Here is a 72,089-nt window from a genome sequence, read left to right as displayed (position 1 = left end):
ACTGAGAGTTTTAACATGAATGGGTGCTGGATTTTGTCGGATGCTTTTTCTACCTCTATTGATATAATTGTGTGACTTCTGATTTCACCTATAGGTATGATCACCTATAGGTATGACATTAATAGATTTTACAAATGTTGAACTGGCCTTGCATACCTAGGATAAATCCCACTTGGTCATGGTATATCATTCTTACATGTTGAATTTTACTTGCTGATATTTTGTTGAGAATTTTGACATCTATGTTCATAAGAGATGTGGGTCTGTAGTTTGAGTTTGTTTTTTTTTTTCTTCTAGTACTTTTGTCTGGTTTTGGTATTAGGGTAATGCTAGCCTCATAGAATGAGTTAGGGAGTATTTCTTTTGTTTCTATCATCTTATAAAGATTGTAGAGAATTGGTATAATTTCTTCCTTAAATGTTTAGTAGAATTCACCAGAGAAAGCCTAGAAGTCTGCTGCTTTTTGTTTTAGAAGGTTGTTAATAATCAATTCAATTTCTTAATTAGTTATGGACCTATTCTTCTGTGAGTTTTGACAGATTGTGATCTTTTTAGAAATTGGTCCATTTCATCTAGGCTCTCAAGTTTGTGGACATAGTGTTGCCCATTGTATTTCTTTATTATCCTTTTAATTTCCATGGGGTCTATGATAATGTTCCTTTTTCATTTCTGGTATTACTCATCTCTGTTCTCAGCTTATCAGTTTTGTTTGTTTTTCAAAGAAGAGCTTTTAGTTTCATAGATTTCCTCTATTGATTTCCTGTTTTCAATTTCATCTATTTCTATTTTAATATTTATTATTTCCTTTTCCTGCTAACTCTAGATTTCATTTGGCCTTCTTTTCCTAGTCTCTATGATTAGAGCTTAGATTATTTGAAATCTTTATTCTTTTTTTTTTTAAATGTTTTATTTATTTCTAGGAGAGAGAGAGAGCCAGCGTGAGCAGGGGAGGGCCAGAGAGAGAGAGGGAGTCACAGACTCCGAAACAGGCTCCAGGCTCTGAACTGGCTGCCAGCACAGAGCCCGACGCGGGGCTCAAACCCACGAACCACGAGATCATGACCTAAGCGAAAGCTGAACGCTCAACTGACTAAGCCACCCAGGCGCCCCAAAAGAACTTCCTGTGCCTCCCTGTCGGGGAATCAAACCCCGGTCTCCCGCGTGACAGGCGGGGATACTCACCACTATACTAACGAGGAACCGCACCTTTATTCTTTATTAATATATGCATTCAATGCTATAAATTCCCCTCTAAGCACTACTTTCACTGCATGCCACAAATTCAATAACTTTTTCAATGAAAAAGTTTCATTTTCATTTAATTGAAGTATTTTTTCACCTTCTTGAGGTTTCTTATTTGACGCATGCATTATTTACAAGTGTGCTGTTTAATGTCCAAGTATTTTACGATTTCTCCAGCTATATTTTTGTTATTTATTTCTAATTTAATTCTAATATTGTCTAAGAGCATTTATTAGTTTAATTATTTTGTAGTATGAAAACATATGTTGTATGATTTCTATTCTTTTAAATTTACTGAGGTTTTATGACACAGAATATGGTCTCATTTTTCAATGAGATGCAATTTTTTTTTTCACATTTATTATTTCTGTTACCACATATGTGTGATAAGGACACATATTGCCCACATGTTCTCCCAAAATACCAACAAAATGTTTTTTAACATTAAATTTTCTTTTTTAACATTTAAATTTCCAACAGAGCTGTGAATAGAGCTTGAAGTGCCTCAGACAAAGCCTGCAAGCTAGTCTTTAATAGAGAGTCAATCCCAAAGAGACAAGTGGAATGAGGAAGGGGAGAAGGAAGAGGCAATATAGGGATGCATCATCTGAGTTGTTGCTTCTTTGTATTAAGTAGGAGAGCTGTTTAAATCAGATGAACCTGGATAAAATTGCTTCTAGAATATTTGCTTACCACGATGGAGCCTGAAAGAGTTGCCTCCCTTGAGCTCAGGAGTTAGGGAATGCAGTATGCTATGCCAGCTGGAAATCCACATTAACTTCAGCATCAATGTGATAAAACTTCAGGGACAGATAATTTTATTTAATGTTTTATTTTATTAGTTTTTTGAATCAGAGAGAGAGAGAGAGAGAGAGAGGGAGAGAGAGAGAGAGAGAGCACAGCAGGGGAGGGGCAGAGAGAAAGGGAGACACAGAATGTGAAACAGGCTCCAGTCTCTGAGTTGTCAGCACAAGGTCTGATGTGATAGCTACTATTTATTTGCTGTGTTATCTTATTTATTCAATCACTGTATCAACCCTAAGGGAAGACTCTGTCTCTGAAAGTTGTTTTTGGAGAAATGACTAGTTTAGCTTTTTAGTATATTTGCTGAGTGAAGTATATGAATACTGACTAGATGGCTTTTGAAAAAGATCCAGTTTATAAATCTAACCTAACGGTGACTCACAAGTAAATAACACTCAACGTCTCTGATGAATTAGTGTTTCACACCCCTAGCATTACTTAATTGAGGAGAATAAAAATCTAATTCTAGAGAAAGCAATTTATTATTGAGGATGCTCTGAATTTAATATCTGTGTTTTAGACCTGAGCTGTGCAGGCTAGTTGTTGAATAATTAAGAAGAATGATATTCACTAGTCCAGACTCCAGGATGCTGGCTTTCAGTAACCATCTGCTAATGAAACCCCTGAGAATTCCCACAGAGTAGAGAAAACAAATGTTATACAATTATGCCAAGCATTTCTCACTTCCTTTATAGTAATATACCATCCAATTAACAACCTGGTGAGCCTAGGGATTCATAAAATTTTGAATAGAACCTTTATGCTTTCTCAAACCAACTGCTAGAATTAAATATAAAAGGAAACAAGATCTTTAGATGAAAAACTTATCTATAAATATTTAATTTCTTGTCTTGGAATAGAACATCAAGTTTTAGTTCATGGTATCAGATTACAGATTCGGAAAGGACCTTGAGGGGTCATGCAGTCCAGACCTCTGCCTCTGGGAAGGACTGTGTCCAGGAGATGCTGGCAAAGAGCTGTATCCTATTTCCCTAAAATCAATAGGAAGGAACAGGCATCCCATTCTCTAGTAATGCTCAAAAGACTCAAGATAGAAGAGCATCCAGCAGGCTCACTTACTCACAATGGACTTAAAATCTGAGAGAAAGTCCTTGTTCCTCTCTCCATTCCATGGCACATTGGTAATTCTTCCTGAACATTGTCTATCATGCATTTTAGGAAGGAATAAACTTCAAAATAAAAGTTTAGGCAAACACAACAGCACATGCTCTGCTCACAGACAGTGCAGGGTATTGCCAGGCAGCACAACTGTCCAGGCTTCATATCTCTGAAATATTTTCTCTTGAGGCCTTTTCATATTATATGGGATCTTGCCAGAAAGTACAGGTAATTAAGTATCTATCATACTAACAAGAGACAGTTTACTTGATTCAACTACATTTTGCCCCATGAGTAGCTTAGAGTAGCTAAGGGCAGTATTCCCCACCAGGTTACTGAATTCATTGTCAGTTTTGCAATGAAGAGACTGACATAGAAAGAAATGTCCTCACCTGTTAATATCTCTAACATTTCCTCAGACATGTATTTGTAGCTAGTATATTGTTGGCTAATGTTCAAATGAATTAATGATGAAGGAATAAATGAATGTACAAAAGATTGGCAAATCAATCTTGAATAACCTGTAAGTGTAGGAACGAAATTGGCTTGCTTGATAATATTTTTCCATTTTGTTGCTGCCCACCTGATTTTTTAATTCTACCATTGGTGATTTGTCATTAGATCTTCTGAATTTCTCTAATTGTATCTCATATATCTCTTTGCTAATCTTATGCCTGCAATATTATAAAAATATAAGTCCAGGTGAACCGCCTTTCTGATCTCCTTGCCTCCCAATGCCTTGCTTACTCAATCTCTATTCTCCCATTTACCCCAATATCAATATAATCTTTTCATGTGATTGTAATGTAAAATATTAATAAAGAGAACATTTCTTTCAGCATCAATATCTTCCATGGAAAATTGAAAATGAATTTGATAAATTAATGGGGAATGTTTAAAATAGTCTCAGAGAGATTTATTTAGAGATCATTTAGCACTTTTGTTGTTACTGAAAAGCAATCAGCAAAAATATAAGCTAAGGAATTAGTTGGTTAGAAGTAAATATAATCAGTGATGTTATTAAACATTGTGTAGAAGAGAACAGCATATAATATGTAAGCATTTTAGAATCTACTATATTTAACACTAGGAAAGGTGCGAATTTATAATGATTAGGATTTGTCTTAGTATTACAATAAATGAATCCACTTAGAGCACTGTATGAGCATGACAAAAACCAATGAAAGAGAGTTTTTAACAAAGCCAAGTTTTTCTGAACAAACTCAACATCATTTTGGAATTAAATTCTATCAGCTCACACAATATCATGTTATTCTTCAACTTCTACAGAACAATTTCAGAGTTGAATGGAGGTGTTAATTATCTTTGTTGGAGCCTCATGTCCTGACTTGTTAACAATTCTAAATGGCTAAATTCTAAAAGGCTATCCCCGAAATAAAGTATTGGTTCGCTGCAAGAATGCTTCCTGCTGAAGATATAAGAGCAGCTATAGCAGGAAATCTGTTTGGTACACATGTCTTCCTTGTTTATGAGGTAGATGTTTTCATAGAACAAATCCAATCAAATTTTATAAATCAGTATTTTTAAGAGGCTTGAGTCTGGCCCTGAGACAAAGAGCCTAATTTAGAGTTAAGGGTAGATATCCACCCTCACCCATTTGTTTCTGCTTGGAGCATTTTCTGGCCTTGTATATGCTGATTACTCCCTGTGAAGGAACCTATTGAGGAACTACTTTTGTCATTATGGGAGCAAAGGTGTTTCCTGGAAGACCTGTTTTTCTTGATACTTCCACCTTAAAAGAAGTAACTTCACCCTTTTTATGCTAAAAACTTTGTCTAAAGATACTTTCATTCCCATAGGATAAGCATCTCAATCACTATTGATAAAGGTTATGCAGGAGTCTTCTAGATTTCCGGGAAATTCTTACATATCAAAGAAGTTTGTCATCAGAAATCCTTGTCTAAGGCAAATGCCACTTCTGTGCCGTCTCCCAAATACTTATAAAATAAAGTTGAGCCCCAGTCAGAGCAGAGATGCCTGCCTGTTGATCAGAAAGAATCTCCGCGGCTCTCTCACTCTCTCTCGCTGACACCATCCATCCTTCAGTGAACCCTGGACCTGCCGGATTCGGCCTTCGACAATAAAGGAGTTTTACTCTGTTTAGATCTATCATCTATCTCTCATCTCTCATCTATCTATCTATCTATCTATCTATCTATCTATCTATCTATCTAACATCTATGTATTGGACCGTTATCTATCTAGATGATATCTGTATTTATCTATCATATCTATTATCTACCTACCTATCCACCTACCTATTTACCTACCTACCTACCTACCTAAGTAGGAATTCCTGGTAAGGAATTCCTCAAGAAACTATAGGCAATCACTGTTAAATATATATGTTGAATAAATTATTTTATTTGTTGCATTTCCTTAAATGAAGTCTCTGTTCATTAGCGAAAAGGAATTATCTATTAACCCTCTTTCATCTATAAGAGTGGAAGGTAAAGGCCTTTGACAGTAAATCTCAGCAAGCTGCTGATAAAACTACAAATACCTAACTTGCAGACAGATTTCATCTTTAAACACCTAGAAAGGTAACAGAAAGAATTGACAGATGGCCTGGAGCCATTTTATTGAAGCAATTACTAGAAATCAACTAATGCAACTCCAAAATGAAAAATAAATGGGATATGGTAGGATTTTGTTATAGCACAAAATGTGTATCAGCTACTAGAAAATGAAACAGTTGTGACTATATGAATTTCATTTGCTAAAATGAAGGGAAATCAATATAGCACTTAAGAAAAATACCAGAATTCCTGGAGAAAGAAATACATAAAAAAATGCATGTGCTTGGCCTGCCACATTATTTTTTCTAGACAACCATTCAGTGCCTTGTTTATGTTAAATTTAAGGCAAACTGCAGAGCTGGGTACTATCCAAAGAAACCTCCTCAGAGGAAAGGTCAGGGTCACACTTGGCAGATGGACACTTTATTCTCCCCTCAGCATTTAGGAATTCAGTTTATATCTGGTGAAGCAGTGAAGCTGTCATCAAAAGGACCTGAAGCTGACCTCTTCTATTTGAAAAGATCCAGGACATGAGAGATGATTTCCTTTATGCTGTCACCTCTGTGAACTGGTTCCCTAATGATCGGTGTATTTAAAACAATTCTGCAAATGATACCCAAGGGCATGGCTTCTGAGCAGGTTTAGTCAGTTGCTAGGAATAAGCAAGTTTTGAGAACACCTAGTCTTCCTTTTCATAGCTGAGCCAGTCTGCTACTCTGTCTGAATGCTATCTTCCCAACAAGGTCTATCTTGAGCTAGATCTTTGCCTCTATCTCAAGAGCATTCCTATGAGACTATGGTGATTTCAGTCATGGACTTGTCCATCGGTACACTTGGCTTTTCTTTGATATTTTTAACACTTTTACAAATGTATCTTGAGAAATGTAAAGTACAGAGAGCAATGCCCCAAAAAATGATTTTATAATTCACCTTTATTCTAAATTAGTAACTGTTAACATATTTGCTTAGTCTTTTTTGTTTGTTTGTTTCTCTAAATCATATATTATTTAAAAAGAAAAAAACCCCAAAGTCTTTTTTTACTTCTACCTCTCATCTCATTGTCCTCTTCTCAACTTTGGGCAGTATCTTCTAGTCACTGGTTTATACTTCTACTTTTTATGAATGTTTTATCCCTGGATATTTGAGGTAAGTTGTATATAAATCACTCATAATTTCATGCATTGATCTGCCTTAAGTTGTATTTTTCATTTCATGTTATCTACGGTTACCACCTGGTGATTGCCAAGCTTGCTCACAACTTTAAGCAAGTCTGCCAGCAAAGACTACACAAAATTCAACTGCTCTTTAGGAATGGGTTTCTTGTTGAAAAAGAAACCTGTTTATAGTAATAATTTCACCGATAATAACATTAATAACAGCAACCATTTATGGAGTAGATGCTCTTTATCAGACACTGTCATAAATACTTCAAGTCTATTATCCCACTAATTTCTTACAAAATTTGTGGTTCATCAAATAATTATGCCAATTTTACTGTTGAAAAATAAAACATTTACCAAAATGAAATATTCTTTTGGAAGGCAAAATCATTATTTTATAATATCTATTTTCTAAAAGGCACATTTTTTTCTTCTTTGTCAAGTATAGTTGTTAACAGTTGTTGATTACTTTCTTGTGTCAGGTGTATATCTTAATTCTGGTCCTCACTGCCACACTGTGGTGTTACTAAAGGTAAGTGTTATTAAACCTATTTATAGGAGAAGAAAATAAAAACTCAAAGAGGTACATGCAGCTTGCTCAAGGTCACAGATAATAATGAGGAGAGGTAAGGTATAAGCTTTGGTGTATTTTTTCCAAATCCCATTTATTCTCATTGATTGTATTGTACTTTGAGAGCCTCAGAGCTATCCTTTCCAAATAAGAGAATTAATGTAGCAAGAAAAAAATTGTTTTACTATTTGCCTTTCCTCTGGCACTATTACAAACATCATATGCAGATCCTATTAATTTTAATAAATGCTTTTGCATACATAAGGATTTTCCACTCAAGATTTTTTTTTCAAAAATATTTAAGAAGAGAAAAAATTTTCCCAACAGTTCATCAGGCAGTCTTGTAATGTGTTGCTAAATCTCCGATCTCAGACAGATGCCCTAAAAGTTCATCACAGGAGAAATACACTTAGATTAACATTTCTCTCAGGATTAAAATAGGAAATGACAAATGTGCTTGGCCATCTAGCCTGAAACTGAGAAAAATCTAAAAAAATATATATATACATGATCTCATAAAAGAACAAAGCTAAAATAGTTATTTTCAAGATGTTAAAGTACACATATATTATGCATTCTTTACGGGATTTTTCCCCCTACCCTCAACAGCCAAAAAGTCATGGCAAGGAGTGTTAATTTTAAGCAATTAAAATTTTGTGCTGAGAGACTTATTTTGAGTGATAATGCATAAATGGCTGTATGGGCCCCAGCTCCTCCGAATGTCTGACTTACCCAAACTCTTTGGTACAATAATTAAATGCCAATGCTTCATTAAGACTAAATCCAGACAAAATGAAATATATTTGATTTCCTTCTTTAGGACCATAGGAATAATATACCAAAATCTATAGCTGATGAACAGTATAGTGTATTTAATTTTATCTTATGTGGCGTCTTAACTGAAGAAGAAATTTGTGGCTTTTGGTTTTTTGTTTGTTTTCATTTTTATTTTTTGTTTTTAAAAAGTTATTATGAAAGGTCTCAAGGAACTTAAAATGCTTTGGTTACTTTACAAGTTAGGTAGGGAAAAACTTTACTGAGCTCCTGAGAAAAAATACAAAGATTCAATGTGTGTATGGGGTACAGGAAGGAGATTTTAGTGAGGCAAGGTGGGGAAAGGGTCAGGATTAAATTACAAAGGGATTATATATAAAAGGTAAGGACATTGCTGAAGGGCGGGAAGATGAAATGCCTCTCACAGAAATCTCTAACTCTCCACCCTCACTTCCTTCCAGTCTTTTTACAAAGTTTATCCTTACAGAGGTACTGTATGTTTACCAGTTTAAAATTGTGATCCCTGTCCCTCCCCAGTCTTTCCTATTTCTCTTTGTTCCTGCTTTATATTTATTTGTATTATTTATCATCATCTGTCAAATTATATATTTCACTTATTTGTTTATTTTCTGTCTCATTCTCCCCTATATAAACTTCCCAAAGACAAACATTTTGGACTCTTTTGCTCACCACTGTGTCCCCACTAGTAGAAGAATATCTGAGATAGTAGTTTCTCAATATGTATTTGTTGGATTATTGACTGAAGGACTATATAAAAGTGGACATATTCAGCCCTTTGTTTTATGAAGCTATTAATTTTGCTGTACATATTTCTTTTGGTTAAAGACACTTAAACACAACTCATTTTTTGATGCTAGCACAACCCTGAAAATAAAACTGGCAGGACAAGCATTAAGAAAGAAAATTAAAAAACTGTAGGTTAACATGTTTCATGAAAAAGATGCAAAGTCTCAAGTATAATGTTAACATTCCCACCTCAATAATATATTTTTAAAAGATATTATTCACTATTATCAAGGTCTATTCAAAGAATACATGAAGAGATGAATTAGTAGATGAAGATAGAAGAAAAATATATGTCTATCAGGATAGATGCAGAAAAAGTCTGATATAAGTCAGAATTATTCCTGATTGAAAACATATAGCAGTATGGGTGGAGAAAGGAATACTCTCAACCAGGTAAGGAGTGTCTGCAAAGACATACAGCAAACATTACACTTAACAGTTGGAAGTGTTGTATTTGAGATCTAAAACAAGGAAGTCTGATAATATAAATTCTTCCCAATATTGCACCGAGGTTTGTACACACTGCTGTAAGAGACAAAGAAAAGAAATTAAAGATGCAAAGATTAAAAATCTAAAAAGCTATTATTTATAGATTTTGTACATAAAGAATTCTAAAGGGAATCCACAGAATTATTAGAATTTATTATAGAGTTTGGCAAGGTAGCTAGATTAAAAAATACAAAACATATTGTATTCCTATATAACAATAAAAAGTTAGACAATAAAATCTTAAAAGTATCTTGAAAAAAAGTCATGTTTATAGTTTTTAATATTCAAATTAAGATATCAATTTTTATTGAATTCATTTGTATATTTGATGTAATTGTAAACATGTCTCTACATTTTTTATATACTTAAAATATGATTATAAAATATTTATTGAAGTGAAATATGCCAAGAATGCCAGCAGACACTTCAATAAGAACATGTTGAGTAGGTGTCCTACCTAATGTCAAAAATTAATTTTTTAAGGATATTTTGTGGTAAAGATAGTCAGGGAATAATAATTCCTAAATCATGTTAGGGTAATTAGTTATCTATAAGGAAAAAATAAAATTGGACCCCTACATTACATCATACTATAAAATCAGTCACAAGTGGTCTAAAAATGTGAAGTTAAACTTTAAAGTTTTTAAAAAGTAATACAGAGAAGTATTATCTTTCATCACTTTGGAAAAGGAAGGAACTCAAACAAGACATAACACAATGTTGGTAAATCTGGTTACTTAACACTACGAGTCCTGTTTACTTAAAAGTTATTTTAAAGATGGTAAAAGATAATTTTATGGAGTGAGAGAAGGTATTTGCTACATATGTGGCTGACAAAGAGGACTATTATCTAGAATGTGTATACATATATCTGTGTGTGTGTATGTATGTGTGTGTGTGTGTGTGTGTGTGTGTGGTGTATGTGTGTATGTTTAATTTATATTATGTTTGTGTTTGCTATAGACTGAATATTGGTGTTTCTCCTCAATTCATATACTGAATTCTAACCTCCAATGTGATGGTATTAGGATGGCTTTAGGGGGTCATTAATTAAGTCAGGAGGGTAGAGCCCTTATGAATGGAATTAGTGCCCTATACCAGAGATGCTGGAGAGATTCCTTGCATTCATCCACTGTATGAGAAGACAGTCTATGAAACCAGGAAGTGGGCTCTCACCAGACATTGACTCCTTCATAACCTTTATCTTGGACTTCTCAGCCTCCAGACTGTGAAAAATAAATTTCTGTTGTTTATAAGCAGTCCAGTCTATGGCATTTTGTTATAGCAGCCTGAATGGACTAAGCAATGTTTCAGTTTACATTTGTATTTATTTTCAAAAGAATCATAATATTTAGTAAAATAAACTAAAAGAAGGACAGAAAACATAGCAGAATAAAAGAAAATACCTGATTAATCAATACATATATGAAAATATTTTAATAGAACTTAGAGAAATACAAATTAAAACACAATGAGAAATAAAAAAATTAAATTTCTGACATATTCAGGGCTAGTATGCATGCTAAAGAAAGAAAACTCTTACAGTCTGCATTGGGAGAGCACCTTAGTATTTTTTAAAAACTTTCAGAAAAAATTTTGAAAGTGGTTCAACATCTAGTAATAGTGATCCAGAAATTCCATTCCATAAGGTTTTCTGTAGGATGTATGTACATGTCATAGCAAAAAATTCTGAAAACAACCCAAATGTCCATAAATGTGTAGTTGTACAAAATAGTATGGTGTATTCTTACCATGTAATTTTACATTGAAAATAATATTATACAGTGAAAATAAGTAAGCATAATTACCTATATTAACATAAATGCAGTCATAAACATTATATGGAGTAAAAACAGTAAATCAAAGAAGAATACTTATTGAACTAATGAATATTTATTGAATAAATCAATGAATTAAGAGGAAAAAGAAGACATGTTTATTGGTCAGGGATTTACACATAGGTGGTAAAACTAAAATATAATGAAAACACAGGTATAATTATCACAAAATTTTGAATAGAAGTCATTCTGAGGGTGAGTGATTAAAAATTAGGGATAAGGGGATGATTAGATTACGCTATTGAGGAACGGTCCCTGATGAGGCTTTTGAAGTACTGCTATTTATTAGTATTGGAAAAATTAAATGGATGTTTATTTACATTTCATATACTGCTCTGTATATATGGCATAACAGTACAAAGCTGAAGAAAAGAAACAAGGGCAGATGCAAATTCAGAGATTTGTCCCATGTTACAGAGAGAAAGAGCTAGAACCAAGATTGGACCACTTTTGTCTGAGTGCATAGCAAGTTCCCATCTGCTAAGCCTCTACTCTTGGCCTTGGAAAATAAGCAATTTATATCTTTCCTCCACTATCCCCATCTCAGCTCTTCAGGCTGGCACCTTTGACATGTTCCTGGCCACATCCAAGATTGACATTAGCCCTTATGTTATAAAAGGAATCTAGAGGACAACTAGAACTTTTCCTGTTCCTTTACCAGTGACTCTGAAAGTTCATGATAGGTTCAATGACAGTTCTATAGAAGATACTATATAATAAATAATAAAATCAGTAATAATAGCTTGCTAATTGAGCCTTTGCACTTATTTGATATGTTTATGCTCAGTAGAGGACCAAATGGATCCTTTAAAAATATACTTTGGATCATGGTTTTGTGATCAACTTTTGTGCTCAGCACTTATCAGTGGTTACTCATTTTATTCAGCATTAAAGCCAAAGTCCTTACACTGGTCAAAAGATCCTACATGATCAGATGTTTGCTACCCCTCTGACTTAACTGTTTACAATTCTCCTCTTGCGTGGTCTCCTTCAATCTTGGATTCTCGGCTATTCCTCAAATAAGTCAGACTTATTCCCTTACTTTTATGAAGATTGTTCTAGGGTGTTCTTCTTTCAGATATCTGCATGACTAATTCCCTCACCAACTTTAAGGCTTTACTCAAGTATCACTTTTCAATGAGGTCTACTTTCCTAGTTAAAATATGTAAAATTATGCATGTGCCTTTCCATATACACTCCCACTTAATATTTTTCACCACATATATACACCATTTATCACCATATATATGCACATATATTAATATGGATGCATGTTTATTTATTATGCACATTTATTGCTTTCTGTTGATATCTACCCCATGAGGCTCCATGAAAACAGGTTTGGCTTTTTTTTTCTGTTTAATTTCAATAGTGTATTTTTGTCTTTATTCTTTCTGCTTTTTGGATTACTTTTCATATCTATATTCCAGCTCACTAATTCTCTTTTTAATAGTATCTAATAGAATGTTTTACTTCTCCATTTATTTGCTATTTTCAAGGTTTGCCATTTTTATTTCTAGAAGTCTTATTGTGTATTTTAAAAATCTGCCAAGTAAATGTTGGTGTTCACTGTCTCCTTTGTCAAACTATCAATTCTCTTTCTTATTTCTATAAATCTATTAAACATACTTACTTCACTCTCTGTATTTGGTAATTCTTACACCTATATTATTTGAGATCTAATCTCGTGGTTTCTGTTTGTAATGATTCTTGTTCATTGTTTCCTTATAAGTTCAGAGATTTTGGTCGGGGAAGGGATGAACTTCTCTTTGGTACTAACATTTCCATAGTAAAATTTTGAGAGACCTAGGTTGAAAAACTGTTTTTAATTCTTTTTTAATGTTCATTTTTGAGAGAGAGAGAGTGACAGAGTGAGCAGGGAAGAAGTAGAGAGAGAGACACACACAGAATCTGAAGCAGACTCCAGGCTCTGAGCTGTCAGCACAGAGCCTGAGGCAGAGCTCAAACCCACAAACTGCAAGATCCTGACCTGAGCCTATGTCGGATACTTAACGTACTGAGCACCCAGGTGCCCTAAAACTGTTTTTCTTTCGTTTTAAAAAAATTTTTTAAATGTTTTTTTTTTTGAGAGAGGGATAGAGACAGCATGAGCAGGGGAGGGGCAGGGAGAGAGGGAAACAGAATCCGAAGACAGGCTTCCAGGCTTTGTGCTAGTTGTCAGCACGGAGCCTGATATGGGGCTTGAACCCATGAACCATGAGATCATGACCTGAGCTGAAGTAGGACGCTTACCCAACTGAGCCACCCAGGCACCCCCCCAGAACTGTTTTTCTAAAAAAGATTTGTGATTGCTTTTTCCGGGTTCCTGAAAATATGCTTACACATGAGGAAACAATGATTTTTTCCTCAAGACACCAAGTTTAATTATAAATATTACTTTATAAATATTACATTTAAACATATACTGATTTAACAAATAGAAAAGGCTTATAATGGACCAGCAAATAAATAGATGTAACTGAAAGGTTTAGCTCACTTTTTAAAATTGCATTCAGTAAAAAAAAATGTTTACAGCATTCTGTGTAAATGGCATTCATAAAATGTGTGCATACTCTTACTCCACTCTCATTTCCCAAGAAGCTATGATTCAATTTTATTGCAATAAGTAATTACAAAATGAGAAACTTCAATTTATGTATTTTTATGCATTTGTGAAATTCTCTGATGCTATCCAACATTTTTAAAAAGTCTTGTAAATATTTCTCTTTGAAAGATTTGTGATAAAACTACTTTAATTAAAGACTACAGTAATATTTCATTTAGAAATCTTTTGTATTAAAACATATGTGTACAAAATGGACATATTCCTTGTAAATAACAATTCTGAACTTAAATAATTCAAATGAATATATGCATTTTGGTCTTTAAAAGCATAGAGCAGCATTATTACGGCAGAGCCCAAGTGTAATGTTAACATCCCTCGGCTCACAGATCTTACGGAGAAAAGAGAAACATCGTCTTTCTCACAGGGTTTCCAAATCAAATTTGAAAGTCTTTATATGATACAAATATATTCGACGAACATAAAGTGATGTAGGTTTCCTAAGAGTCACTTCTTAAACGGACATAACTTATCTTTGAAAACTTTAATACCTGTAAGGTATAACAGCAAATAAATGTTAAACACAAAGTAGGTGTCTATATGAATTTAATCATTCCACCATTCCTGAAACATTAGTCTTAGGGTTTCCTATGTCTTTCTTCACTTCCTGATCTTCCATTCTCTCTTGAAACTATATTTCCAAACTATTCTTGTAAGAATCACCAGTGACCTCCATGTTACCTAATTCAGTGTTCTCAATGGGTATGGATTTTTTTTTTAACTTAACAATGTTCAAAAGAGCTACTCTGTCTTATATGCTTTCTTATCTTTGTTCCAGTGACAAAACATTCTCCTAATTTCCCTCTGTCTCCTTGGTCACTCCGTCTCAAGTTCATTTGTTGAGGCCCCCATCCCTTGTTTAACCTCTAAATGTTAGAGTCATCTAGGGCTGAATAACTGACTTTCTTCTCTTTCTTCTATGCCATCTTCTAGTGACTTGACTGCAAAGTGTAAGAAGTCTAATGAGACAAAGAATTCTAACACAAAGAACCTCAAATTAATTTCTTGAGCCTTGACTTTTCCTCTAAATTTATTACTAGAAGATACAATCACACACTACATATGTCTGTTTGAATGTAACAGACATTTAGAAATAATGCATCTAAATTAAAACAACTGATTTTTTTTTGCAAATCTTTTCTCTAAGATGTCCCCGTCTTATAAATGAGCATGAATATTCACTACCTGCTTAAGAGAAGTTGAGGACCCATCTTCATTCCTCTTACCTTCTTCCACCAAATCTCATCCAGCAGAAATTCCTAGATACTCCTTCTAAAGCTTACTGAAGGGGCTCAAGAGCCTAGAAGATTTTCTGGCACACAATAGGTGATCAATAAATATTTGCAAAATTTGTTGAACTTGGATAATTTCTGGTTTGATATTTATATCATGAGATTTAAAAATTTCAGTTTTATGAAAGCCAACTATTTCCCTGGGAAATAATTTCTAAATTACAAAATTATTATTTTTTTAACTTATACAAGAGTAAATAAAGAAAGAAGTGGATGTCTATTTCGGTATAGGGTTTTATTTTTCTGAGGAAAAGATCAATTTATAGTGTAGCTACATCATAGCCTAAAATTATGAGAGCATTATAAGAGGTCAGGCAAATTTGTGTCATTGTTTATAACAAAACGTATGACAAAACTGTTATGTTGAAATTTCATTTGAAGTATTCTGGACAGACACAAACAATATATTCTATGAAGTGAATATAAGAGAATGGTACCCTAGATTGGAAGTAGATAAAATTTAATGTATGTTTTAATTCAACTTCTATAGTATAGACAGCAAATAATAAGAGCCAAGAAAGTATCCAAAATAATTTATAACTTGTTTTAAAAAGAAACAAAATATAAATGTAGAGAGAAATGCCATTATTACCTCTTCCAGATTTTATTTTCATACATTTTTGTAAGATAATTTTTACTATAAACTTTATACCATAAATACCTTACAAATAATTTCCTGTTTTTACTCTCTTCTATAGGATGACTCTGCTTTACTTATTCAAAAATACCCCCTGAGACTTAATATGGCCCATGACGTTTTGCCTTTGCTATTTCTATTTTCAGAGAGACAAAGAAAAAGCTACCTACTTTATTTCTATGTATTCTCTTAGCTTTCTCGTGCACCTCGTCTTTAATGTTAAAACTGGCCAGTTTTAAATGGTATGATTTAAAAAATGTGTCGGAGGCCACGCCGGCTCCGACAGGTCCAGGGGTCCCTGAAGGATGGACAGTGTCGGTGAAAGAGAGTGAGAGAGCCCCGAGATCCTTTCTGATCACCAGGCAGGCATCTCTGTCCTGTCGGTTTTGGTGTCTTTATTTATAGGTCAAATGTTAACATGGCATCAGGAAATGGAATTTTTACAATGGATAGCTCTTTGTGATAAGGTGTTTTTGGAAAATGTACAGAAACAGGTTTTACAGAAGTCTTCTTGCAGAACTGCCCCAATTATAGTGAGGTTGAGTAGCTAAGAAAATAACAAGGTGTTCACATTATAGTAACACTAAGATTAAGTCATAAGTTTGTAGATACTCTTATCCATCCTCATCACAGCGGCCAGGGTAAGGGAAGGTGTTTGTGGAAAGTAGGCCTTAGGGAAGGGGCTGCTATACACCATCAGTTAGCAAAGGTGTATGTACTAACTTATCTTCTGCCCTTATCTGTTCCTTCTCTCTAAGTTAGGCTCTTTGTCTCTGGGCAAGACTTGATTTTCCAGTTATATGCTTTATTGCACCAGAGAGCCAACCATACCTTTAAAGAGTTTAGCTTATTTCCCAATATGTAGAATAGCCTCTACGAGTGCATTTACCTTTGTGTCTACTTTTATGATTTCTGGAATAGCTAGGGCATGAGAGACATTTTTGGTTAGTTGATTTACATGTTGAGCTGTATGAACATCTTGGACTAATGCAACAGTAGAAACAGAATTATACATGTAAAGGTCAGTCTTTTATGACTAGGGGTCATTAGCCTGTTCATATCTCAAGGGAAAGTATGGAGGGAAACAGGACCTTCTGGAGACACGATGTCTGTTCCCATAATCAAAAGAAGTTGTTCCCACAATAAGTTCCTTCACAAGGTGCAATCATCATACCAGGGCCAGAATAAGGGGACAAGTCACTCCCGATATTGATCAACAAGGTACCCTAGGGGTCTGTGCTCAAGCAGAAATAATTGAGTGGGGGTGGATATCGGTCATCATCTGATTGGCAAGAGACCGTGCAAACTTGCTTTAACCTCACCAGGAGTTTTCTCAACTAGTGGGCTCAGAATGGCTCCCAACAAAAATGTAAAGCTTAAAAGGTTCTGAAGGAGTTTTCATTCATAAAATGGGGGGAAAATTACTCTAAGCATGAGAACTCAGAGTATGATAAAATGTATATAACTCACCTAACACTGTTTTGTTGTCAAATTCTTATTTGAGCTAAATCTCTCTCTCTGTCATCACTGTAACTTTCAAGTTTGCTGATATCAGTAGAATCTATGGTGACTTCTTAATATTTCTTCTGATTACTATGGAAAATAGCTAAATTGTAATGTTTATTAGTATTATGTTTTTAGTTACAGAATTTGACCCTAAACAATAATCAGAAAAAAATTCTATTATATAAAATTTTCATCTCAGCACTAGTTATAATAAACATTGAAACAGTCTAAATATACCAAAATATTCGACTGGTTAAATCCTGGTGATCTACACTTTGAGATGCAGTCCAGTAGCCAAGGACTTTGTCATCAGACCAGGTTTAAATCTTGGGTAAATATGGTAAAGACTTTGCCAAAGTGTTTTCCCAGCTGGGCAGTTTTAGAGTCATCCATGTTGCTTCTTAACTATACAGATCCTAGAACCTACTCTACACATTCCAACTCAGGAGGTCTGGGCTAAGGTCGAGCATTGATACGTTTAACAACACACCTAAGCCTACAAACTAGTTGGCCTCTGAAAGTCTGTTCCCTCACTTAAAAAGTGGATGATAAATAGTACCCATATTATAGTGTCATTTAGAGGATTATAATAAGATAATATATATAGTACATTAGGAGTTTGCGTTGCATACCATAAGCATGCAATATATTTGGATTTGTTGTCAACTGGTGCTTTTACTACTATTATTGCTTCTGCAACCACAACTGCCACTTATAATACTGCTATTGTTATTACTGTTATTAATTTATGATCTAATATTTAGTCATTGTATTAAATTCATGTTTTATAAAAAGACTAAATGGCTATTAATGTTAACAATATATTTAGTGAAATGTATTTACTGTTGTCTGCAATTCCCCAAGCTGTTGAAAAATGTAAAATTTAACTAAATTTACCGCTGCATAGAAAGGTTCAAGGGTGAGTTTCTTTTTCTTGTTTAGACATTCTGTATTTCCAAAATTTTCTATTTTTGCCAAATTATATTTAAGATTCAATCCCTGGGTGCTTTGGTGGCTCAGTCAGTCGAATGTCTGACTCTTGATTTTAGCTCAGGTCATGATCTCACAGTTTGTGGGATTAAGCCCCATGTCAGGATCCATGCTGGACATGGAGCCTGCTTGGGATTCTCGCTCTTCCCCTGTCTCTCTCCCTCTGCCCCCCTCCCAAAATAAATAAATAAACTTAAAAAATAAAAAGATTCAATCCCATACATACTTGATACCCATTCTATGAGGGACCCTTTGTGTCATGTAGTGATGAAGACTGCCAAACCCTGCTCTCAGAAAGGCCACAGTGAGGAAGACAATGTCTAGTAACACAAGGTGGCTTTAATAATGACCATCCTGGAATTCTCTCATCCTCATTTACAGAAAATTATACATCCACATTTCATGTCTGTGTCACCAAAGATGATATTCCTCCATCTTTTAGAAGATTGTCTGAGCTGGATTTGAAGCCATGTATTCTTTGCCTGGAGTTCTATCACAAGCTCTACTTAGGTTAGCCACTTCATGAGGCTACTTCCACTGGGCTCCTTCCTCACATCCTTAGTTGGCTTTTCTTTACCTTTCTGACAATACCTCCTGCAGTGGGTGTCTGCCCTACCCTTGCTCACCAGCAGACTCTGCAAACATTCTTCACTTTTCTCATGACCCTGGTTATGGTCTTTCCCCATTCCCCACTTCAGGCTACCCACCTTTCCCACCCACCTGTCATCATTGTAGATAATCAAGCACTCTTTGCTTCTTACAGCCCTGTTTTCATTCCCTTGCTCTCTTCACTGCTAATCAAGGCTTTTTCAAAGAAGAAGCTGTGTCAGGACCTCTGAATCACCATTTATCTCTGTTGCATGGAATGTTAAGGATGAAACATATTTTGATGCATAGTATCTCAATATGAGTTTATGCACAGGAACCAAAACTATAACAAAAGTAAACTTGATTCAGTCTACTAAAGTATTATTATATATTAAAACCCAAACATGATGTTCCACTTGGACTGTATTTATTTAAGAGAAGGTATATGTGGATTATACTGTCTCATACAACTGATCTATATGAAGACTGAAGTAGATTGACTGGATAATTACCAGTTACAATAAAAGTCAGAATAGCAAATAGTTTTTCAGATTTAAAAAAAAAAACAATAACTAATATCATGGACTGGGAATATCCTTAAATTGATAAATTACATAATCACAGTAGATGTATGCAACTAGCCCCGGGATGTGATTATAATACAGAACTATTTTTGCTTTGGATAATAAAACTACCAGCATTAAATTATTAGGAAAAATATTTTAAATATAAGGCACCACATGAAATGATGAAATACATTGCCAAAGACTTGTTTTAGGATTTATCACTAGTTATAGGAATACTAAGAGGTCCTGCTGCTTATTTTCAGGATCTTTCCTCTTATTCCAAAGTTCATTCTAAACTTTTTGTCTGAAGATTATCTGTTTAAGCATACATAGAGAAGATAATAAAAACAAAATTTGAGAAGGTTCCCATTTTGTCATTCATCATGTTACCTTATTTGTGCTGGGCAATGGCTCAGCCTCTTTCTTTTCTTATGTATCCAAACATAAAGGGAAAAAATACCATTTTCTTGCCTTTACCTTTTTTCATAGGCTTTGGGTTATTCTAGGATTTCTATTTCTAGAAACTATTCTGAGACATCTGTGTCTCTCCTATATTCATCTTAAATTATGTGCCTTTTTCTTCATTTACTTTTTTCAACTTTTATTAAATTTGTCTTGCTAGAGCCACCTTATTGCTGATTTTCAAGATATCACATCCACTCTTCTTTCTTAACTGATATCACTTACCAACCTGTATCAGATTTATGTTTTAGAGATCTTTTGTTCCTCTTCTATTTTCAAATCCTGGTCTGTGGAAACATGGTTACTTTCAATTAGAACATTTTGGAAAGCATTCTTCTTAAAATGTAGCAAACAAATTTAATTTGCCTTGTCCTCTGCCAGCTGCCATGTGCCCTGAAACAATATGGCCAACACTTTTGATCACTCGTTTTGATTAATGTTTTACAGGGTGATTTAATCTTTTAATACTATGGTCCAAGGAAGATAAAGCCATGTCCAGATTTTGAAAAGCAAAAACAGAAAATAAAACAAAAGGCAAGCAACTCTCACTCCCTTACCTAATAAATTACAGGTCTTTAAAAAATATCACTATTGTCTCTGTACAGAAATGGTGCTTGTTATTGTATACTGAAGGTTTATGTTGCTCTTATTCTTCTTTTTCCCTATTTTATTTTTCTATTGCTTCTTATCCACTTCTCACTCAAAAAGAAAAAGAAAATACAAGGAGTAGTTTGTCAGAGACTGGCTCTGGCCGGGGTCCAGGGGTCCCTGAAGGATGGACAGTGTCGGCGAGGGAGGGGTGAGAGAGGCCCGAGAGTCTGGTCACCAGGTAGGCATCTCCGCTCTGACTGGGGCTCAACTTTATTTTATAAGTCTTTGGGGGATGGCACAGAAGTGGCATTTGCCTTAGACAATGATTTCTGATAACAAACTTCTCTGATATGTAAGAATTTCCCGGAACATAGATTTGTAGAAGACTCCTGCATAACCTTTATCAATAGTAAGATAGAAGATTTAGATGCTTATCCTATGGGGAAGAAGGTATCTTTAGCATACCAGACAATGTTTTCAGCACAAAAGGGTGAGGTTACTTCTCTGTGAGCAGGGGTCAAACAGGTCTTTCAGGAGACACCTCTGCTCCCATAATCACAAAAGAAGTTCCTCAATAGGTTCCTCCACAGGGAGCAATCAGCATATTCAAGGCCAGAATAAGTCACTCCAAATACTTCATAACAAATGTCTTGGGGTGGGGGGCCACCAGTGCTCCTAACAGAAACAATTGGGTGGGGGTGGATATCTACCCTTGACTCTAAATTAGGCTCTTTGTCTCAGGGCTAGACTCAAGCCCCCTTTATTATGTAAGTGTTGGATCTGCAAGGCCCTTAGGAAGAGCCTTTTAACAATCATCCATAATGTTTTCATCTAAAGTCTCTTTGGAAGGCAGAGACATGTCTTTCCTTACGAGCAATCTGTGTGGGGAATATCTGTCTGACCTGGAATATTGTGAGGCCTGGTCAATACCAGCAGCCTCATTTCCAACATGAGCCAGTAGTAGCAGAAGGAGATACCAGTTGTCGTTTCTCATGGCAAGAGCTGTGCAAACACTACCATTTCCTCGCTGTGACTGTCCTCCAGCAAGGCCAGTGCAGCTCCCAACAGTAGTTACAAGGTATATGCTCATTCTATTTACCATCGAAGACTTTAGCATTTAGAATAAATTTAATAAAAAGTACATTTATAATGGCCGAGCAGCTATAAAATGATTGAGTCATAGATCCAATTCACCTATATTACTAAGACAAGTAGCCAGAATCACCTATTTTATTCTGGCTGATTACTCAACAATAATCTTTTTTAAATGTCTAACAATTTAATGCCTAAATGACTAAATTAGAGGTGTTCTCAAACAATGGCATTGTTATATATTCTTTAATTATCCATATGCCTAAAGATAGTGAGGTTAATTTATATTCAATCCACCATTAATAGAAACTGACTTCTTTGCATCAATGTAAGTACTTTGTTATGCCACTTCTATTTCTTTACATATGACTGATCTAAAGCCCAGAAAAATTTAATTATAGGTATGGAATTTAGTTTAATAGCATTTAGCTTTTGTAATCTGGAACTACAAAGGAGGTAACATGCCTATGTAAATGCTAAACTTCCTATAATGGATAGACTTGAAGCCTGGGGAAATTAAACTCCAATGTGGCTATTTCTTGCTTACTCAGGGGTCATCCCATAGGCAGGGTGCTTTTGGAGAAAATATGCCAAACTTTCAGTAGTAGAACTATATTGTGTTGACTTCCTAGAAAGGTATATTTCAGTTTTTGCTAGCCAATCAGCACTGTTTTTAATTTTATGTATTTTGTACTTGAGGAAAGGAATAAGTGAAAGGGTAAGAATCAAAATAGAATGAGTCTAGTTTTTTTCTCTCTCTGGATATAGTATTGGCTTAATGGCTGTTTGGAACCAGATGACCCTTCATCAGAAATTTCATGCAATTTATAGCCAGTGAAATAGAACACGACTATCTTTGTTTTCATAAATCAAGTTTTGAAAAAGGTAATGAAAGACACAAAAGCTGTTATATAAATAGCAAACACATCCCTCCCAAATAGTTCATGATAGTTGACTCATATCACTTTTAAGATGAATGATTGTAATGACCAATGCCCTATAGCTACAGACAACCTGTAGCTGAAGAAAGTTAATTTTGTGATCCATCACCATGAGAGTGAAAGTGCACCTGGAGAACCATGGAATGTCCCCATTAGTGTGTGTTAGAAAGAGTTTATTGCAGGACTTGGGCTTGGCTTAGGTGATTTTAAAGAGGGTTCAAGGAAGAAAGGCTTTGTACTGGATGGGATGCTTTAGGAAGTTAGGTAATTCTGCCATCAGGCATCTTCATAACTCTTACTTGGAAAATGAGAAAACAAAGCATGCTGATGCTGCAACTGGTGATAAAGTCACTCAAAATCAGCCAGAATAGAGGTATGAACCATCATTTTGGTCATTTGGACAACGGTCTTTTTTGTTTTGCTTCATTAGAGTTGCTGAGTGGCCTTCAGTGATGATGTACTGTGAAATGTTTACATTCAACAGAAGAATATTGAGGGCTATATCTGAGTCCCAGGTCATCTCCTAGTATTACCAAAGTCTATCTGGTAATGCCAGGTCAGCTCCCAGATGCTAGGGTCTGCTTTCCTACTTTTTAGAACATATTAGATAACTTAAAAATCTTTCAAATTAAATATACTAATTCAATCAAAAACACTAATTCAAAGGATACCTGCACCCGATGTCTATAGCAGCATTATTTACAATAACCAAGCTATAGAAGCAGCCCAAGTGTCCACTGACAGATGAATGGATAAAGAAGTGGTACACACACACACACACACACACACACACACGCACACACACACGCACGCACACACACACAATGGAATAGTATTCAGCCATAAAGAGAATGAAATGTCACCATTTGCAATGCTTTGGATGGAGCTAGAGAATTATTATGCAAAGTGAAATAAGTCAGTGATATTGTCATAAAAAGACAAATATCATCTGATTTCACTCATATGTGGAATTTAAGAAACAAAGCAAATGATCAAAGGGAAAGAGACAGAGAGAGAGAGAGAGAGAGACCAAGAAACAGATTCTTTACTACAGAGAACAAACAGATGGTTACCAGAGGGGAGATGGGGGGGGGGCACGGGGATGGGGATTAAAGATGAAAAAATAAATTACCCTGATGAAAAAATAAATTAAAAAAGACAAAAAAATCTTTCAAAAAATAGCAAAATAATGAAACTCTAAATCAATTCATTTACCAATAAGCACCAGTGTATTTCATTTTGCCAAGCATGATAACAAATGCTATAATAGAAGAAGAGAAGAAGAGAAAGGAAGGTAGGAAGAAGAGAAGGAATAGGAAGAAGAGGGGAAGAAGGAGTAATGAAGTAGACAAAAAAGAACAAGACATGATTTTCAAAGGAATAAGAGAGAGTTGGTGAGGAGCCTTCTGAGATGATTCCTAATGATCCCCAATTCCTGATATTCACATTCTTATGCAATCCCCTCCCTTTGAGTGCATACTGACTCCCATGACTTGCTTCTAATGAATAGAACATGATAAAAGTGGTAAGATATCATTGTTAATATATTGGTCTCTCTCTCTCTCTCTCTGATGAGGAAAGCTATCATGTTGTAAGCTTCTGTGTGGAGAGCCTCACATAACAAAGAACTAAGGGAGGTCTTCTGCTGATAGACAGCAAGGAACTGAAGCCCTCAGATCATCAGCCCATTAAGAACCAAATCCTGCCGGGGCGCCTGGGTGGCTTAGTTGGTTTGGGTCATGATCTTGCGGTTCGTGGGTTCAGGCCCCGCGTCGGGCTCTGTGCTGACTGCCAGCTCAGAGCCTGGAGCCTCTTTCGGTCTGTGACTCCCTCTCTCTCTGACCCTCCCCTGCTCACGCTGTCTCTCTCTCTCTCTCCTAGAAATAAATAAAACATTAAAAAAAATTTTTTAAAGAACCAAATCCTGCCAACAACCATGTGAATGAGACTGAGAGCACACTGTCTCCTTGTCAAGCCTTGAGGTGACTACAGTTCCTGGCTGACACATTGATCCCAGTCTGATAAAAGACCTTGAGATGAAGGACCCAATTAAGCTGCATTTGGATTCCTGATCCACAAAACCTATGTAGTAAGAAATGTTGGTTGTTTTAAACCATTAAGATTTAGGATAATTTGTTACACAGAAACAGATAACTAACACAGGAAATCAGGGCAGGATAAGGGGTGAGGTAAGTGAGAAATCTAGGATACAGATTTTAAGAAGACCCTTTCTTTCCAGGCTATGCAAGTTCTTTACTCATCCTGAGCTCATCTCCAGCTCTGCCAGAGACAAAATGCTCAAAAATGATATTGGAGGAGAAGGGATAGGAACTTTGGTTATAAATTTACCAAACAATTATATGTATTTCTGGCAGTTAAATTCCACTGATATCCAATGCCAAAAGTACAAGTGCTCTAAGAACTTCACTAAGAGTGATAGCTAGTTAGAGAAAACAGGAAACTTGAAGTTTTGCACAGCACTATATACACCTGTTTTTAAGGAAGTTTATAAAATTATGTTCTTAAGGTAGGAGGTAGAAGGCAGAAGAAAGAGAACTCTTTGTTGTTTAAATGTTATGAAATATTTTCTGTAGGAGGGTTTCTTGGTAATATCTTATATATACTACTTTTATAAACTAATCTCCCTAAACACCCTAGCAGGAAGTAGATGGGGAAAAGATAGGAGGGGCAGCAGAAAATATAAATGCACTCTAAGGCACAGAAGGAGCAACGTGAATGAATGAGTCATTTAAGCAAAATCTTGTGTGTGCCAAATGCCAAGTTGTGAAAGAAACAGTTTTTAAGAACTTCAAGATAAAACTAAATTATGTTCAAATATCAGATCAGGAAAAGATGGTAGTTACAAGTAAAAAGATTGACATATTTAATGGTATTTTAGTAGAAGTTGATTTTGATTTTAAGTGCTTTAAAAAGTAAAGTTAATTGTTGCTTTTGTAACATATTGATAAAATACATGCCATAACTGAGCAGGCCAAACAGCTCGTTATCAAAATTCAAATCAGAAATTTCAAGAAAACTTTGGCCAATTCTTCTCAAATTTTAGTGCACCTATGAATTACTTGGGGATCTTGTTAAAAAGTGAATTCTAATTTACTTAGTTTGGGGTAAGGCTTATGATTCTACATTTTAACAGTCTCCTAGATAATATCTTTCTATCACATTGCCCGGGGACACATTTTGAGTTCTAAGATGTCAGAACAATGCTCTTGGAAGTGTGGCCCCATGACAAGCAATATCAATATTACCTGGGAACTTTTCAGGAATGCAAATTCTTGGACCCTAGTCTAGACCACAGGATCAGAATCTTCAGATGGCCCGTAATTTTCAACTATCGAAGCTTCCAGGTGATTCTGACACATGTGAAGTTTGAGTAACACTGTCTTAGAATATAGTCTTTCTGAACCAGGGATAGAAATCAGAACCCCCTACAGAACTCTGAGAAATGTACCTGCCCAGTCCTTAGTTATAGAGAGTCTGATTAAGGTGGTAGGAGGTGGAGCCTGGAAAAATCTCTAAAAAGTCTCCTTCAGTGGGCAGGGGTGATAATTTAAAAATGCAAAACAGTGTTGTAGCAGTTGAGTTGATGTTCAATGACTTGCCCAAGTTTTGAGAAGCAGAAATAAGACTGTCCTTATTCTCATATCAGTTCTGCTCCTGGCACTTCAAGGTGATACCAGGAGCAATTTAAATAATGCAGAATGGTCTCTCTCTCATGGAATGGCAACGATCCCAGTGTTCTGTTGTCTTTTCCTCTTGGGATAAAGAAACAGTCTCTCATTCTGACTTGCTGCCTGTGATATAGCCAACTCAGAAGGCTGCATCAGTCACTTAATTACATTCTCTGTCAGGAGTTTCACACTGAAATTACAACATAGAAATTGAAGAATTGCTTGAAGCAGAGCTGTGATAACCACCCAGGCAAAGCTTTGAGAGCATGCAGAATATAATACACAGGCTATCGGGAGTGCATGGGTATGATACATAATAGTTAAATGTTTCTGTACTTTCTAACAGGTGTTTCAAAGATAGGTTGTTTTTAGAATTGGTGGTTTATTTCCTTCTAATTTCTGTGTTGCATAATTTTTCCAGATTAAAAAATTCTTGTCTGACTTACCTATTTTTATTACTAATTTAAATATCAGATATATTTAATAGTACCCAGAACTCTGTGGAATCTAGTTCCAGTGGATATCTCAGTGCCCTTTGGGGTAATATGAAGACAGTTTTAGGGAGTATCTGAGTCCCTTAGATTCATGGGAAATGGCTCTGAATTTGAGTGATGTTGTCCCATTCAATAGCTTTAAAAATAGGTGGAGATATTTTTATTTTTACACTGACAAGTGACATTTAGTGGATGAAGGCAGGGAAGCTATCCATGCTGCAGTGAGAGAGTCTAGCATAATGAAAAAGGATTCCACACCAAATGGCACTCCTTTCACAAACATTTAAGAACCATGAATTCTACTTTGCAACCATAAAGAATGGGGTGGAAGGAGAAAATGCCCTCGGGGCATATGGATCTCACTAGGAAGTGACACAGGTCATTCTATCTAGGGAACAGCAGCAGATGGAGGCAGTTAAAAGCAAGCCAATCCCAGGTCTTGAAAATACTCATTTAAAGATCTGTCTTTAAAAATGCATTCTTCTTAGAATGCTCAGCAGGAAGGACCAACTTGCATTTTGGAAATGATGCTGAAAGTATCTCTAACTAAAGAACAGAACAACAAAGCCTGGAAGTTAAGCAAATAAGGGACACTAAAGAGTTTACTCAAACAAAGTCAATGGCATACCTTATGGTCAAAGAATATGGAGAAGAAGACAGCCACAATAAATATAGTCCTATATGCGTCTCACTGAAGTTCTGCTTTTATTTCAGGGGTGAATTTTGTGCTTTATAGAAGAGTAATTTCTGGCTAGAGGTAAGAATGGTGATCTTACTCGGTAGCTTTTTCCAAATTAAGCATAGCTTTTCCTCAACCTCAGATTTATAAACTGAAGTCCAGATATCCTTGGGCATATATGCTTTGTACTTTAAAACAATTTCTCAGAGAAATTTGAAACCATCCTTGGCTAAGAAGCACCATCCTAGAAGTGATATATAGCATGTTATTATTATTATTTAACTTAGTAAGAGCATTTAACATGAAATCTATCCTCAAGAGATTTTTAAGTGTATAATAAATACAGCATTGTTACCTTTAGGCATAATGTTGTATATGAGATCTCTAGAACTTATTCAGATTTGCAAAAAACACTAGTTTTTCTCCGCCCATATTGTGGTGCTTATGGGGTGGTAAATTCCTGACCACACGTGTCTGAAAGAGCCTGGAATGTAGCTATACTGTCACACAGGTGGGTGGTTTACAAAAATTTAGAATTTCTGCTCTTTTGTTTACTGCAGAGCAAGAAAAACAAGGATTTCCCCCGTCAGTCTTAAGAAAAAATTTGGAGAGTCCAAAAAAAATCTTGAATGTTATAGATTCAACAAAGAAACTTTCTGATGGGGAAGACTGGGAAGAAGAGAGAGAAAATGAATTGCTACAGAGAAAGACTTGAGTATATCATAAACAACAATAACAATAATACAAGTCTAATTATTTCTCTTTAAGCACCTTTGCCCTACATCTATACTTGATGCCCAGTTTAAGGAAAATTGTGAGGTATTCTATGAATTTAGGAGACCCTCGGCTTTGTTCTTTAGAATGAAGCTTCAAATGCTTATAGCCTCTTGTCTGTTCAATACATGGATGCATTTCAGTAAGTCCTAGTGAGTAGCATCTATCCTACTTAATTAGTGCTTCACATATTTTTAAATTTGTAATGCGCTATGCTTATTATTTAGTGTGATATTAAAAATACTCCTTTGAAAGGAGTCAGGGACCCTAGGAGGTCAATTTCATACTAATTACTTTGTCATGCACTTCCTTCCTAGGGTGAATGATTTCCACTTCTAAATGAAACTTGTAAATTACTAAACATTTGAAAGGCATAGTACCTAGAATAATTTACACCTGTTCTAAATGACTGCAACGTAGATTTTATATTCAGCAAATTGAGGCTTGAAGTCCCTTAAATCTAGGTCTAAAATGTTGACTTACTATATTTCTATCCACGCACATCTTTCTCGTTAGTATTTTTAATATTTGGTCATAATAGTTGTACCTCTGAAAATAGGTTTGGTACATAAAATCATCTATGCATCGTTTTTAGGACTAGAGAATTCTTTTTATGATGAATGGATAGACAGGTTACTAGATACATAGATTTAGAGATTTATAGATATATCTGTAGTTGCATGGATACATGGATAGATGTGGATAGATGACCTGCTGGCTGGCTGGGTAAGCAGATAAAAATATTATTGAATTATCTCCATGGGACATAAGTTAATAACTTCTCTTCACCTAGAACCAACCATGTATGGAGCGGTGATAAAACCATCTAGCGCCTCCTTAATGCATTATCTGCTGGTGGAAGGAGCTCTTGATAATTTTATCAGTGGGAAATGGGAAATGTCGTTGTCAGCAGGTAGCACAAGGAAGCTCTGTTTTTTTCTCGTGAACCCCATGTATAGATTTTCTTTGCAGATCTTTTGGATGGGGGGAGGGGTTGAGGGCATGCCTGGGATTGGTTGAATAATTTCAAGTAAAGTGCTAGGAGTTAGAGAGGCCATTTTCCACCTCAGGTTGAATTTGTTATATGTGATTCACTTCCACTGGCAATACAGCTGGGAGTTTGATCCTTATCTTTTTCTAATGTCTATCTTTAATTGCTTTAATACGTTGAGGGAGAGGAAAGTAATTAATTCCTCCCCCCCACTAGCTCTCATTAAAACAAGTTTCTTAACAGATTATGCTCCTCTTTCAAATTAGGAATCAACAAGATTTTGATACAGCCATGTTTAGCAGTGAAGGTCTATCATGTCCATATCTCAAATAGAAATACCATTTGTGAACAGTATGTGTTATATGGTCTCTTGAGTTTCTCCACTAATCATTTGTTTCAATACCTTTTCATATCTTTCTTCTTGCATAATATCTTGATTCAGTTCTTACTTCTTTATTAAGTGGTATAGAGTTATCAAATGGTCTTGAATGAAATTAATATAGAGCTTTGAAAATTTATAATTTTCTTTCTGAATAGTATCTTGAATTCTTTAGACAAATGAAAAAAGCTCTTAAAATTGTTACATACCTCCTGCATATTATCATTATAGGCCACAAAGAAAGATTACTGAAATTTTCTTATAGATGCCCCATCGTTATGCTCCTTTTCTCTTCCTTGTGAGTCAATTTTTAGCCAACCAAAAAAGAAGGATTATAGTGTAGTAGAGAAAGCATGGACTTTGGAGCCAATAGCTCTATGTAAAAGCTTGGATTTTGTTATTTACCAGCTCTTTAGATTTGGGCATGAATTAACATATCTGCTCTCAGTTTTCAAATCTATCAAATAGGAATAATAATGTATAGCAGTTAAGGTTGCCACACAAATTAAACAAAATTTATTTTTCTTCTCTGCTTATTAATGTTTCTACATGTCTAAAGCTATGGACTACATCTCTAATATTTTACACCCTATATATTCAATAATTCTTGGAGCCTATGATAATTAGCTTTTGTCTCAGGGAGGTTTCATACCACAAGAGGTAATCTTGAAATGCCATGTCTATATTTCATATACCAATGACCATCATTTATTATTAATGCAAGACAGACATCTAAGCCAATTATTCTTTTTTCCTAAGAATTTGAAACTGACAATCACTAGAGTGAGTCATCTTCATGTCAGGACCCTAGAACTAACATGAGATCCCTGGAGTTACTTAAGTACATGCCCTTCCTGAAGCCTGGACATGCACTATTCATGAGCATCTGGGATGTAGTATGGCAGAGTGGATAAGGGACAGGGCCATGAGTCAGGCTGTCTAGGTTGGAATCCTAGATCTGTCACTAACTAACTTGTGTGTGACCTTGGGAAGCTTATATAACAGTTTATTGATCTATCAGAGGCATATTATAGCTGTAATACCTCACAGAGCTTATTGCATGGAAGAATGCAATAAGGTAATTTTGTAAAGGACTTAGAATGGTGTCTGGAACATAAAGGACACCTACAAATGGCAGCTTTTATTAGGATCCTGGGATATTCCAGTCTCTTTCCAATGAACAGCCTACACTCCTTTATCTTTATTCTTAGATAAACCATCATAGGTTTTCATTATTGCTTATAACCAAATGAACCTCACCTAAAACTTGGGGAAGGCTGTCTTTGGTATTTTGTTTGAAACAGTTCCATTAATGCCCCTTAGATATGTTTACTGCTAAAATAAAAATCACATGCAGGTAAGAGAGGAAAATTACCTCATAACAAATTCAATTGTCTAAAAGTTGATAGCTTTTAAAAATTCTTCATTAATCTAAAATGATGAATTATATTTTTAGGGAGAAAGACAATTTTTTTCTAATGAATGAACAAGTATTTTGTGATTTGTAAACAATAGGCAAATATCTTGCCAATAAATCCATTTGTCTTCCATAACAATTAATTATGAAATTCATTGTGTGCTTATTATGTGACAGACCATTTGGTAGGGCTGAGCACATAGTAGTGAGGAAAAATATTTCTACCCTCATTTGGCTTGCATTTGAGCAAATGAGAGAGAAAGATAGAATAATAAAAACAAATATTGTTTATTTAATGTAGAATCAGGTAATGGTTAAGTGTCAGGTAATGAAGTAAAAACTAAGGCAGAGTAGAGAGTAATGCTCAAGTGCTATTTTCATCAAGGGAATCAGAAAGGCTTCTTTGAAGAATTATTATTTACACAGCTAAGCCCTATTGAAGTAGGTATTAGTAAGCCTCATTTTGTAGAGGAGGAATCTGACTTCCCTGGACAGGTCACACAGCTAGAAAGTAAAGGGATCTGGCACTGAACTCAGGTAGTCTCACTTAAGTTGACCATTTTTCCATGAAAGGAGGCTCTATGCAAAAACTATCTCCAAAGGCCAAAGGAACTGTAAGATGGAAAAGTCTGGCAAGTCCAACTTGACAAGAAATAGTTTATTAAGAGAACTCATGAACAGGAGAGTGTCTTGGGTGGTTTCCAGATGAATAAATGTCCGCAACCCCCACCTCTCTAATACCTGCTTTTATAGCCCTTGCTGCTAGAGGTACCGTCTGGGGGAAATGTTTGAGGAGCTTAACAGAAGCTCCAGGGCAGATTAAGGATATTATGCACCAGGAGGACACTTAAGGGTGTGGTTAAACAGAAAGATTTGGTGGGGAGGACTGTGCTCCAGAAGGCTTCAGGTCACAGGGTGGTCATCATGGCACATTTGTCCAAGATAGTGTTAGTCTGGTTCACACAACCCTATTAAAAAAGACTATATTTTCCAGTGAGAAAAGAAAAAAAAAATAACATTAGATTTATTTTCTCTTTCTTTGCTGGGTAGTTTTTGTCACCACTGACTTTTCCTATTCTGCCTTCATTTCCCATTCTCATATACTTTCTATAGGCATACAGATCCTAGAACAAAATACCAGCATTCAACTTAGCTTCCTGGCTCAGCTGACAATTAATATTACCAAGTTGTCTACTTTCTGTTCTTTTTTCTTTTAATACATTATGCATCTGAACAGCATGTCTAAAGGGCAGCTAAACAAACCAACAAATAATATGGCATGCTTGCTGAGTCCTATGTATTGCATCCTTTGACTTGAAAAGTTTTTAATGTATAATATATTAAACAAGTCAAGTGTGAAAACAGTCACCAATTTTATAGTTCTCTATTTAGCTCTATGGGAGTAGCCCTGGCTTTTCCAAATGCATACTTTAGAACAAAAAGGGAAATATATTAATTCATCAAATAGTTTGTTTTTGATAAGTACCAAATCACTATAAATATGGCTTATATTACTTTTTATTAAATACATCCTTCTGAAAAATATGGTATTGTGAGTAGTTATGAGTGGGGGTGAAGGTGAGCGGAGGATTCAGCTGAAGGAAAATGTTGTTTGCTGAAATGCTTTTGGGTTATAAACAGCAGTTGAGTCTGCTTATTAGTGCATTGCTTTTCCTTTCTTATGTTACTGCAGGTGGAAATGAGCAATTACACACACAAGTCCTTCATTTGGCTGGATTTCTCATTTCTCATCACATTAGCCCTCTCAAAATTTTTCACTCCATGGCCTTTAACTTTGACTTGAAGGTACAGTCTTGAGGTACAGCTATTTGCTATGATATTAATAACAGAAAATAACAACAATAGTTTTCCCAAATTTAGAATCTATTACAAGTGATTAATCTTGGCAAAGACTCTATAGGTAGGTGTGTGTTATTAGCCCTAGTTGAAGAAATTGAGACAGTTGAAGAAATTGCGTATGAGTTAGGATTGGAAAGGAGGCTTGTTGCATGTCAGAGTTCATGTTCTTTCCTCTGGATGCATGTGTATTTTAAAAAGTGTAGTGTTTTCTCAGCTAACATCTGTATGTTGTTGTAATTAAGAACTGAGCCTGAGATCGGTAGAAGTTCAGCTAGTTGCTCTTAAATAATGAGCTTCTATAAATCTGTTTTTCTGTCTGTAAAATAAGGACAGTAGTGCCTACTTCATAATATGACTGTAAAAGTTATTGAAAAGATTCCTGTAAAACATAGTGAATTCCCAACACATTTCTGTAAACATTATGGTTACAATCAGTATTTTAAAAATAGTCTGATCATGGGGCACCTGGGTGGCTTGTTCGGTGAAGAGTCTGACTTTGGCTCAGGTCATGATCTCACAGTTCCTGAGTTCAAGCCCTACATCTATATGGCTCTCTGCTGTCAGCATGTGGAGTTCGCTTCGGATCCTCTGTTCTCCCCTCTCTCTGCTCTTGCCATACTTTCTCTTTCTTTCTCTCTCTCTCTCTCAAAAACAAACATTAAAAAATTGTGATCTCATGTCACTCTGTTAAAAGAACATGTTAGATTTTGCAAATATCTTTGGGCTATTAGCTGTTATTGTTGTAAATTGTTATTGCTTATCCATCACATATGATAGGGTCAATTGCAAAGCAGAGTTTGAAAATTCATGATTCACATGTTGTGGTTGTGTTATTTTGCCCTCCACAGAATTAAAAAACATTTTTTAATGTTTATTTATTTTTTGAGAGTAAATGAGCAGGGGAGAGGCAGAAAGAGACAGAGACACAGAATCTGAAGCAGGCTCCAAGCTCGGAGCTGTCAGCACAGACAGCTTTTCACAGAGTTTTCAGAAAATTGTATTTGAATTTGTTTGTGTTGCCTCATTAGTACTCCTATTAGGTTGATGACCTGGTCCCTATCTTAGACTTTGCCATTCTCTTTAAACAGATTTAATCATTTATAGAAACTTAAATGATACTAGTCAACTCATTTCACACTATTCAAGAGTTGTTCTGAAGGGGCCTACTTTTTGTGAAACTCTGAGGTGAGGATATTAAAATGAGTAAGTCACTCTCCTATTCTCCTTAAGCAGTGCTTTTCATATTGTAATAGACATTGTAATTTCCTGAGAAATTTTATTAAAATTCAAATTTTAAGTCAGTTGGTATAGGGTAGAATGTGAGATTCTGCATTTCTAACAGGCTTGCAGCTGCTGCTGCTGGTCTGTGGGCCATACCTGGAGCTCACAGTGTGTTTATTATAGTTGGAGGTGAATTCTGATGTACAATGTTACACAAAGGAATGCATGATCAAGGCTGGATGGAATGGAGGTTATTAGGAATATACTGTTGAAAGTTAATCAGAATTTGGTATTGAATATCAAGTCATATTTTACCAATATAACCATGTAACTTCCAAATCACTATGTCCAATTTGTTTTCTGATGCATTTGTAACAGTGTGTCTATTACTTCTGGGTAATGCTTGGTTTGGGAGGAGTTAACACTATAAATCTTTGTTCTTATAGATGTCTCTGGCCTGCCTACCAGTGCCTGTTATCTTTCAACATAAATTCCTAAGTAGGAGAATACCTTTTAGAAATTTTACATTAGAATCTTACCCCACTGATCACCCTTGGTAGTTCTAAGTAGAATAACTTTGAGTGCTTTCATGTAATTTTGATATACTTTCAATGTTCTATAACATTTTATCTGACTCTTGACTTTATAGTCCAAAGATAAATGTGAAACCAGAATTTTGAAAAATGTGGATGTGAGCTGTGACATGACAGGAGCAATAAATAATGATAAAACAAGCTGGGGGTATCAAGGATATCATCCCATTTGCCTAATTTCTGAAGATACACTGGGAGATTAAAATACCAGAAGGGGGACACAAAGAGACCCACAGCATTGACATCACATGGTAGGTTGTTGGATAGAAGAGCTTCAGGCCCCATCTCAAACCCTAGTGAATCAGAATCAGCTTTTGGCAGGACCCATAGGCGATTCCTGCGAACTTTAATCTAAGAAGCACAAATCTACACAACTACCACTGAGAGATTCTGTGATTTTGCATCAAGTTTTAAAGACGCTTTGAATTGCTCTTCTCCAAAAGGATGTGTAGGTTTATATCTGTGCTTGTCTAGATAGTAATGAGCCATAGGGATCAGGAATTGACTCTAGTTCTAAACTGATCTCGAATCCTCATTGGCCCAAAGTGTCCTAAGGCAATTGGACACTTGGGTAGACCAAAGTTTCTTAGACTTCAGCATGCATCAGAAATCCCTGGAAGATTTATTAAAATGCAGAATGTAAGATATCTACCTCCAAAGTTTCTGATATAGTAAGTCTGGTATGGGGCCTGAGAATTTGTAGTTCTAACAAGTGTCCAGGTAATACTAATCTCTTGATCCAGGGTCCACACTTTGAGAACTACTGCCATAAATAAAAAGTTGACTGTTCTGTTCATTTAAACACATGCCAGACAAATCTTGTTCTAAATAAAATAATGCATTTTTTGTATATAAGGGAAGGAGAATCTTTTACAGCTAATCTGTGACAGATTCAGATTCATTCAGGGCCCTGAAGAAGAGAGAAGCTACTTCAGATCTTCTTTAAAGTGTGCAATTGTAGACTAAGACCATTAGTATTGTGTTAGTGTGGACCAAAGCCGTCAGTGGGTTTGGTATCGGCTTATTAATTATCGACACATAAAACATTGGTTTTCTACCTAGAGCTATACCAGAAAACAAAGAAAAATGTGTAAGTAAAAAGCAAAGCTTTCTAATAATGTTTTGATATGATACAATAAGGCTAAATGCAAACATACACAAACACTATATCCTAGTTAGCAAATTGGGTTCTCAGATGGATGTGAGTTAACAAGTTTGAAACTACTTTATATGCTTACTAGGTTTGATCAAATAAATAAATATACTTTAGAAAATGAGAGTAATATAACTATTATGGAAAAATATTATATATAATAAAGGAGGGAAGACTAGAATGGTGTTGAATTAGAGTAGGAGATGCCAGTATGAACTAATTATAAATCTAAATAAATGAACCCATGTTCTGCATGGTTCCATATAAGATATATATATATATCATATATATTAGTTCTGTTTACCTAGAGAGCCTAGAAGTAGTGATACCTCAGTAGCAATCAATGCCTCTTACGCTCAGATATTTGTTTCTATAAATAACTGCCTAATAAAAGGAAAAACTTCTTAGAGGAAAGGTGGATTCCAGGGTCGGGGCAGAAAAAAATAGGAGATGAACCTACAACATATTGTAGTGCCAAAAAATAAGGTAGTGTTAAAGAAAAAAAGATAGAAAAAAAGAAAATATATCAAAAGGCACAGGGGCCAAGTTGACATAATTTGAGCAAATAATAATAATAACAATAATAAATATGAACCCAATAGTAAGATAATTGTCTTTGAACTTATATGATATAAATGAATACATCTCATTCTAAACAAAAGCATGTGTACATACATTCATACACGGAGAGAAGGGACCACTCTTCATTACAGAGAAATAATTCTAGTTAGTAAATATGGAAAGATTGAGGGAAATAGAAAATCATCATCAGAACATCACAGTAATAATTGATGCAAGCAAGATCTACCAATGAAAGCTAAGATTGATGGGTAAATTTGGGCTGCATACTCTCAAAGAAATTGTCAAAAAATAAATATTTATTAATTTCAAAGGACAATATAGTAGGTTTATAGTGGAGAAACTTGACAGACTCCAATGATCAAGAAATTAAAGTAAAAAATTACCAGTAAGAAGAGATGTTGACATCATGTGCCTTTGATAAGATTCAATCAGAAGGAAACCTTCTATCTGTGGCATTCTTCCCAAACATACATAATCTGTGTCTATTCATGAGAAATATATTAGACAAATCCAAATTGAAGGACAGTCTATAAAATAAGTGGACTGTACTTTTAAAATTCAAGGCCATTAAAGACAATAAAAGAACTGAAGAACTGTTACAGTTTGGGGTGGTTAAGGAGACATGACAACTAAATACAATGTGGGATCCTAGACTATATTTTGGAACAGAATTAGTAAAAAAAAAAAAAAAAAAAAAAAAAAATGAAATCTGAGTAAAGTCTGGAATCTATCTAATAGTATTGAACTAATGTTATCTTAGTTTTGATAGTTGTGGTATCATCATGCAAGATGTTAACATTACAGGTAGCTAAATGTAGGGCATTCAGGAACTCTTAGTACCCTGCTATAGGTCTAAAATTAACTCAAAATTGAAACTTAAATGCAGTAAAAAATACAGGAAAAGTGGAAATGACTCCCATTCCAGTTCCTTGCTAGAGGTAACCACAACTTTCATTCAAGGTGAGTCTTCATAGGCATTATAATAACTCTTATAATAATAAAGATTAATGAGACAGTGAAAAAATGGTGTCTGATTGTAAGCATCTTACAATTAGTTTAAACAACACAAAATTAGAGGATAATTACTCAGCAAAGTTGCAAAACCTTACAGTGAAAAAATGGATTTAGTATAAACAAAATGTTTTGTAAACCTGGTCATTTAGTGTCTAGCCCTTTGCCTGGTGAATCATAACCATCAGAGGAACTTCCGCTAGACCCTCCCTGCACTTTCCAGCTTTGCTGTCTCAGTTCAGTGTCTCAGGGCTTCCAATTCCCACTACCTCCTATCTGAAGCACAGCTGAACTACGTGAACTAATTTATTTGAAATCCTTCTGGGATAGATGATGAAATGCTTATTAGGAATATTTCATGTACAGAAATTTCATTATATAAATTACTTAAATTAATTAAAATTGAGAAACCTAATGACTAATGTTCAAAATCCATTAACCAATGGAGAGAGACAAATGAATTCCCATGCCTTTATATATGCTTTCCTTAATGCCGCTAGCAGTCAGTAACTTTCTTTATAAGAGTTTAATTTATCTTGGAAAAAAAAAATGACCTTTCTTTTTCAGTCTTAGGCAGAGCCCAATTTTGACTACCTTTTTCAGTGTCTCCAAGTTTAAATGATTCAGATTTTGAAAACCTACCATCTGTTAACAAATAATGTTCTCACCATGAAGGCAGTGATTATGTTTGTTTCAATTTCACAAGACAAGAAACCAAGAAAAATATAAGAATAGAAACCAGAGAAGAGCAAATCTAAAGGAAAGAAACTATATGAAATGAACAAGCATGAACAAACCATTTTTGCTGCTAGGAGATTAAGGGTAAAAGAATGTGAAGCAAAAATATGGTTAGTAGAGGCTGTCACAGATTAAGAGAGAGAGAATGTTACAAAAGGGATCTTTTATTTTCAATGGGAATTACTGGTGCATCTCAGTCAATGCGACATTAAACATAAATCTTTTGAGGCTCTAGAAATAAGGTTCTGGACAAGGTTTGACTGATCTTGGAGCATTATACACATAAAGATGACCCCTTGAGAACATAAGCAAAGAATAACAAAATATAGATGAAAGGAAATTTAATAGACTGTGTATACCCAACTATAGATAGTCTATTATGTAAAGCTTAGAGATAGTATTATTATTATTAATAATAATAATAATGCTTTTATTGGAATCAGTGTTTGTGTTGTGTTTTAAATGCCTTGTTCTCTTTTATTCCTGACACTATCTCTATTATATTGATGAGAAAACCAAAACTTTAGTGTTGTCTTTATCACCATAAAAGCTCAGCAGTATCTCCCACAAAAAATAGGCCCACCTAAGTCTTTTCTAGCATGCACGTTGTTTCTTTTGCTAAGTGTGTTCAAATTCAACTGGGCCCTTAAAAATTGGAAAAATTTTTAATTGCTACATTGTTCATTCAGAACAATAGGTGTTTCTGGGTATATACTTTGTGGGGAGCCTTGTTCTAAGCCCCATGGGTAGAGTAGTAAGAAAAGAAAAAAAAAGAACCCAAGCTTATGTTTTAGTGTGGGAAATATAAAACAAACAAGTGCATTTATAAGATAAAGTCCATAAGTGATCATTACTATGAAGATTATAAAATAAGGTGATACGAAGCAAGTGTTTGGGGGAGGAGCCCCGTTAGAAAGTGTGTCCCCAGGAGGGGTGCCTGGGTGGCTTAGTCAGTTAAGTATCCGACTTTGGGTCAGGCCATGATCTCATGGTTCATGAATTTAAGCTGCACATAGGGCTCTGTGCTGACAGCTCAGAGCCTGGAGCCTACTTCAGACTATGTCTCCCTCTCTCTGCTCCTCTCCCACTCACATTCTATCTCTCTCTCTCAAAAATAAATAAACATTTAAAAAATTAAAAAGAAAGTGTGCTCACAGGAGACCTCACTGAAAAGATTGGTTTGGACTTGGCTCGTGAAGACAGGAAGGAATCGGTAAGACAAAGATCCAATTAGAAGGACAGGATGTGCAAAAATGTTGCTGTATAAATGAGGCTGGGGTGTCTGAAAAACAGCAGTGTGGCTGGAAGGTGGCAAAAAGTAGAGGGGATATTGAAATATTTAGTTGGAGGGCCTTGAGACCGTAATAGAAATTTGAGTATCATTGTAAGAATAATGGAAAGTTTTTAGAGGATCTTAATAGAGGAGTAACATGATCTCATGTACACTTCAAAAGATCACTTTGTCTAAGGATTAGGAATGGATTGGAGAATCAGAGGGTAAGCAGGAAAAATAGGAGACTATTGAGATGATCAGTCTGAGAGATGACACATTTTGATAAAAGTTTAAAATTTTTTTTTGATGTTTATTTCTGAGAGAGAGAAAGATAGAGAGAGAGGGAGAGAGCAGGGGAGGGGCAGAGGTGGGGGGGCAAGGGGGAGACACAGAATCTGAAATGGGCTCCAGGCTCTGAGAGCCCGATGCGGGGCTCAACTCTGAATGGCAAGACACAGAATCTGAAATGGGCTCCAGGCTCTGAGAGCCCGATGCGGGGCTCAACTCTGAATGGCGAGATCCTGACCTGAGCTGAAGTCGGAGGCTTAACCGACTGAGCCACCCAAGCGCCCATCTGTTTATTAATATTCTAAAGCATGGGTGGGAAGCCCTCTATCTTGCCTCTATTTGTGACTTTGTTGTTGCTGTTGTCCTGAGTTGCAAGGTGTTGGGTTAAACATAAGGCACATTCTCAGCACACAATCATCATTGGTCTGACTTATTGGTTCGTATTCTTGTTTTTCCCATTCCCAACCCCATTCCTCTTTCTCATGGGCAGTCATTCTAATGTGTTTGACTAATGCATTGTTGAAGGTTTTGGGTGTTTTTAATAAAATATGTAATGATGTTTTGATGTGTGATTTGAATGTATTATAATTTCCACAATTGTATTATGCCTGAAATTTCATTTCATTTTTTTAACGTGCAATGTGTTTTAATGTATCCATGTTGCTATATGTTAATAGCATATTTTGTTTTCTAATTGCACCACATTAGGTGGACACAGAGATTGGTTTCTAGTCCACATCACTCTGAACAATGCTACCATGTATATCCTCACACCTGTCCCCTTATGAGTCAATATGTATTGGGAGCCGTTTCTGAGCTCATGGGTTGAAAAAGAACTTCCTATGAGGTTAAGGTAAGTTGCACAGACTCTTACAGGTCAGATATTGGCTGATATCCACCTCCCACCCAATTGTTTCTGCTTGGAGCACCGACATCCAAGGCATCTTGTGATTGGTATTTGGAGTGACTTACTCTGGCCTTGAATATGCTGACTGCACCCTGTGAAGGAACCTATTGTAGGAACTTTTTCTTTTGTGATTATGGGAGCAAACATTTGTGTTTCCTGAAAGACCTGTTTTTCTTAATGCTTCCCCTTAAACAAACAAGTTATTGACCCCTGCTCACAAACTAAACTTCACTCTTTTTATGCTAAAAACATTGTCTTGGATGCTAGATACCTTCCTTTCCCAGAGGGTAAGCATCTAAATTACCTACCTCAGTCACTATTGATAAAGGTTATGCAGGAGTCTTCTACAAATCTATGTTCTGGGAAATTCTTACATATCAAAGAAGTTTGTCACCAAAAATCATTGTCAAAGGCAAATGCCATTTCTGTACCATCCCCCAAACACTTAATTATAAAATAAAGTTGAGCCTGAGATGCCTGCCTGGTGATCAGAAAGATTCTCGGGGCTCTCTCATCCCTCCCTCACCGACACCATCCATCCTTCAGGGACCCCTGGACCTACTGGAGCTGGACTCCGGCAAATATGAGACTTGCTTTCAGCTATATACCCAGGAATGGATATACTGGGTCATAGTATATACACATATTTAATTTGAATGAGTGCTACCAGTGTCCTGTACAGAAAGGGCTCCAGTCCACACATCTGTAAGTAGTGCATGGGATTCTATAGTCACATCTCTACTAACACTTGTCATCATCCAGCTTTCTAATTTTCTGTCATAATGGTGGATGATACTTCATTTTTGTGGAAGTTTTATTTATCTGATTACTTATGTGCTTAAACATCTCTTTGTATGCTTTCTAGCTTTTTGGAGATTCCATTTCTTGAAACTGCCTGTTTATAGTCTGGCTAATTTTCTACTGGTTTCCTGTTTTATTGCTTATTAATGTGGAAAAAACAATTCCAATATTATTTCTTATATTTGGGGAATGTATTCTACTTGATCATGATGTTTTTTCATATCATTGACTTATTAATATTATTTTTAGCATTTAATATCTTAGTTTTACTAATTTTAATATTTGCATCTATATTCACAACAAAATAGAATTATAATTGTCCTGTCTTGTAATAATTTATGAAGTTTTAGAATCAAGATGAATTGGCCTTAAAAACGCACATGTCCTTTGGATTTAATGCAATCCCTATCAAAATCCCAGAAGCATTTTTTGGGTGTGTGAAAATAGAAAAATGTATACTAAAATTCATATAGAATCTCAAAAGACTCCACACAGCCAAAATCATCACAATCTTGAAAAAGAGGAACAAAGTTACAGGTCTAAATCTCCCTGATTTCAAAAATTATTACAATGCTACAGGTTAATTTTTAAGGGTAAATGATATTCTATTGTTTGTAGACATTACATTTTATCTGTTCATCTGTTGATGGATCCTTAAGTTGTTTCCACTTTTTGGCTATTACAAATAATGATGTCATAAACATAGGTGTATAAGTGTCTTTCCTAGACCTTGTTTTTAATTCCTTTGGGTATATACCCAGAAGTGAGATTGCTGCATCAATCTATTTGTAATTTTTAATTTTTAAGAAACCTCCATCCTGTTTTCCATAGTGGTGGCACTATTTTACTCCAATTAACTCCTTTCAACTATTATGTTTTTCAGATCAAATATTTCATCTTGTTTCTTTTATTGTCTCATATCTGTTTCATATAATTAATCTTTAAAACATTTTTACCTATATTGGACAGGGCTTATTTTAAATTATTGATTTAAAAATTCTACTGATTATGATCCATGTGGCATATATTATTGTTCTTCTGTAGTAGTTGTATCCCTCAAGTCTATGGATATTTGGACCTGTAAACGTGTGTTTTTTAGGGGTATCAGTTTCTCTGTCTGTTAATATGTATGTAAGACAAAGGCTGTAAACCAGGTAAATGCTGTATCCCTCCTGGTGATTCTAAGGAAGAGGAAGCGATAAGCCCTGAGATAAAGCATCAGGTCCCACAGTCTATGCCTAGGACTTCATCTTGAGATTTTTAGGAAACATATTCTCTTTGGGTGCTTAGAGGTGGAAAACAGAGAAAAGTATGTGCCCAAGGGCACTCATCTTATCCATTCACACTGGTCTTCATCACACCTCACCTCTGACGCCAGCGCCTGGGCCATTACAAGTCACGGGGCCATGGAGGCAGGAGTGGAACTTGAAAATTCCCCTTCAACCTCTGCTCTCAGTTCTGCCTCCATCCTGCAACCTGTAGGTGCATGGAAACACCACTATGATTGTCAAGACCTAGGTCTCTTGCCAGAAGAAGGGGGTGGCTGAGAGAAATACACTCAGTGCTCTCATACCAGTGAATCTTATTCTATACCAGGCTGCGTCATTTAAGCCTCTTACTTCCCTAAATGTATCTTTAATCTTCAATTATCTGAAAACAACTGATAGATTGAGTCTACTTGGAGGTTTCTAGTAACTTCTCTCTTTGATTAACTGAAGGGCTATGGGTGGCTTAAGTGAGCAAAAGAAATTGACACAGTTGTGCAGACAGCAAGAAGTAGACAGTAACATGGTGGAAGGGGTCCGAAGAGCTGTGATGAGATCACCAGCTGGTATATTTGACACTGGAGGAAACATAATTAGTGGAGTTTCTCCATCTGGTGAATATCTACATAGGTTGGGATAGAAGCAAATAATATACACACTGCAGTCAAAAATCAAATTGGGCTTCATATACTAGAACCAAATATTCTAAATGTTAATGACTTTTATCCCTAGGAGGTGGAATTATGTTTATTTCTTTTCCTTATATTCCTAAAACATTATGAATTTCCTAAATGCTCACCACGAGCCTGTACCAAATGCATAAATAATAAAACACATTTTAAGTTGAAGACCTGTAGCTTTGCCAGAGTTCCCTTCATTAAGTGAACCAGGAAAAAAATTTCTTATCTTTCTGCCAAAGCAATTACAAGAAATGCTTGAGTATGTAAAGAAAAGGATAAAATTAGTCTTTAGAAAAGTATGGGAAAGTATGTGAGTTTTTGGCCAAAGAGGAATAATCAAAAGTTAAAGAGAAGAAACTAACCTTGAAGAAAGTAGACAGAAACCATTTCTGTCTCAACAGGCTGAAATGATACACAGTTGATGTAACTGGAAGATTCACTGGATAAATTAACTCTGACTACTTTTAACAATATCTAGATAGGGAAAAAAGTTTGCATGATCTCTCTCTATAAAAGACAAGCTATTTAGTGAATTTTCACATTATCTAGTGCTTGATCAATTTGGCCAAATATATACGTCCTTCTTTGTATTTAACACAAAATACTTATTTCCAGTATTGATGAAGGACCTTCCTGACTATAAAAAGAATTCATAAAGTATAAATTGTACAATAAAAATGAACTAAAAGAATGACTTATATGTTTAATGTAATAATAGCTCTTCTACCTTTTCTAAATGATAAAGATTGCCTATTTAGTTTTGTTTTTAATGTTTACTTATTTTTGAAAGAGAGAGAGGGAGAGAGACAGAGACAGAGTGTGCGTGGGGAGGGGCAGAGAGAGAGAGAGAGAGAGAGAGAGAGAGACTTCAGAATCTGAAACCGGCTCCAGGCTCTGAGCTATCAGCATAAACCCTAACATGGGGCTTGAACTCCCTAACTGTGAGATCATGACCTAAGCAGAAGTCAGACGCTTAATTGACTGAGCCTCTCAGGAGCCCCAGAGATTGCCTCCTTAAAAGAAAACATATTTAGAAATAGCTATTTTGAAAAGTGGTTAAATAATTAATTTTATGGCATTATAATTCTGTTTTATTTTGGTAGGTATTAATATGTGATAGATACAGTGAATATCTCCTATTTTAGTTGATGAAGAATACACCTCCTATATGACCCAGACATTCTACTCCAAGATAGGCCCAAGGTCAATCAACGCATATGTCTGTGCAAAGACCTGTATGCAAATGTTCATAGAGTTGTGACTGGAGTAGCCTGGAAGTGCAAACAACCTAAATGTCTTCCAACAGGCAAATGGGTCAACCAACTGTGGTGTGTGGTGGCATACTACCCAGCAATACAAATAAACTATTGTGACATACAAAAACACGGATAAATCTCAGAATAAGTGTGCTGGGTAAAACAAGCAAGATGAAAAGTGTGCATGCTGTATAATAACATATATAGAAAACTGCAGCTAACCTGTTGTGACAAAAAGCAGATTAGTGGTTGTCTAGGAATGATGGAGGCCAGGGAGAGGTGGGAGGAAGGATGGAGTAGAGTTAGCTTTGTCAAGTTTGTCTCCTTTGTCCCTGTAGACTCATTCTTCTTCTGTGTTGACTTTCTACCTTGCTGATATTGAGTTAGCTGTTGCAGTTTTATTTTTTATTTTTATTTTTTTTAAGGTTTTTATTTATTTCTAGGAGAGAGAGAGAGAGAGACAGCGTGAGCAGGAGAGGGTCAGAGAGAGAGGGAGTCACAGACTGAAACAGGCTCCAGGCTCTGAGCTGGCAGTCAGCACAGAGCCCGACGCTGGGCTCGAACCCACGAACCGCGAGATCATGACCTAAGCGAAAGTTGGACGCTTAACCAACTAAGCCACCCAAGTGCCCCTAGCTGTTGCAGTTTTAAATTTGACATCCTCACAAGAAAATATCTGGAGGAAAAGAAGCTATCTCTTCATATATAACAATCTTAAAAAAAAAATGCCTCATTTCCAAATCCCTATCAAACTTTCTGGGGGAAATGAGCTACAGTTTCTTTACTCTGTATCCAGGAGCCTTACAATGTGATTTTGCCATTGGTCCCATCAAAAGATGTTAGTTTCCTACCCATAAAATCTGGGTTTGCCTTTCGTCTTGCTTTACCCAACGGAATGCGGTGGAAGTGACTGTGTGGCCTTCAGAGCTTAGGCTTCAAAAGGTTTTTTAATGCCTTTGCTTTCTGTCTTGCAAAACTGTTCAGCTTCAACATGAACAACCTGGGCTTGTCTGCTGGATGAGAGACACGTGGAATAGAAATGAATCTTCGCAGCTGGGACCATTCTGGACCAGTCACTGATTCCCAGCAACGAGGCAGTTCACAAACATGTAATTGAACCCAGCTGAGCCAGAAGAATCACCAGCTATGAACAGCCCAAATCACCACTTCACTGATGTATGAAGTAAGTAAATGGTGACTGTTTAAAGGTACCAAGTTGGGGGTGGCTTATTAGACAATAAAAAACTAACCAGTTCACATCCTTCTCATTTTGTTGGCTTGAGAGGCAGCAGCTTTGCAAATAGATGGGCTGAGTGAGGAAGAGGGCAGAGGAGAAAAAGAATGGCTCTGTTAGGATAAAAAGGAGAGGGGTATTGGTCAGCAAATAATTGAGTACATTTTAGCAACTCATGCATTGGAATTTAAAATAGTAACTCTAGGTCAGAGGAGCATTGTGCACTATGATGAGCTTTCACTAAAGAGCAGTTACTTACAGCTCTTTGTGAACAGGGAGGAAATAATTAAATTTTGGTGGTGGTATTTGTTCAATTTAATTCTGACTCCCTCATTAGGAGGAAAAAATCTGCTTTGGGCTATTTTGCAAAACCTAATACTGGGGATTATAATTTCCTTTATGTTGTTTATGAAGATTTAACTTTACGTATCACATGAAAAAATTACCCAGCAGATGTGTGTTTTCAATAGCATTCCACAGGGCTTCTTAATATAGGGCACTTTTCAAATTGATTTCAAATTAAAGTCATTCAAAAGAGGAACAAAACTTGAATGCATATTCCCACTGCCAGAAATATCAATAGAGTGTGGGGAGACATAAAGAATAAAAGGAAAGTAAAAGATTACACTTCAGTCTATAGGAAACCTATAATTTAAGGTATCATGTCATTCATTTGCTTTCAGAAGATGTGATTATGATGGATTGTGTTTCAAAGCAATTAGAATGCTTCCATCAGCTGCATTTGTATGGCTGATTATATGAATCTTGTCAACCTTCTGGCCTGCTACATTGTCACTGAAAAAACCTGGTGAGTACTCATATACAAGCATTTTTCTATAAAGGCTATGATTATGTAGCTAAGGCGTCTCTTATTTTCAGCGTATGCCTGTTAGGATGTTTCAGTTGGACAAGCAAGATTGATGTCTCTTTAGAGCACAGAACAATAAAAGTCACAGGTCTATACACTTCGGTGTAACATAAATTCAAGCCTTGAGGGATGAGCATACATTCTCTGTGCCCATCCTTCCCCTTGAGGGTTGTCTTTTCAGATGGGAAAAATAAAGTACATCAGAATTTTTTTCCTTTAAATTCTTACAGGAGAAAAAATTAACAAATAGTTTAGGTACAGTTTTCTGCTGATAATCATCTATGTTTCTGGAAAATCCCACAGAGCATTTATCACTTTAAAACATCCAGGGAAGGGCACCTGGGTGGCTCAGTCAGTTAAGCGTCCAACTTCAGCTCAGGTCATGATCCCATGGTTTGGGGGTTCGAGCCCTGTATCGGACTCTGTGCTGACAGCTAGCTCAGAGCCTGGAGGCTGTTTCAGATTCTGTGTCTCCCTCTCTCTCTGACCCTCCTCCACTCATGTTCTGTCTTTCTCTGCCTCAAAAATAAACCATAAAAACAAAAACAAAACATCCAGGGGTTACCATAAGCTTAAATAAAATAGGAAATAAGGGTGAATGTGTGTCTGTCCAACGTCCAGGACAGAGCACCATGGGATCATCAGGATACAGGCATTTGTTCTGGAAGGTCAAGCAAGGAACTGGGGCTGCTTTACCAGAAGCCTAGTGAGAGTCAGGCAGTAAAGTAGAAACAGGGGAGACACACCACTAGGAGCACCAGTCAAGAGGGACCAGAGCGTTACACAGGGTGAATTCCAGACACAAAGCTAAGAGCCAGGATGTTACAGATATCTTGGGGACAAATTATGTTTGTAGTTTGGTCTGTTTTGAGAAGTGTATGTGTGTGTGTGTGTGTGTGTGTGTGTGTGTGTGTGTGTGTGTGTATGAGAGAGGGAGACAGAAAAAGAGGGAGAGAGAGAGAGAAGACCAAAAGTTCAGACAAACAGGAACTACAGGGTCTTTAAAAATTGCCATGGCTGGTCAACAGAGAAGAAACACAGGGTATCAACAGTAAAAATGATCTCAGTAACAAACTCTTCTTTAGTTCATCTCAGAGGGATTCATATTCTTTCTGTGAATATAAGAGTCAACAGCAAACAGGCAGAAGGGATACCGATAGGTAAGAGTAGATGAGAATGTGAACAGACAGGATGCTGGGTAAGTAAAGACCAGGCAGTTTCTGATTTAGGAGAAATCAAAGGTCACATTTCTCTTAGTTTCTCTCTCATTTCCTCTTCATCTTTTGAACCTCCCTAACCAGTGGTATCTTTCAACTTTTCCTTGATGAGTGCCTAATTTAATAATGGACTTTCTACCTTTCCTGTACCCTCAGAGCCATTAGACATTGCTAGAGACAGAAGTGAATGATTCTGTAGAAAAATGTGTATTTGGTAGCAGTGTAATATCATAGACTATTGCCATCACTGCATAAAACTTCTGTGGCTTGTTATAGCTGTTCACATTGATATTTTGTCGTTGGTGAATCAAAAGGAAAAACAAATCTTGGATGCAAGAGGCACATATGAGGTCTTCACATTGCATTGCCTAGCTTATTCCACTTATTCATAATGTTTAATTAAATTCAATAAATGCAATTTAGTCGAGTTAGGCAAATTGTTTTTGTCATGTAGATCAGGACTTATAAATAAACCCAAATGCCTTTGGGAGTCAGGCAAAACACACAAATGTGTGGGGCACTTGAGTGGCGAAGTTGGTTGTGTGTCTGGCTTCGGCTCAGGTCATGATCTGACAGTTCGTGGGTTTGAGCCCTGCGTTGGGCTCTGTGCTGACAGCTCGGAGCCTGGAGCCTGCCTTGGTTTCTGTGTCTCCCTCCCTCTTTGCCCCTCCCCTGCTCACTCTGTCTCTATTTCTCTCTCTCAAAAATAAATAAACATTAGAAAAAAAAATTTTTTTTAAAACCCCACAAAGGTGTGAGGTGACCAGGTATGAAAATATATTCACTTCTTATAGATAGGTGAACTTAATATAGATATTATATAGATATATATCTGTATGACACACACATATACGTATAGGTATATATACTTATATTATATGTTATATATAATCACCTAATGTAGATGGAGGTAATAGTTCACCAGGCATGGGAATGAACTGGAGAATAAAGTTCCTTTGAAAGCCACTCAGACGTAATTTTCTTAAAAGTCTCTATTGGTCAGATTTGATTGATGGGCCTCTAGTCAGATGAATCAAAATTCTGACAGTTACTGGAATTTCTAGCATATTCTAGTGACACATGGATATAGACTTCCATTTTTTTTAATTTTTAAAAATGTTTATTTATTAACTTTGAGAGACAGAGAGAGCCCAAGCAGGGAAGGGGCAGAGAGAGGGGGAGAGAGAGTCCCAAGCAGACTCCAAGCTGCCAGCTGTACAGCCTGATGCAGGGCTCGAACTCACAAACAGTGATATCATGATCTGAGGCAAAACCAGGAGTTAGACACTTAACCATCCAGACCCCCCAAGACTGTTCTATTTTTTTAATGGAAAAACTAGGAAAAGATAAAATATAAAAATACAGATCAGCGAAGCATTTGCCCAGCTGTATTCCATTCACTTATGATTAGCAGGATGTTTATAGGGATTACAAATCAATAAGAGCTGACTTTCTAGAATGGTAGAGACATGCAGTACACATGTACAAACACTTGTACAATATACTGTGTGACTGTGATGGGTGCTATGAAGAAAAATGAAGCACAGGAAAGGAATGATGTGTGCAAAGGGTGGTGTTGAGATAATAGTTTTCATAGGATGCTCAAGGCTCTCATGTGGTGAGCTTTGAAGCAGGCACATAAATAAGCAAAGATTTAGGAGAATGTTCCAGAAAAATAGAAACAGCTAAGTGCCTGATGCTGGTTTGAGTTTGGTTTATTGGGGGGATAATGGGAAGGCTCATGTGACTATAGCTGAGTAAGCAGAGGGACAGTTATAACACCAGATCAGAGAGTGGGCAGGCTCCATTACATAGGGCCTTGTAGGCTAGGGTAATGATTTGAGCTTTATTCTAAGACTCTGTGAAACCATGGTGATCAAGAGATGGTTCTATACTCACTTAGGTTATAAACAACACCATCTAACTGCTTTGTGTATTTGAGACTTAAGACAGCCAAGTATGGAAGCCCTGAGACCAGTCACTGTGGATGATGGGCCTCTGAAACCTCTATTGTACTTATGCTCCTTCAGCCTTATCTAAGCAAATATTAGGTGCTTTTCCAGCAGACACAGTAAGCACATAGGTATATTAATGACAAATGAGATGCTATACATTTTGAACCTAGGAAAGGATTAAATATTACCAAAGGAATGAACCTATAATTGTGGAGATGAGTGAAGGGAGAATTTTAGTATAGAAAAATCTCTTCAGTATTTCTGAGAATCCTATCATTCACCCTGACAGTTTCCAAGACCAGTTTTGGAATTGCTACTGTCTACTTTAAGTTTCTCAACTCCTTAAAGTTGAAGTACAAAGATCTGTGTATTAGGTCAGAGTTTCTCAACTTCAGTACTATTGACCTTTAGGCTGGACTATTTGATATTCACTGCTATGGGGGATGCTCTGTGTATTTTTAGGATGTTTAGGAGCATTTCTGGGCTCTACTTATTAAATGCCAGTAGAACTCTTTCTCATTGCCTCTCCCCCACAGCCCAGGCAAGACCATAAAAGGTGTTTGTTGGCATTGCCAAATATCCCTTGGGAGGAAAGTTGCCCCTGGTGGAACCAATGTATTAGATCATAGGATTCATCTGCAGAGTCTTCTAACAACTTATAAATATATTCGAACATGAGTAAGAGCACGTGGAAAGCAAACCTGTACTAGAAAGTATCCAAAACCAAAGCACTGTGGGAACCCAAAGCAGATTGCTAAGCCTTCACATCAAGGACATACTCATCTCGTTGAATCTTATCAAAAACCATTTGAACTATTTTTTACTCTAATTCAAGTGATTACAATGGCTCAAAGATAACTCAAGCAGGGAGAGGTCAAACCTGATGTCATTACCCAACTAGTAACTAGGTGGGTAGAGACCAGACTCAGATCTGCCAGCCTCCAAAGCCCATTTCTTTTCCAATACATTATACTATATTCTGCCAAGAAAACCAAGGATGTTTTTATATAGTATGATTCAGATTGTAGTTTGAAAAATTAGGTAACCATTAGCCATCTCTTTCAAAATGAATTTTTTCCTCCAAAGGATTGTGATTATTATTAACAATAATTGTTATAGTAATAACATTTTAATAACAGGTGGCATATGTGAAGGACTTAACATGTGCAAGGCGCTCTGAGAAACGTTTCATGGGTATGATTTGATTAAATCTTCATAATAACCCAATGAGCTAGATTCTATCATTATCCACATTTTACAGATAAAAATTATAATTAGGAAGAAATATTTACTAAATAAAATATTTACTAGGTAAAAGAAAATATTTACTAAATGTCTGTTCCTTTATTAAATCTTTCACATGAATTTACTCTTTATAACACTTTGATGAGGCACAAAGGATTTCTCTTTCCATTTTGCAAATGAGAAAACTGACACACAAAGACTCAAAATCTTGGAAGTTATGAAGTTGGCATTCAAATCTATCTTTGTCTGACACCAAATCTAGTGTCTAACATCATAAACATATATTGGCCTTTCCTAGTATTAGCAATACATTAAAAAATTAGGACATTTGTGAGTAGATATAAATGATAGCAAAAAGATAGCAGTAAATAGTTTCCAAGTGATTTTTTTCTTTATCATATTAAATATCTTTATAGGGAGAGAAACATCTTTCTTAGAAATGAGTTCTATCTTTGTGCAATTTTTCCCCTTTCCCCAAACTCTCCTACCTCCTCCCACCAGGGGCTCAGAGTACCTAGTGAAGGAAGTGAAAGGGCACAAAATAAAACAAAATGTCAACCAGTCAAAGTTAGACCTCACTTCCTGTCCACAAGTACAAAGGGTGAAAAGAGACATTTGCTTTGGCAAGACAGAAATGCTTATGTTTCTAGTCACACTCTGTCTTCATCCCCTCTTCCAGGCTTCATCTGAAAGTGTCCCCATTAGAAGCACAAGGGAGCAGCAGGCCAAAGAACACATTCTCCTTTTAAATAGGAGGTGCTGGAACAGACGTTAATTTATGAAACCAAGATTGCTTGATCCTTTCTGTCTCATTGAAATATTTTGACGATGATAAAAATACATGCATTTGACTTGTCACTTAATATTCAGGGTCCCTTCTGTCATGCCTCACAAAGACAACAAACTTATAAGTACTACAACAGGAAGCATAAAACTTGTTTATCTTTTCCATTTTAGAGGGATTCTATTAAAATGGGCAGCCTAAAAATTTGCATATACATAGCTTATGACATATGCCCTCATGTTCTGATATAAGAAAGATGGGTATCAGCCAATGATACATCATGACTGACAGGTATTGAGAGTGCATATACTAAATCATTGGTTGTAAAATGAAATTACCACAGGAGGCAGCCGTGTAACTGAAATGGGTAAAGTGGGACAGTATATGAGATGGTAGAGAGTGGTGGGGGATGTGGTCTAGATCAGTATATGTACTTTCTCTGAATCAGGTGCTCATGATTCAATTCTATCAGGATTTTGCTGTGCAGGAATGTGGGCTCTGTGTTACCAGATTTTATGATTTATAAGAAGAATCAGAAATCCAATTTTTTGGGCGAAATCTTGGCACATTAAAATGTTGTCAAATTTCTTTCTCCTTTAAAAACTACTATTCATGCTGCTCATATGTTACTTCACTTGTTAATAGAGGAACATTGATTTTAGAATGTAGAAAGCCTTGTGGTGATTTGTACCTCATTCTATTTAGGGAACCCTTTATAAAGGTTTGATAAACCTCAGTATTTGAATTTAGTTAACTTGGCACTATATGGGGAGTGGAGCTTGTTACAAATTCATAACCAAAGAAATTCCAGTTAGGTGGGTTAGAGGTAAGGGCCAGGAATTCTGTGCATGACAGAGTAAATATACTTTGAACACTATCTTAAAAAGTGATGGGAAGGACCCCATTAGATCAGGGATTGACAATCTATGGTCCATGGGCTAAATCCAGTGGACTGCCTGTTTCTTATAAACAAAGATTTATTGGGATACAGCTACATTCAAGTCATTCACGTGTCATCTAGAACTGTATCATTGTGACAAATGCAGAGATATAGTAGTGATAGAGACTGTATGGCTCTCAAAGCCTAAAATATTAACTATCTGGCCCTTTTATTTTTATTTTTTTAGGGTTTTTTTTGGGAGAAAGGACATGAATGGGGAAGGCAGGAGATAGATAGATATATAGAGAGAGACACAGAGAGAGAGACAGAGAGAATACCAAGCAGGCTTCACACCATCAGCACAGAGCCTAATTCACAGCTCAAATCCATGAATCATTGGATCATGACCTGAGCTGAAATTAAGAGTCAGTTGCTTAACTGACTGAGCCACCCAGGCACCCTTATATGGCCCTTTTACATAAAGGTTTGCTGACCCCTGCATTAGACAAAGTGGGTGCTATGTCTCTAAACCTTAGTAAAAGTATAACTCCTCAACATTACCTGGGTTCATAAAAATAATGTAAAAAACAACCATATTACTGATGATGTTGATTTATAATTTAGTTTTGTCCAAACCATTTCTCCTAAGCAAAGACTATCTTGTTGCTATGACAACAGTTATAGAAAGCTATGTAGAGAAGGAAAAAAAAAGCAGCAAAAACCTATTAAACATTAGACTAGAGAACAGGACAGTAAAAGGCTTGCAGTTTGGCTTTGACTTGCAGGGGTGTAAACACAAGCATGCTGACAGTCTACCCCATAGGTGAGATGGTCCCATGTGACTCTGAGGATCCCTGCTTCTCTATCAGGCCATCCCCTATCACCGTCTCCGCAAACACCATCTGTATGTACTGAGGAAGTGATTTCACAAATAAATGAGTCATATGGCAGAACTTTTCACTTGTCAGTAGTGTGGATAATGGGTTTATGGAGGATTAAAAAATAGATCAATGTTGAATTTCAGTTATCTTATCCTAAATATATACCAGTCTTATTATGACTGAATTAGTCCCACAAAATCTGAATAGCTATTATATTTGTCACTTCATGTAAGCCAGCTACTCCCTAGTTACCATCTCAGCAAATGGCAGAACCATATACCCTTTTTCTCAGGCCCAAAATCCCAGAGTACAATTTAATTTGACTGTTTCCTTCACAAATCACATCCATATAGTCACTTCTCAGCCTTTTCATGCCACTATCATCTCGTGTCTGGCCAGCCGTGGTCACCTTCTTAGACATCTCCTGCCTACATGCTTGTCTGCCCAGAATAGAGTCTCTACTCAGAAACCAGAGTTGTATTTTAAATATATAGATCAGATGCCATGGCTCAAAACTCTTTCCTCAATATCTTCCTGTCACAATTAAAGATACTAAATCCTTCCCATGGCCCATCAGACACCATGGATCTGATCTCTGAGAACATCTCTGTCCTTGTTTCCTATTGCTCAGCCTGTGCTTACTCCTCTCCAGCTACATTGACCATCTTCCTGCTTTTTGGATGCCTAAACATGCTTAGTTCCTTCCTGCCCCAGGGCCTTTGGACTTGCTGTTTTCCTTTACTAGGAAATCTCTTCCTATAGTCCTTTACTTGTTGCTCTCTTATTCATGTCTCTTCCCCAGAGAAGCCTTCTCTAATCATTCATCAGTCTCTGTCCATTTTTCCTGCATTATTTTTCTTGATGGAATTTATTATCCATGAAACCCTATGATACAGTCACTTGGTTACTAATATTTAGTGAATCCCACTCAATTGTAATTTTTATGAAGGTAGAGAGCTTGTCTGTGTTGTTTCCTATTTTATCCATAGCACTTAGACAAGGCATGCTGTTAGAGTAAGCATTCAACTTTTACTAAATGAATAAATGAAAGAATGAATTAATATAAATTTCAAGACTGAATTTTGATGTACTTTATTCTTTTGTGCAAGACTTGAAGACATCAATATGTTGCACCCTGGACCTGTCAGAACCAGTAATTGCTTTTTATCCAGAAAACATATTCTGGGTTAGACATCTAAGATGCAGCAAGAGGATTAAATGTAATGGAAACACTTAACATAAAAAAGTCCAGTCCAGATTATACAGGCGAATTCTAAGCTCCCAGAGAATGAGTCTACCTGAGTACAGAGAGCTGTAAATACCTATTAGGTCTCTATGCATAAGATCATATTCTCTACATCAAAAGCCACAACACATGTTCTATCCATGACACGGGAAGCATGATATCTGTACTTTCTTGGAGAATCTAGGAAATTCAGTCCAAACCCAGGAATTTAATTTTTGGACTTCAGCATGAGTATTTGAAAGTATGATAAGATTTATATCCATTTAAGGTTTCTCTGTACTGTTAGATTTTGTAGATGGAGAATCTTCATGCAATTTATTATTAATGCAGTTTTCCATCTAATTTATTGTTAATTAATGTTTTCATTTAATCTTCTTGCTTTTGGAAAATATAGTTTTGAAATGATCTGGAATAGGAGTGGTTTTGAGTAATGCTCTGTTCTGATCTGTTCCTGAGTGTTTGGGGGCAAAATCTGCACTACCCCCTAGCAGTCCTAGAATACCCATAGGAGAGTGGTGGGCATTGACAGAGTGACCTCAAGAAGATAGGAGTCTCTCCAAAGAAGTGGGTACTCTCCTGCATGAGCATAATCTGAAAGGTTAATCCCAATAGGCTATGAAAATAAAAAGGTAAGAAATATTAGTGGAGAATTTCCATGAGAAGTGATTTTTACTAAGTATTTCTACTTCTTGACTCCCTTATTCTTTGTATGAAAGTGGAATTACTTGCCTGGTCATTAGGCTACAGCCACTGATCCATGTACTCAAAAATATGTAGCTTGTCTTTCAAAATTCCTAAACAGGGGATTTGATTTCTGATAACTTGTTTATGAATCAGTAGGATAAAGCAATTTTTATAAGTGAGATTGTTCTACTTAATTTCCTCTCCAATGCCTTATTTAAAGATCTAGCCTGAGTGAACAGAAATAATTTAATACAAGTTCTCATCCTTAACTGATTTTTCCTACTGAGATTATATTTAGGTTCTCTGCTGACTCTTTTGTCTTATTTTGTAATTGGTTCAGAAATTAGGCAGAGAAGGGAGATGCTATTTATGAGATTTTCCTTCTCAAAGACACTAAAGGTAGATATTATTATTATTATTAATCTCAATTTGACAATTGAGGGAACTAAGGCAGAAAAAGACTATGCAATATGTTCAGATTTGTACACATGAATCTGGGTTCAAACTGATTTTGTCTTTTATTTTTTTTTAGAGCAAGAGCAAAAGTGGGGGGGGGGGTGAGGGGCAGAGGGAGAGAGAGAGAAAGGGAGAGGGAGAGAAAGAGAATGAGAATCTTTAGCACCCTCTACCCTCAGCATGAGCCCAACACTGGGCTTGATCCCATGACCCTGAGATCATGACCTGAGCCAAAATCAAGAGTTAGATGTTCAGGTGACTGAGCTAGCTACCCAGCCTTCCTGGTGCCCCTGTCTTTCATGTTCTTAACAAGTACAAGATACTACCTTTCAATTACAAGATGCTACCTTTCAATTATTACCAAAGAGCATAATTAGTTATCCATATAATGACTATTTAATTCCATTTTACAAAGCAATTAGCTAGAGATATAGATTATTACCACTTGGATTTTTAGTATCTATTTCTATAAATCTTCATCTTGACATATTTAAGGATCTCTATTAAATAAAACTCTAGGTAGTTACTCCTGCCAAAAACTAAATGAAATTTCTAACATTGGTCTTAATAATTTTATTTAGAAAAACAGTGTTAGAAAAATAACACATATTTGTACAGATTCAGTCTTACCCACAGGGAATTGACATGTCAGATGTTATTTGCTACCAATTGAAGTAGCAGCTGCCAAAAGCTTAATTGCCTAGACACAATTTTTCACTCCCTGGGACACATTTTTCACTCTTCTTCAATTTGCTATTTGGGATTCTGATTTATATTTGTGTAAGTGACTGCTATAGAAACTTATTTACATTAGGGCTCTAATGTTCTCAAGTACTTTCTCCTTCTGGCACAATTTCTTTTGTGACCTTGGATACCAGAGATTGGTTTCCCTCTGAGGAACAAACCAGATAAACAGGGATTGTCCAATCTATAAAAAGATATAGGATGTTTTTGTAACCCACCTCCCAGCTTTCTAACATAACAACCACTTCTCCATCTCCTTCTTCCCACCAGTTGCCCACCATTACCTAGATATAACTTTCTTTTCCTTTTTAGTAGCAAAAACACAGATTCTATATAGATGTCTCTAATCCAAGATCAATAATTACAGAAAAGATCCTGATACAGTCTTGATCACCTTGGCAGTGTCCTTCTGAAAAGGAAACTGATCCCTGGTCATCAACAGAGTTGTTGACCAGAGAAATCAGTTGCAAAAAAAACAGTTTGTGAAGATCATTACCATAAAAGCCAACATGCATAATTTCTCTTCCAAATATACACTTTCTTTGCAAAACAATCCATTTCATTTCTTGGTAATTGCATTGTATGTGTGTTTCTGCTGTCAAAAATCAGACTGATGAGCTATTAGAATGTTCCTGTTTCATGGACCCTTTTCCCTTTCATTTGAAAACATCTTAGTTGTCTCCCTGTGTTGTTTTCATTATGAATCTATCAAAAACAAATATTCTGATTATGTTAGCTGAAAATTTTAATGAAAGCCTATTAGGCTTGGCATAATTTCATGCTAAATCTACAGTAAAGGGCTCTTCCAGAGACAAGGCAGAGTGAGGTGGATGTGCCCTTTCACAGAAGAGAGTTCCTGTTTTTGCACATTTTCAGACCAGAAAATGCCCTCATTACTGCCTGTGGTTATTGGGACTGAGCAGGGAGGCTCATGTTTAGTAGGAGCCCTAAGATGATTCACCTGGGTTCACGGAGGTTCTTGTATTCTTCCTGAGAGAGGATCAGCATTTCTTCTAATATTCACTTCACAAGCAAAAGGGTAAGAAAAGGGAATAAGAAAAGGAAGAGGGCATGGCAGAAAGGGATTAAATGGATGGGACAATTAGGAAGATACAAAATTACAATCCTCACAGAATGAATGTCAAGCAATATTACTAGAGGGGTGAAGGTCAAAATTTCCAAAAGAGAATATTGACTTTAGAGCTCCTGATAAAGCTCTATGTTCCTGTCTCTATATTTCACTTCTTACTTTGTTTTTTCATTCTATCATAATATTTTTATTGAATTTCTAGCCAGTACTGGACACTGAACTTGGCTCTGGGAATAGAAGAGAAAATAAGGCAAGAGAAGGTTCCTGCCCTTATGAGTCTTATATACAATTTAATAAATCATACCATACTTGCTTCTATGAGAAAACTACTCTCCCAAATAGGATCTCCAGCTATGCTAAGAAAGGCCTATACAAAGCTGAGGATTATATAATAGTGTTATAGAAATGAACAACCTATACCAGAATTGTCCCCAAGAAAGCCATTTCACGTTGGATACAAGGGAGCTCTAAACTCTTGATCAATCTACAAGTGTCTAAAATGACACAGTAGTCCATTATCCTCATTAGAGAAATATAAGAAGCTTATTAACTTTCTCAAAAACTGTTTCAATTCTCACAACTCTTCGGTGGGTACAACCTTTTAATTGTAGCACCTGGTACCAGAGAATTTTTATTGTTGTTGTTGGTTTGTCTTTTTTGTTGTTATTGTTGTTTTGGACAAAATCGGTGCTGTTTGATAAACAGCAGGACACAATATGAAACCCCAAAGGCTTGTGCTTCAACCAGAGCCAAAGCAATAAAAAGAAAATTTAAGCTTCTCTATATAATAAAAGGATAGGAATTTTATATTTATTTCTTGATACTGCTCCAGGCTCCTGAGAGAAAAGTACAGATAGAAGAAAAGGAGGAACAGCAGCAAGATAGATGCTTGAATACAGGAAATGAAAGTCAGTAAGAAATGTCCAGAGCTGGTGGGGCTCATGTGACAAAGAACTGACATGTCTTACATACGATTTAATCTGTGCGACTCAAAATCTTCTGTAAAAATCAATTGAAAATCTTTTTCTGTGTGTTTCTGTGTTCCTGTCAATTTGTTTGTGGAAAACAGTGGAGGGAAATCCATTTCACATGAGAAGTACTCAGTGAGGAACAGGCAGAAGGGAAAGTAAGAAGCAGATAACCAGGACAATGTCAGCTAACCACCCATCCGCAAACGTCTTTAACAGAACTTTCATTTCCCTTCAGGTCTGAATTAGAGTTAAAGTCCATCTCATGTGCATAGGTCCTAGATTTCTCCCATGATAGCTTCACAGCAAAATCAACATGAGATGTACCTGTAGGTCAAGTGTGTTTCATGTGACACCCAAAAATCAATGACCAGAGCAAAATGTTTTCACTACTTTGAAATTTAAAATTAGTTTTCAAATGTATGCCACCTCCATTAATTCTCCTGAGAAGGATTTGTGTGGTAATAATAAAACAGGTGCCATTTATTCTTATTTTACAGCTGAGAAATGGAAGTCCAGAAAGAATCACAGAGATTTGTCAAAGGTCACGTGCCTAGAGAATGAAGTTGTTTATGAACCCAGACTTTGTCAGTCTTAATACTAAATGCTGTCCATTATTGTTCTATTGTTGAGTAGATTTTAATAACAATTGTCCTGACCACAATTACAGGAAAAATTCATTTATATCTTAACTATGAAAGATATAATTAACATATTCTTAAATTCAAAAGAAGAATTTTCATAAAAGTTTCTAAGTGTGAAAACTAGGTCATTTGCATATTTTTCTTTGACTTACATACCTAATTGCCAGAGTATCTGCATTTTTCTATCTGATTTTGCCAGCAAACCCAATTCATCTACATATTCCTGTTAGTCTAGTTACTGAAAATGGGTGATTTTTCCCACCCATAATTAGAATTAACTTCAGCATCAACACACTTCAAGAAAGGGAATTTTACAGACCATAAAGAGGAAATATTTTCAGACTCCAAGCTTGTCATTGCTTTTAAACAATGAGTAGGTGTTCTGATATTCTTCTCAGCTTGCCCAAGACTACATAAAGCAGGGTTAACATTAAAGGTATTTTAATAACACATTCATACGTAAACTTAGAGGTGAATAAAGAGGATTTACATTTGAATGTACTAATATTTTAACCCAGGTATGTGGCACTAACAGAATGTACATTCTCTTTCAATTCTCTTAATATATATCTCCTTTGATTGAGTTTGATATTAAATCTTTAAATTTAGAAATACAAAAAGATAGAAACCTGATTTATTGAAGAGGTTTTCAACCTATGTAACTGACACTCTGCAAATGCTCACAAGAAGACCTTCGGGATTCTGAGTTTTTTGTGTTTGAATCGCTGTTAATCTGAAAGAAAATGAAAATGAAATACACATCAGTTTACAGTTAATTCATTGTCTGCATGATCCACATATCTTTGCAGTTACTTTTACCTTTATCCTGAATATCATGACCAAGACAGCCTTACTATCCCCCTCAGTTTGACTCAACTATAGGTAGGCTTCTTCCTGATCTTAGGTCCCTGAACTCCCTTTCCTTAGAACATTAACTTTAGGGCATTTTTAGTCGTAAATTGTTTCTCTGCCCCTTTGAGATATAAATCTTCTCTCAGCCTCTTACAGCTTTATAACCTAGAGTGTCTTTCTCAAGGCTCTGGATGTCATTCCTTTCAAATGTACTCATCAGATGAGATGCCACTCCTATCTCCCAGCCTCTGTGGGAGGGTAGGAGCTTAACATCCTTCAATTAGCAAACATCTAATCACATTGACCCCAATGTTGCTTCCCCCAACAATGTCTAGTACTTCACTACTTGCTCACTCCAGTGCCTGAAAACCACTCTTGCTTTTTGTTTCAGTGGAGCTGAGTTCAATCTTCCTCCCTCATTGCGATGGTCTAGAATAAAGTCTTTCTTGCTTCTTTAACTCTCTCTGGTGCAAGTTTCTTTGACAACCTCCATTACTGTTACTGCTATCTTTTTTGGATCACTTACCATGTGCTAAATACTTCCCGAAGTGCATCACTATAGGGTGTCTTATTTAATATTCACAATAACTTACAGCTCATTCTTGGTCCCATTTTACAGATAGGGGGAACAAAAGCACATGAGTTAAGTAACAATATCTTATCTGTAAAGGGGAACCTAGCAGTTTTCAGAGAGGAGGCAGGTTGGGAGGTGGAGAGAAGGAAAAAAGGAGAGAAAGAGGAAAGAGTGAGGATGACAAAGAAGAAAGAGAGATCTAGGAAACACAGAGAAACAGAGGCATAGAGACAGAGAAAATATGTGAATAGGCAAATACTTACCTTCCCTGGGAAATTCTGGATCCTGGGCCAAATCACATTGCCTCTACCTACTGGTCATGTTCACATAATGTTTTTAAGGAAATAGAACAGTAATCATTAAGAGAAAGCATAGGCCTCAAAATTGAGTTAAGATTTCAAATCAAGCTTTAGCAGAGTTCTATCATGAGAAATAATACAGGAAACTCAGCTAATAATAAGGGGGTAGATTTATTTCTCATCCTTTGTATATCTTAGTTGTGTCATTTTACTGGGCACCTCATGATTTAGAGAGGAGATGGGCAGCAGAGGATTCAATTCAACTCTCCTTTGTTCTCTGGATATGAGAGGCCAATAAATGAATAAATAAATGAATAAATAAAAATAAATAAATAAACAAACAGCTGCACAACAACCCTTATTTTAACCCCTAATGCACAGCATCTTGGCCGCCTATTTTTCTCTATTCAAAACATTGAATCCTATATAAATACAATATCAGTAGTCTAGTGCACATATGTGGATCCGATATGCAAACCTGAATTACCCTGATCTATTAGAGCCCAAATCCTGATTTTACCATTTTCCACAGTTATACCCATGGTTGGTGTGGACACAGTTATGACAATGTTACATGTAATATCTTTTTCTTTTTCTCCAAACACTCATGTGTGTGTGTGTGTGTGTGTGTGTGTGTGTTTGAATGTGAACAAGATCTGCTTTTCTATAGACTTCCAAGCACCCAGATATCCACCTTCAGACACTTTTTGTATTCTACGTTTAGATGGTTATAATCTATACCTTTCTCTAGAAGCGTGTCTACATGTCCCCCTGACCATACCGTAATGAAACTGCATTATTTGCATGATAGAAGAGTACTTCTTCTATACTTCTTACCACAACATAACTGACCCACTTTTCTTTTTATAGCAGAATTTGCCTATAATGATTTCTTCTTCTAAATGAAATATATCCTTTGACTTTGTTTTCCATCTCTATTTTATACCTAATGGTCAGTATCTGAAAGAATCATAGAGCACTTGAAAGAACTTCCAGAAACAATGTGTCTTAGGGAGGAAATTCTGAGTGGGTAGTAAAGTCTGACTTTGCCCTAGGACATAGAGACAATATGTCTAAGCCAGGAGACAGAGAATCCTACCTACCAGAGTTGTGGAATTGTCAGTTCTGTAGCCTGCTAATTCTGGCTCCCACTTTGGAATGGATCTTGCAGATCCATTTCATGGTTCACAATTTCAGGCAATGCTTAACTTAACTCACTAAGACCACCATGTTCTACCTTGTTCCAGAGCGACCTGCCTCAATCTTTAGGATAAGAACTCATGTATGACATATAGGGCTGCCTGGGTGGCTCAGTCATTTAAGCGTCCAATTTTGGCCCAGGTCATGATCTCATGGTTCATGAGTTCAAGACCCACATTAGCCTGGAGCCTGCTTCAGATTCTGTGTCTCTCTTCCTGCCCCTTTCCCGCTCATGCTCTATTTCTCTGTCTCTTTCTGTCTCTCTCTCTCTCAAAAATAAATTAATATTTTTAAAAAATTAAAAAATAGAGAAAGTGCTAGAATATCAATAGTTTCCTAGCCAGTGGCAGTGTCTCGTTTATAGAAAGGGATGGCTGGGAAGAGTGAGTCATGAGAAATGCTTTTTGGTCTCAAGTACTTACTTGCATGTGTTGGGGCCTTTCAATGTTTCAGGGAAATACTGACCCTTTATTTGAGGAAAGGATTGTGAAGAGGGAGTAGTACTGATTCTGTAAAGATCCCTGTGTCAGGAAAGTACCCTGTCCCATATTTTTGTGTCAGCACAAACCACTGCATGTGTTAGTTCTCCCTTGATCTGAAAACTATTAGACCTCTTAGTATATGTCCATGTTCTATCATGGCCCTGCATTAATATAGTGACTCACCTTCTTACTGCTTATTTTAAGGGTTCTCTTGGCTTCTAGGTCCTATAACAGTGAAGAAAATGCAAATAATGTTGGGTGTGTTAGTTCCCTATTATTGCTGTCGTATTACCACAAACTTTGTGACTTGAAACAATAAAAATTTGTTGTCTCACATTGCTGGTGATCAGTAGCCCATACTGGGTCTCACTGGGCTAAAATTAGGGTGCTGTTGAGTCTGCATTTCTTTGTGGAGACTCTAGAGAGGAACTTATTTTCTTACCTCTTAAAACTTCTTAGAGACTACTAGCCTTCCTTAGCTCTTGGTCCACTTCCCCAATCTTCAAAGCCAGCAATGTTGCTTTCTCTGACTGTCCATTTGTAGGCATAACTCTGTCTGACTCTTCTGCTTCCCTCCTCCTGTAAGGATCCTTAGAATTACACTGGGCATACACAGATAATCCAGAATAGTCTTGTACTTATTATTATTATTATTATTAATTATTAATTTTATTTTTAGAGAGAGAGAGGAGAGGAGGAGGGTCAGAGAGAGAGGGAGAGAGAAAATCTCAAGCAAGCTCCATGCTCAGTGTGGAGCCTGATGCAGAGCTTGATCTCACAACTGTGAGATCATGACCTGAGGTGAAATCAAGAGTCTGACACAACTGACTGAGCCACCCAGGCACCTCCAGGATAACCTTATTTTAAAATTGGCTGATTAGTAACCTTAATTCCCCTTTTTCCTGTCATCTAACATATTGACAGATTCTGGGAATTAGCCACATTTGGGGCCTGTGCATGATTCTGCCTCCCACATCAGTCAAGGCAGTCAACCCCACGGTTTACTTCTAGCTCTGCCTATTACAGGCACAAATATCAGCTGTCAATTTTCATTACTTGCTTCTTGCAGTATAATTAGGATACAAGCATCTATGTCAGGCCTGTCATTTTTCTAGTTTCCATTTTTCACTTTTTACTTGATCAACATCTCAATTTCCATCTGTTTTTCATATACTGTGTTTAGTCCTCCTAAAATTCTGTTGCCTGGGAGACACTCACAGGATTGGTAACATGTCAACAAACCTGGAGAGATGTTGTACTTTACTTGGATGTGAAACCCATATTTGGTGTCAGGTAACATAGTTTGGAGAAAAAGATACAAATACGTAAAGAGGCTGCCCTTTCGAGAAGTAGTTAAGGAAAGTGAGATGTTTTTTACAGGTGGTAGTTAAAGGATTTATCTCAGTGACTAAATAGTACAGCCTAAAACAGGTACTTTGTAAGCTGTCATATTTATTCTTTTTAATGAAGCAGAGTTATGATGGCTTTAAAGAAGGTGTAGAATTGTAAATTGAACTATTTAATTATTATATACAAAAGCAGCAGGTGTATGATACAAATAAAAAACTATGGACTAACAAGAAATCACTAGTTGTCACTTCTGTAAAAACAAATGGAGAGCACTGAGCAATTACATAGTCTGGCACTGCCTATCCAAGCACAACGATTTCTGTTGATTGTCTCTTGCAATTAGCATTTTCCATTTCACAAAGCAATTATTTATATTCTTTTTTGTCCTAATGGATTTTATTAATCACATCCATCAACCATACAAACAGCATTTACTAACTCCAGCAGTAAAACATTTAAAAGGTTGTATTTATTTCTTATTCAGAGAGGCAAACACTAATTGAAGATATCTCTAGACACCAGGTCTTACTGTGTGGATCAGGTGATACTGGCAGCCTGGAAAGGGAATAAAGAAACAATCTCTGCAGAAATCAGTTCTGGTTCTCTGCTGAACTCCCCATCTGGATTTCTCTGGTAAGTGCCCCAACCTCCTTCAAAATCATGCATTAAGGGTCTCTGTGTGATAGATGGCTGCAATTAAAAAAAAATTACCATCTGCTATTTGTAAGTCACTCTCCAAGATGTTAGAAGCATATATGTAGATGGATAAGAAATGATAAATGTTCTCAAAAATATCGAAAATAAGAAAAATCCTCGTAGACTAAACAGAATGAAGGTAAACTGTCTGAAGTATGAAAGAGTGGTACCAAAGTGTTCTAGGTGGGTACACATGGGGGGCTGATCATCTGACTTCAGCTGAGGTCACAATCTTATGGCTTGGGAGTTCGAGCCCCACATCAGGCTGGCTGCTGTTGGCGTGGAGCCCCCTTCAGATCCTCTGTCCCTCTCTCTCTCTACCCCTCTTCTGTTTGTGCTTTCTCTTTCTCAAAAAATAATAGATAAACATTTTAAAAAATGTTCTAGGTGTGAATGGATCAAGTGGAAATAAGAGGGATTAATTCCTGGAGGCTAAGATGATCTCTCAGGATAATCTTGAATTTAGTTGATGGTTAGATTTACGACAGAGCATCATTGTGGCTGGGCAGTGAACGTGAGGAATTTTGAAATGTTTAGATAGGAAGAGTGGCTGGCAGAGGCAACATATTTCAAAAGGAATGGGGCTTCTGGGTGGCTTAGTCGGTTAAGCGTCCGACTTTCGCTTGGGTCATGATCTCGCGGTTCGTGGGTTCGAGCCCCGCCTCGGGCTCTGTGCTGACTGCCAGCTCGGAGCCTGGAGCCTGCTTCAGAGTCTGTGACTCCCTCTCTCTCTGACCCTCCCCGGCTCACGCTGTCTCTCTCTCTCTCTCTCTCTCCTAGAAATAAATAAAAATATTAAAAAAAAAAAAAAAACCAAACACAAAAGGAAGAGTAAGCAGCAATGCAGGGTTGAGAGAAGTCTTGAGGTACATTCAGGAAATGCTGAATGGGAGCAAGAGTCTCCACCTGCTTTTTCTTCATCCACACATGTCTCTGGATACAATTCTTCACATTGTAGCTATACTGATCTTTCTAAAAATGCAAATATGATCCTGCCCTTCTCCATCTTAGAAATCTTCAATAGTTGGGGCACCTGGGTGGCTCAGTCAGTTGAGCGTCCGACTTTGGCTCAGGTCATGATCTCACGGTCTGTGGGTTCAAGCCCCACTTTGGGTTCTGTGCTGACAGCTCAGAACCTGGAGCCTGTTTCGGATTCTGTGTCTCCCTCTCTCTCTGCCCCTCTCCCACTCATGTTCTGTCTCTCTCTGTCTCAAAAATAAATAGGCTATAAAAAAAATTTTTTTTTAATCTTCAATAGTTTCCAATTGCTTTCAATAAAAACTGATAAAGATCCAATAAAGCCTTAAACTGTCCCCACACTTACATGACCTGGCCCCTATAGAAACTTCCAGCCTCATTTCTTACTTCCACTTATATCAGGAGTCCTAGTAACATGCTTTAGACCACTGCATATATTGACTTCCATTGGTACAGAATCTACATGGTCTTATTGATGATTTCCATGTTTTTATCTACCTCTCCACAGCTATGATGACTCAGTTTTCTATAGTTCTCTTTAGTCCTGATTTTGCAATCCTTGAGGATTCTTTAGGGCTCTAACTTCAAGGTAGTAAGCACATTTTATATCCTCAAGGGACTGTGCCTGCTCCTTACTACCTTAAGATCTCCTTATTTGCTTTTCATCCTACTTAGAATGATCTCACTCCCTCTAGTACCTACTCATCTTTAGAGGAGAGCCCAACCCTTGTTTCTTCAGGGCACTTCTTTGACACCAAAGATTTGATTAAATCCTTTGGTTATATGACTTTGATGCAATTGTATGTTTCCATTACTCATTAAAATTCCAACTAAAAACAAACTTGGAAAATTGTCTGCAATATTTAACTTTCCATCAAGGTAGTAAATCTATGTTTTGGGAGACAGCATATGTCTTGTTAAAATTGTATCCTGTGTAGTGGCATAGTGCCTGGCAACTGTAAGTCCCAAATAAATGTTATTAAAAATGAATGTATGAACAAATGAAGATATGATTAGGAGGACAGGCTAGATACAGATTGGAAAGGACCTTGAGTTTGCTACTAAGGATTCTGTGTAGAAAATAGGACATCTACATTTGTAAAAATATCTTGTAAGCTGAAACAAATGCTTGGATATGAAAGAGGAGGGCTATTCAATAAATTATAACTCCCTTTTCATCAGGCTGGAGTCCTAAATCAACTTAAGATAGATACAGAAATCTGACACAAATTCTTTTCTGTTTTCTGTGTATATAGACATTCAAGTTCTTGTTTTCCACTTCATCTTTTGTCTGTTCTCTATGTCAACATTTTTTCTTATGGAGATCTCTCTTGTTCTAGTTCAATCAGCCCATCTTCCTTTATTGTACTTTCATTCTTCTATTGCTCTTATTTTAATAGTAACAATGAAATCTATTTTTCCCCAAACTCCAGCCCCTCCTTGTTTTTCTGTGCAGGTATCTGATTCCTGGAGACATAGGTCTTTTAAATGGTCTTTCTTAAATTTTTCATTTGCAACACTTTAATTTTTACTTGGCTTTTTAAGAAAAATTTTATTGTGACAAAATCATTTAATGTGAGATCTACCCACTTACAGATTAAGTACACAACATTATATTGACATCTGTGCACAATGTTGTACACCAGATCTCTAAAACATATTCATCCTGCATAACTGAGAATTTATAGCTGTTGATTAGCAACTCCTCATTACCCCTGTCCCCAGACCCTGACAAACACAATTCTATTTTTCACTTCTATGAGATGGACTATTTTAGATACCTCAAAAGTGGGATTTTACAGTATTTGTTCTTCTGCCACTGGCATATTTCCCTTTGTCCAATAATGTCTTTCAGGTTTATCTATATAGTGTCATATTGCAGGAATTCCTTCTTTTTTAAGGCTGAATAATATTCAGTTGCATGTATACACACATTTTTTTAACCCATTCATGTGTGAACGGACATTTAGGTTGTTTCCACATTTTAACTTTGTGAACAGTGCTGGAATGAACACAGGAGTGCTAATATCTCTGTGAGATTCTGATTTCTGTTCTTTTGCATAAAGAGCCATAAAGGGGACTGCTCGATCATATGTACTTCTGTTTATAATTTTTTGAGAACCCTTCATACTGTTTTCAGTAGCAACAGAAGTATTTTACATAGTCAACCACAGTGTACTAGAGTTCTAATTTCTTCACATCTTCACAAACATTTGTTCTTTTTTGTTTTATTGATAATAACCCTACTAATAGATATGAAATGCTAGTTCATTGTGATTTTGATTTGCATTTCTCTGATGATTAGGGACTTTGAGCATCTTTTCTAAATGTGAGACAGAAAACCATCAAAATCCTACAGGAGAAAACAGGTAACAACCTCTTTGACCTTGGCAGTGGCAACTGCTTACTTGATATGTCTCTGGAGGCAAGGGAAATAAAAGCAAAAATGAACTATTGGGACCTCATCAAGATAAAAAGCTTCTGCACAGCAAAGGAAACAATCAACAAAACTAAAAGGCAACTGATGGAACAGGAGAAGATATTTGCAAATGACATATCAGATAAAAGGTTAGTATCCAAAATCTATAAAGAACTTACCAAACTTAATACCCACAAAACAAATAATCCAATGAAGAAAGGTTCAGAAGATATGAATAGACACTTTTCCAAAGAAGACATCCAGATGGCCAACAGACACATGATAAAATGATCAATATCACTCATCATCAGTGGAATATAAATCAAAGCCAAAATGAGATACCACCTTACACCTGTCAGAATGGCTGAAATTAATAACTCAGGAAACAACAGATGTTGGCAAGGATGTGGAGAAAGGGGAAACCTTTTGCATTGTCGGTAGGGATGTAAACTGGGGTAGCCACTCTGGAAAATAGTTTGGAAGTTCCTCAAAAAACTAAAAATAGAACTACCCTATGACCCAGCAACTGTACTACTAGGAATTTATCCAAAGGGTACAAAAATGCTGATCCAAAGGGGCACATGCACCCCAATTTTTATAGCACCATTATCAACAATAGCCAAATTATGGAAAGGGCCCAAATGTCCACCAACTAATAAATGGATTAAGATGATGTGGTATATAGGGGTGCCTGGGTTGCTCAGTCAGTTAAGTGTCTGACTTTTGCTCAGTTCATAATCTTGCAATTCATGATTTCAAGCCCCGTGTTGGATTCCATGCTGACAGTTTGGAGACTGGAGCCTGCTTCAGATTCTGCGTCTCCCTCTCTCTCTCTGCCTCCCCATGCTCTCTCTCTCTCTTTCTCAAAAATAAAGAAATGTTTAAAAAGTTTTTTAAAAGATGTGATATATATACACAATAGGATACTTCTCAGCAATGAAAAAGCATGAAATATTGTCATTTGCAACAATGCGGATGGAACTGGGCAGTATTATGCTAAGTAAAATAGAGAAAGGCAGATATCATATGATTTAACTCATGTGGAATTTGAGAAACTCAACAGATGAGCAAAGGGGAAGGAAAGGAAAAATAAGATAAAAACAGAGAGGGAGGCAAACCATAAGACGCTCTTAAATACAGAGAACAAATTGAGGGCTGCAGGAAGGGGGTAGGTTAAATGGGTGACATGCATTAAAGAGGGCATTTTCTGGGATGCGGACTGGGTATAATATGTAAGTGTTGAATCCCTGGGTTCTATTCTTGAAGCAAAGACTACACTGGGTGTTAACGAACTCGAAAATATACAAAAAATAAAAATAATAAATGATAAAATGACTTTTCACAATTTCATTATAATGCTCCTCAATGTGGATTTGATTCATCTTATTTGGAATCTTTAAAGTTTTCTGGATTTTGATGTACATTTTCTCTTACAGATTTGGAAAGTCTTCAGCCATTAATTCCTTGAATATGCATTATAGTCCTTTCTCTCTCTCTTTTCCTTCTGAGACTCCCATCTACTTGATGGAGTCTTAAAAATCCCTTAAGCTACCTTCACTCTTTTTTATTTATTTTTTTTCCTTTTTGTTTCTCTGACTGGGTTTTTTAAAAATTGAATTCACTTTGAATTCACTGATTCTTTCTTCTGTTTGCTTTAGTCTGCTGCTAAACCCCTCTATGGAATTTTCTAGTTAATTTATTATATCTGTCAGCTCTAGAATTTCTCTTTGGTTCTTTTCCAGATTTCCTCTTTGTTAAATTTCTACCTTCTGCCTTTGCTCATGTATTGCTTTTTTGAAGTCATTGATAATTTTTCTGTAATTTGAATTCTCTATCCAGTAAAATATACCCCCAAGTTATTAGAGTTGGTTTCTTTGTTTTACTTTGTTCCTTTATTGGAGGAAGAAGGTATTCATTTTTCTTGACTCTTTGTTGATATATACACATTCAAGAAACTGCCACTTCTCCGAGTCTTCCCCAGAATGGCCTCATATTGGAGAAAATCTTCAGCAGTTAATGTGGCCTGAGCTTTTATGGGCCTCTTAAAGCTTTGTGCTTGTCCAAATTGCCATCCTTGTTCTTTGCTGCCCCAAGGCATCTAAAGTATGTCAGGTTCCATCAGTGCTCTGACACAGGCAAGACAGAAGCCAATATTTCAAGTAGCTCCCAGAGAAGTTGGAATCTAGGTGTGCAGTCCAACTCCTTCCATCCTCACAGAGAAGCTAGAAGATTGATTGCTTTTATTGCCTATTCACTATTGTGCTAAACTATAGAAGAGAGAAACTGAGGCATGTGCCTGCCTACTAGTTCAAATTACCACTTTACTCTCTGTAGTCCCCCAGGAATGAGCTTAAGCTGAGATTGAAACAAGCAAGATAGAAGACTGACAGTCTCCAGGTTGAATCTGGAAAAGTTGGGACATTATATGTGTAGTTCAACTCTTTTGCTCCTCACAGGGAAGCTGTGAGTGTATCATCATTCACTCTGTGCTAAGCCAAAAAGAAGAGCCATGGTGAGCACATGCATGCTAGTTCTAACTGCCACTTTGTTCTCGGTAGCCCCTGGGGAACTAGTGTATACCAGACTTCATCAGCTCTCCCTGAAGAAGGTACAAGTCAGTCCTGTAGGTAGCATCCAGACAAGTTGGGATGCTAGATATTTAGTGCAACTCATTCACTCCTAAGGGAGAATGTGGGACCTGGAGGCTCTCTCCCAGTCATGGGGCAATGTGATAGGGGTGGGGATTGTGGTAAGAGTCTGTCTCTGCTTTTGGTGCTGGTTTCTATGTTGCGACTTTCACATTTCTGTGGGGTACAGGGGCCTCTTAGTGAGTTTCTGGATTTTTCACAAATGCAGTTGATCCATTTGTTGCTATTGAATTGGTGTGTCTCTGGTAAGAAGAGTTTAGGATTTCCTATTAACCATCTTGGTGATATCACTCCCTCAGAACATTTTTATTGAGTTATTTCTCTGCTTAACCTTCTCTTGGTAAAAGCCTTAATTTCTAGTCCCTTAAATATAAAAGCATGACAAGTTCTGAGTTTAATTAACATATTTGAGGCTGTCTGGTTCAACATTACCCTTAAGAACCTGGAGAAGCAGCAGTTCTTTCTCTTGGCCTTGAGGTAATTAAAAACGACATTAAAAAGGAACAGAATTCAAAGCAGGTCATTTAGCATTACTTATCTCTATTGGATAATAATAATTGAAGCCTCAACCTCTAATGTTCTATAGCACTTATAGATTTTAGACACTTTTGAAGTTTAAAGTCCTAGTCTCCTGATGCATATATGGCCAAAACCTCCAATAAAACTGTAATTAAGAATTTACTTTTTGCAAAGTGAGCTTTCCCTGGGAATAAGAGTCTCTTTTCTAATAATCCTTGCAGCCACTGTGCTGATGGCACTGGTACCTGAAGAAGTCAGGGTTAAGCTGCAGGGACTATACATCAAGACCCCTGCATCTAGGTCTATGGAGTCCTGTGCCATGGCCTGAACTTGCTGGGGTCCATTTCAAATACAAACAACCAGCTTCCTGGGACCCACACTGTCAAACTGTAGGACTCTGCCAATTTCAAAATTTGATAAATCATATTTACCAGTCAAATTTCTACATTTCTTTCTGCTTGTAAAAGTAAGAAATCATCTCCACACCTGTAAA

The 72,089-nt window shown here is 36.4% G+C and overlaps 2 long non-coding RNA genes across 2 annotated transcripts; one reads left to right on the top strand and one right to left on the bottom strand.

Annotated features, from left to right (window-relative positions):
• Positions 1-20,271: 20,271 nt before the first annotated feature.
• Positions 20,272-59,954, bottom strand: LOC120228556. Its single transcript, XR_005527525.1, has 4 exons — positions 59,899-59,954; positions 45,934-46,030; positions 42,849-42,958; positions 20,272-20,295 (listed from the first exon to the last, which is right to left on the bottom strand). It is a non-coding gene; the product is annotated as an uncharacterized LOC120228556 (long non-coding RNA).
• On the top strand, positions 40,486-68,356 carry LOC120228555. Its single transcript, XR_005527524.1, has 5 exons — positions 40,486-40,627; positions 45,668-45,866; positions 46,601-46,725; positions 64,852-64,969; positions 68,316-68,356. It is a non-coding gene; the product is annotated as an uncharacterized LOC120228555 (long non-coding RNA).
• Positions 68,357-72,089: the final 3,733 nt, after the last annotated feature.

This window comes from Hyaena hyaena, unplaced genomic scaffold, assembly GCF_003009895.1.
Source record: "Hyaena hyaena isolate Hyena2069 unplaced genomic scaffold, ASM300989v1 scaffold_24, whole genome shotgun sequence".
NCBI lineage: Eukaryota > Metazoa > Chordata > Mammalia > Carnivora > Hyaenidae > Hyaena > Hyaena hyaena.
This window is presented reverse-complemented; position numbering and strand designations above follow the sequence as displayed.